Source organism: Zingiber officinale, chromosome 4A (genome assembly GCF_018446385.1).
Source record: "Zingiber officinale cultivar Zhangliang chromosome 4A, Zo_v1.1, whole genome shotgun sequence".
Classification (NCBI taxonomy): domain Eukaryota; kingdom Viridiplantae; phylum Streptophyta; class Magnoliopsida; order Zingiberales; family Zingiberaceae; genus Zingiber; species Zingiber officinale.
In genome coordinates this window covers 89,964,639-90,036,727 of record NC_055992.1, presented here as the reverse complement: position 1 = coordinate 90,036,727, position 72,089 = coordinate 89,964,639, and the positions used below count along the sequence as shown (strand labels likewise).

Below are 72,089 nucleotides of genomic sequence, written 5' to 3'. Positions count from 1 at the left end.
GAACTAATTTTCAGTTTTTAAACTATTCAAAGAACTTGATATTCTGCCTCTTTTAATAACAAAGTTGTTATTAAGAAAAAGAGGGAAGTTATCTGTTCTGGTACGTTGGTTGGCAATTTATAAATCCAATAACTCTCACGATGCAACAAATGGAAATTAGTAACACATCTTCTAACTTTAAGAGAAAGTAACCTTCGGAAATGAACCAATTATATCTTTGGCATCTAAGGCTAGGTTATATTAACTTGAGTATGATTCATTGGTAGCTGATGAACTTTTGGGTTCATTAGTAGTGGAAATCTTTCCAACCTGCGAGTCTTACTTGGAAGGAAAAATAACCAAGAAGCTTTCAAGTCTAAGGGGTATGGAGTCAAAGATATGTTGAAATTGGTTCATTCTGATTTGTGTGATTCTATGACTATCCAGACAAGAGGTAGTATTGAATATTTCGTCTATTTTATAGATAACTATTCAAGATACAAATAAATTTACTTAATGTACCGCAAGACTAAGTACTTTGATTAGTTCAAAGAGTACTAGGCTGATGTGGAGAAACGACAAAGTAAAAAGACACTATGGTGAAATCATAGGGCAAGTACCTCTTGGGAGAATTTAGGAGTCACTTATCAGAAGTAGGGATTTAATCCAAACTAACTGCACCTGGTATACCTCTACAGAATGGTGTAGTAGAAAGAAAGTATAAGACTCTTATGGAAATAAGTAGATTGATGATGAGTTATTTTACCAAATTCATTTTAAGGATATACTCTGGAAACGGAAGTGAACATAGTACCTTCCAAAGTCAGAACTCTCTACTCATATAGAATTGCTGAATAAGCGTAAGCTTATTTTGAAGCATATTTGGATTCGGGTAGTCCAGCACATATGCTGAAGAGAGACAATGATAAGTTGGACAGGAATTCACTTGTTTGTGGGTTATCCTAGAGAAATGAAAGTAGGTTTATAGTCTTAAAAATCAAAAGGTCATTGTTAGCATCAATGACCAATTTTATAAAAAGGACTATGTAATAAACCATGTGCCCATAAGAAAACTTGTTCTTAAGAAAATAATAAAAGACATGTCTAATCTAGTACCAATTGTACAAGATGAGATACCACAAGGAAACTGCAACACGTATCACAAATGATACACAATTGAAGAAAGTGCCTTGTCATAGTGGGAGGGTTGTTAGGCAACCTAAAAAGATTCATGTTTTGGGAGAGTTTTTGGACTCGATCCCTGGAGGACATGAACCTGATCTCCGGACATATGACGAAACACTCCAAGATAAAGATGCAATATCTTGGCAAAGAGTAATGAATAACAGAATTAGAATATATGTATTCTAATAAAATCTGTAAGCTTGTAGAACCACCAAATGGTGTAAAAGCCTTTGGGTATAAAAAGGTCTATAATAGGAAAAGAGGGATAGACAGGAAGGTAGAAACTTTCAAAGCAAGGCTAGATGAAAAGGAAACTTTTCACCGGTAGCCATGCTTAAGTCTATCCGGTTCTTTTATCTATTTGGTAAGTGGATGTCAAGACGGCATTCCTTAATGGAAGTCTTGAAGAAAGCATCCATATAAAGCAACCGAAGGGTTCATTGCAAAGGGCTAAGAGCATCTTGTGTGCAAGCTCAATCATCTATGGACTGATACAAAGCTTCAGGTCTTGGAACATCCAGGTTTATCAAAGTAATCCGGACCTTTGGATTCATTTAGTAGCTGGATAAGTCTTGTGTATACAAAAGGTGTGATGGGCGTGGTGGTATTTCTTGTACTATCGTAGATAACATTTTGGTAGTTGGAAACAATATCAAAATGTTGTCGAAAGTAAGGGTATGGTTGTCCAAACAATTCGATATAAATGACTTGGGAGAATGTATATATTCTTGAGATCAAAGTAATAAGGGATCGCAAGAAAAGAATATTTTACTTATTCCAAGCTTCATACATCGGAAAAATCCTTGCTCGTCTTAAGCATGCAAAACTCCAAGAAAGGTTTCTTACTTTTTTAGGATGGAGTAACTTTATCTAAAGATATGTCTCTGTAGACATCAAAGGAGATAAAGGAAATAAAGGCAGTTCTTTATGCTTCGGCTATCGGAAGCCTAATATATGCTATGCACGAGATCAGAAATCTGTTTTGCCAAGGGCATAGTTAGCAGATATCAAAGTAACCCTGGACAAGGACAATAGACTGCAGTAATGTTGGTTGCTACTCGGAAAACCTAGAGGTTCCACTGTACAAAAATTTTGTACAAAGGTCTGAACCTTTTTCCTAGCTACCATGTGTTCTTTTAAATTAAATTTTGGATCGCCTGCGGAACTTAACACGTTTGATCCAAAACTTAATCTATTTGTTCTTTTAGGTTTTGACTTGGATCTCCTGCGGAACTTAACACGTTCGACCCAAATCACCTTAAGTTATTAATTCCATTAAATATTAATTTCCATAATTGGTTCCCAGTACTGACGTGGCGAGGCACACGACCTTCTTGGATATGGGAGCAACCACCACCGACTAGACAAAACATTTTATAGAAAGCTAATATTTAATTTCCTAAAATAACTTTAGGTTAACCGAAAAGAACAATCAAATCACAAGGAAAAGAAAAAATAAAAGAACACAACATCGAAAAACATATTCGAAATTCTAGAATCGTAAGCCTCTTGTATTTGGTATTATTTCCATAAATAACTAGTATGATGCGGAAAGAAAAATTACTAGTTATACCTTTTAGAAAACCTCTTGATCTTCTACCGTATTCCTCTTCTAACCTCGGACGTTGTGTGGGCAACGATCTTCCAAGATGAGAAACCACCAAGCACCTTCTTCTTCTCCTAGCTAGGTTCGGCCAACACAAAGAAGTTTCACCAAGGACGAAGAACAAAACACCAACCAAGCTCCAAGGGATACAAGCTTTATCTCCTTCTTCTTCTTCTTCTCCAAGTAGTATCCGGCCACCACAAGAACTCCAAGCAAGAGATAAGTTTCGACCACCATAAAAGAGAAAGAAAGGAAGAGGATGGCCGGCCACAATAATTTTCTTCAAGGATGAATAATTTCGGCCACCACCAATGCTCCAATGGATGCTAGAGATGAGACTTGCTTTCTCTCCTTCTTCTCCTTCCTTGATCCGGCCACAAACAAAAACTCCACCAAGAAGATAGGTTTCGGCCAACAAGAGGAGAAGAGAGAAAGGGAAGGGCCGGCCACCACACCTAAGAAAAGAGGGAGAAAAATAATAGAGGTTGTACACCATGAAGGCACCCCTACCCCTTCTTTTATATTCCTTGGCTTTGGCAAATAAGGAAATTTATTTATAATAAAATTTCCTTAACTTTCTTTGACAACAATTAATTAAGAAAAAATTAAATAAATTTTCCTAATTAATTGTATGTGGCCGGCCACCTCATGTAGAGCAAATAGGATAATTTTAATCAACAATTAAAACTTCCTTTTTTGTCTTTAGAAATTTTAAAAAATAAAATTTCCTTTTAAAATCCCTTCATGGTTGATAAAAAGAAATTTCTATAATTTTAATTTTCAACATGTGAATAATTTTTCAGAGAGAAAAAATAAAATATCTTTCCAATCTACAAATAAGGAAAGAGATCTAATTTCTTTCTTTTAATCTTTTTGTAGATCTTTTTAAAGAGAGATATTTTAATTTTAATTCTCTGTAATAAATTATATCTTCCACATAATAAAAATTAAAATTAAAATTCTTTTTAATTTAATGGGGGACGACCACCTAAGCTTAGGTTCAAGCTAGGGCCGGCCACCCATGAACCAAGGCTTGGCCGGCCCTAGTTTGAAACACAAGCTAGCTTAGCCGGCCCCTTTCTCATGGGTATGAAGGTGGGTATAGGTGGGTATAGTACTCTATAAATAAGATGCTACGATAGGGACCGAAAGGAGGAATTGATTTTGGTCTCCCGATAAAATTAAGCATCCCGTGTTCGCCCCGAACACACAACTTAATTTTATCAATAATAATTCATTCCACTAGAGAACTATTATTGAACTACCGCACCAATCCCAAATTACATTTTTGGGCTCCTTCTTATTATGAGTGTGTTAGTCTCCCTGTGTTTAAGATATCGAATGTCCACTAATTAAGTGAGTTACTGACAACTCATTTAATTAATATCTTAGTCCAAGAGTAGTACCACTCAACCTTATTATCATGTCGGACTAAGTCCACCTGCAGAGTTTAACATGACAATTCTTATGAGCTCCTCTTGAGGACATTATCAACCTAGTATCTCTAGGACACAGTTTCCTTTTATAATCAACAACACACACTATAAGTGATACCATTTCCCAACTTATCGGGCTTATTGATTTATCGAACTAAATATCACCCATTGATAAATTAAAGAAATAAATATCAAATATATGTGCTTGTTATTATATTAGGATTAAGAGCACACACTTCCATAATAACCGAGGTCTTTGTTTCTTTATAAAGTCAGTATAAAAGAAACAACCTCAAATGGTCCTACTCAATACACTCTAAGTGTACTAGTGTAATTATCTGAGTCAAGATAAACCGATACTAATTACACTACGACCTTCAATGGTTTGTTCCTTTCCATTATGGTCGTGAGCTCACTTTATAATTTATAAGATACTGATAACATGATCCTCTGTGTGTGACACCACACACCATGTTATTTACAATATAAATTAATTGAACAACTACATTTATCATAAATGTAGACATTTGACCAATGTGATTCTTATTTCTAGATAAATGTTTATACCAAAAGCTAGGCTTTTAGTATACACTCTAACAATCTCCCACTTATACTAAAAGACTAAGCTACTATATCTACTGCCATACATCTGATTCCTAACCCTTCAACATGTCCATCAAAAGCTCTTGCCTTAAGGACCTCGGTGGAAGGATCTATAGGTCATCACCTGATGCAATCTAGGCAGCAACAACTTCTCCTCGTTTATACGATTTCTCGTATTGGGTGGTACTTGTTTACTTGCCTTATAGACTTATGGTTTCTTCGAGTTTGCTACTGCACCAATATTATTACAATAAATTGTAATAATCTTTGGACAAACCAGAAATCATATCTAAGTCTATCTTGAGATTATTGAGTCATTCAGCTTTTATAGCTACCTCAGAAGCTTGCCATATACTAAGCTTCTATGGTGGAGTCCATAAAAACACCTATGCTTATCACTTTTCCATTGTTATGACTTTACCTCCTAAAGTAAACACAAAACCCCGAGGTTGACTTATTATTGTCCCTATTGGAAGTCAAAATCCGTGCAACCCACAGGGACCAAATTAACTACCTTGTAAGCTAGCATATAATATATGCTTTACTGCAGTCTAATGTCCTTTTCCAGAGTTATTTTGATATCTGCCAACTATGCCCTTGGCAAAATAGATTTCTTATCTCGTGCATAGCATTCATTAGGCTTCCGATAGCATAAAATGCTTTTATTTCCTTTATCTCCTTTGATGTCTGAGAAGACATATCTTTAGATAAAGTTACTCCATCCTGAAAAGGTAAGAAACCTTTCTTGGAGTTTTGCATGCTTAAAACGAGCAAGGATTTTTTCGATGTATGAAGCTTGGGATAAGTAAAATATTCTTTTCTTGCGATCCCTTATTACTTTGATCTCAAGAATATATTCATTCTCCCAAGTCCTTTATATCGAATTGTTTGGACAACCATACCCTTACTTCTGACAACATTTTGATATTGTTTCCAACTACCAAAAATGTTATCTACGTATAGTACAAGAAATACCACCACGCTTCCATCACACCTTTTGTATACACAAGACTTACCCGGTTACTAAATAAATCCATAGGTCTGAATTACTTTGATAAACCGGATGTTCCAAGACCTTGAAGCTTTGCCTCAGTCCATAGACTGATTGAGCTTTACACAAGATGCTCTTAACCCTTTGCAATGAACCCTTTTGGTTGCTTTATATGGATGCTTTCTTCAAAACTTCCATTAAGGAATGCTGTCTTGACATCCACTTGCCAAATAGATAAAAAAATCCGGATAGACTTAAGCATGGCTACCAGTGAAAAATGTTTCCTTTTTCATCAAGCCTTGCTTTGAAGGTTTCTACCTCCCTGTCTATCCCTCTTTTTTCCTATTATAGACCTTTTACACCAAAAGGTTTTTACACCACTTGGTGGTTCTACAAGCTTCCAGATTTTATTAGAATACATATATTCTAATTCTATTATTCATTACTCTTTGCCAAGATACTGCATATTTATCTTGGAGTACTTCGTCATATGTCCGGAGATCAGGTTCATGTCCTTCAGGGATCGAGTTCAAAAACTCTCCCAAAACATGAATCTTTTAAGGTTACTTAACAACTCTCCCACTACGACAAGGCATTTTCTGCAATTGTGTATCATTTTTGATACGTGTTGCAGTTTTCTTGTGGTATCTTATCTTGTACAGTTGGTACTTGATTAGACATGTCTTTTATTATTTCCTTAAGAACAAATTTACTTATGAGCACGTGGTTCATTATATAGTCCTTTTAAAATCAGTCATTGATGCTAACAATGACCTTCTGATTTTTAAGACTATAAACCTACTTTTGTTTATCTAGGATAACTTACAAACAAGTGAACTCTTATCCAACTTATTATTATCTCTCTTTAACATATGTGCTGGATTACCCGAATCTGAATAGGCTTAGCAATTCTATATGAGTAGAGAGTTCTAACTTGGAAGGTACTATGTTCACTTTCATTTTCAGAGTTTTATCCTTAAAACAAATTTGGTAATTTTCTGAATAACTCATCATCTATCTAATTATTCCATAAGAGTCCTTTACCTTCTTTCTACTACACCATTCTGTTGGGGTGTACCAGATGCAGTTAGTTGGGATTGAAATCCAACTACTGATAAGTGACTCCTAAAATCTCTCAAGAGGTACTTGCCACTACGATCTTCCATAGTGACTTTTTACTTTAACATTTCTCCGCATCAACCTTGTACTCTTTGAACTAATCAAAGTACTTAGTCTTGCGGTACATTAAGTAAATTTATTTGTATCTTGAATAGTTGTTTATAAAATAGACAAAATATTCAATACTATCTCTTGTCTGGATAGTCATAGGATCACACAAATCAGAATGAACCGATTTCAACATATCTTTGACTCCATACCCCTTGGACTTAAAAGCTCCTTGGTTATTTTCCTTCCAAGTAAGACTCGCTGGTTGGAAATATTTCCACTACCAATGAACCCAAAAGTTCATTAGCTACCAATGAATCCTACTCAAGTATAACCTAGCTTTTAGATGCCAAAGATATAATTGGTTCATTTCCGAAGGTTGCTTTCTCTTAAAATTAGAAGATGTGTTACTAATTTCCATTTGTTGCATCGTGGGAGTTATTGGATTATAAATTGTCAACCATCATACCAGAATAGATAACTTCCCTATTTTTCTTGATAACAACTTTGTTATCAAAATAGACACAATATCTATAATAGTTTAGAAACTGAAATCAAGTTCTTTCTAAACTTGGTACGTAAAGACAATTACTTAAAATCCATATTTTATTCTTATCAAAGGATAAACATCTCCCACTGCAATAGCTACCACTTTTACAGTAGTGCCCATGTGGATGGTGATTTACCTTTCATTTAGTTGTCGGGTTTCCTGGAACCCTGCAATTAATTGCAGACATGATTAATGACATCTTGTATCTACACTCCAGGTTCTAGTAGATAACACCACTAAACATGTTTCAACTAATGAATTAAATACACCTAAATTGTTCTTAGTTCTAAGAAGACAGTCTACCTTAATGTCCAAGTCCTATTTCCAATCATTACAATTGGGACTACTAAGTCTTTTTCTATAGTATGACTACTAGGGATTGACAAACATCCTAAGAATCACAAAAATATTTGGTCAAGATCAACTCCTTAAAATCTCCATAAATTTTGCGTATACAAAATCGAAGAGGAGATTTTATTCATTAATTTTATTATCTCGTCAACTTTACTTTATGACGAATAAAATTAATAGTTGATCTGTCTTTGATCAAATATTTGGTCAAAACTTTAATTTAAAATAACATTGATTCCTCAAACAATATTATTTAAATTCACTAACACCTCAAACACCATGAATTTTGCATGCCACGTTAGTGTGGACGTATACAAATTCATCATTTGTAAGAAGAGGGTTTTACCCATTGACTATCTTGTCAAGATAACTTTTGACAAATAAAATTACCTCAAACACCATGAATCTTGTATGCCACGTTAGTGTGGACGTATACAAATTCAAACATTTATAAGAGGGGTTTATTAATTTTATTATGCCAATCTAGTTTTATGACAAATCAATAGTTGGTTTTCCCTTTGGTCACACAAATGATAGTAGTGACTCCGTTGGGAGGATACTATTAAATGTGTCTAAGTGTATACCATTACTTGACACTAAGTCCATTAATAAGATTATGTCCCTTCCGTTGGGAAGATCACAGCTCTTAATTAACTTCCTATAGTCATCCAAAATGGAAGTCTGCATCTAGTGATCAAACAAGCTCATCCGTTATGGAGGAAGGCACTCGAGCCAACGTAAGCTTGTTTGCATCACTTACAAACCAATAATGGAGACCATAGGATTTACTTAAAAATCCCTCTCTTAGTTATTTATAAATGAGAATTTTAACTATGCTAGCCTACTAAATATGTAAACCAACATGCACACACGACAATATAAAAGCAATAAATGAAAATCTAATTTTCAACTATTATGGCTTTTATCTGTTGTCATCCTCAGCTGCTGCCATATTTGGCCACCGCCACATCTGTCGCATCCATCTTGCTCCCTAGTTCCTGCGCCTGGTCCTTAGAAGGTTCCACGCTTTGCAAGATTCGATCCAGACATAAATAGAATTTTACATTTTGATCCTATATTCCATAAAGGAATGTACATGTATCTAGATCAAAATAAAATATAAAACTAAATATATTTTATAATACAATCATGCACACATAAATGCCCTTGACATGTCCAAGGGTCAATCACACATAATAACTAAAAGCATAATAGTTCTACTATTATCCTGCCTAAATTATGTATAATATGTGCATAATTAAACTAATACCAAATACCGAGGCAAACCCTAGCTCTGATACCAATTGTTGGTTGCTACTCGAAAAACTAGAAGTTCCTTTGTACAAAATTTTGTACAAGGTCGAACCTTTTCCTAACTACCATGTGTTCTTTTAAATTAAATTTTGGATCGCTTCGGAACTTAACACGTTTGATCCAAAACTTAATCTATTTGTTCTTTGGGTTTGACTTGGATCTCTGTGAACTTATCGTTAGGCCAAATCACCTTAAGTTATTAATTCCATTAAATATTAATTGGATAACGGCGAGGCGGAGTGGGGGATGCGGATCGGGCGTCACGAGTAGTAGCATTACAATTCGCGGATAGCGATGGCAGATGCGGGTGGGTATCTGGGCCGGTGCGTGCGGTCGAAACGTATAGGTCATAGATAGCGGCGGATAAAGTAGGTTAGGATCTGATAAGGGTGGTGCGGTTGGAGCGTCTGACCATGGATAGCGGCGGATCAGGCGGGTCGGGATCGAGACTGGCGTCTGGCTACGGAGCCAAACAAGCAGAGATCGTGGCGCTCGTCGGAGAATGTCGTAGAATAATCGGTGTAATGGGAATATGCTAACGGTAGGCTCATTACCTTTGGTTATGTCGCCTATGAGGATGTCTTGGCGTGTCGTTCCATAGCCAGACAAACATGACGGTAACATTCTACGACATTGCGGACGAAACATACATTGCGGTATAAAGGATCTTTGTCCCTTATCGCAGGTATGCTCACTAAATCGTTTCTCACTAGTTTTACTCGCCCTTTCTGTGTTTTACGGAGAAAAGTGCACAGTGTCGGAGGCACGGCAGGGGACTTTTTCCTTGGTTTCTGGTCTTTAACGACTCGTGGGCTCGTCTGAGTGTGCGCAGAGCCGTATTTTCATCATCCTGGTCATCCTCTTTAATCATTCGCCCATGCAAGCCTTTCTGAGGGGTGCCAGGTAGATCAGAAGCCGCGGTGACTTTCTGTCAACTTCCAGTACACCAAGGCCCGCCTTCATCCGACTCTGCTTCCGGACGGGATCAAATTTGGCGTCGTCTGTGGGAACACAACAACCTGTTCCGGAACGTGAAGATGGAGGAGTCTGGCCGTATCAATGTCACCATGACCGCAGGAGAATATGAACTCTTCAAGGAGGCCAAGAGGCGAGCAGCCTCTGAGAAGCAAGCTACTGTCTCGCGACCCCGACAAGCTCCTATTGAAGCTTCCAAGGAACCCGTCCCTGTTTCGGGTTGGGGCTCTAAGAGAAAACAACCTGAGGGGTTTCCTCAGGTTCCTTATCGCGAACCTGAAATGGGATATTATCAACCAGGACCCCATGACCTCAGCCTTAAGAAAGAACAGCCTCAAGTCTCCATGGCTGAGAGTTTCTTGCCCCGAGACTCGAAGAAAGGGAAGGTTCTCATCATACCAGATGTATTCCCGTAAGATCCAGATGAGAGAGTACTTTTCTCGTCCAGGATCCTAAACGAGAAGTTACCTAAGGGCTATAGGGCTCTGTCGATCGGGGAATATGATGGGAGCAAAGACCCAGAGGATTATCTACGCAAGTTCAAGAATGCAGCCCTGTTGCATCAATATAGTGATGCTGTCAAGTGTCGAGTTTTCTTGAACACTTTAGCTGGCTTGGCACTAAAGTGGTTTGATGGGCTACCTCAAGGATCCATCACCTGTTTCTTGGATTTCAAGACGACCTTCTTGCGCCGTTTTGCCAGCAACAAAAAATATCAGAAGATGGATCATTGCCTTTTTGCTCTTAAGCAAGGGCCGACCGAGCCTTTAAGAAGTTATATCAACCGTTTCAACCAAGTGGCTCAGGACGTCCCCATCGCCAATTCGGAGATTCTGATGAGCGCTTTCTTCCATGGATTAGGAGAAGGAGAATTATTTAGAGATCTCATTAAAAATCCAGCTCGGAACTTTGATGAGATGGTGGAAAAGGCCGCTTGTCATATCAAAGTAGAAGAAGCACAGGCGGCCAGGAGGAAAGCCGAGAGACTGCCTCCCTCTGCCAATAAGACGGAAAGAAGGGTGCCTCAACCACCTCCTCAACCCCTGTCACGCGCTCGGGAAGCCAGACCTACCTTTCATCCTAGGCCGGAGGTTAGACCAGCCCCCTGAGTCGCAGCTGTGCATGCTCCCCGACCTGGACCGTGGAACAATCGATATTGCACTTATCATCGGTCTCACACTCGTGATACTAATCATCGTTTCTAGTTCGCTCGGGACTCCAAGCGGGTTGCAGAGTTAGGCTTACCGCTGCCCGAGTTAGCCCCGCAAGTACTCAAGATGATGGAGGAGCAGCGAGCTGCTGCTGGCCAGGCCGGTTAACCCCGCTCCGATCTAACAGGACCCAGTACTCATCAACCCGGTCGGAGGTAGTACGGGAGGCCAAGAATAGAAGCAACGCTGCCGTTCAAGAGATTGGCATGATCTCTGGAGGGCTAACTGATGGAGATTCGGGAAGAGCGCGCAAGTCTCATGTGCGTCGCTTGGAGGTCCACACTGTTGGATGCAGCCAGGAGTAGGCTTCTGGCCCTGTCATTAGCTTCGGGCCAGCAGACCTAGAAGGGCTAGAGCTACCTCATGATGATGCTCTTATCATCAAGGCCATTATCGCCAACAGTCGAGTAGCCCAGGTTTTCGTTGACACTGGGAGCTCGGTTAATATTCTGTTCAGAGCTGCATTCGAGGAGATGCAGATCGATGCCACTGAACTTCAGCTTGTGGCTACGTCTCTATATGGATTCACAGGCACTGAGGTGAAGCCAATGGGTCAGATTAAGCTGGTCATATCTCTGGGCACCGAGCCATTGGTGCGCACTAGGAGGAGCACTTTTATAGTGGTGGATTCCCCTTCCTCTTGTAACGTCATCTTGGGAAGGCCCTCTCTGCATGAATTTAGGGCTGTTGTTTCTACCTTCCATCAAAAAATCAAATTCCCCATGGGCGAGCAGGTCGGGGAAGTCAAGGGAAAGCAGAGGGTCTCTCGCCGATGCTATATTGATATGGTACGGGTGAAAGCTAGGAAGAATCAAAGGATGCAAGATGGGGGTGTCCATGCTGTTCAAGAAAAGCCTTTGCCTATGGCTGAAGAACCCACCCCTAGGAGGAGGTGCAACTATACGCTGAACGACCTGAGAGTTTAACTCGCTTGGCGAGCGATCTGCCTCCTCCTCTCAAGGAAGAATTAGTTCAATGCTTGATCCATAACCAGGATGTCTTCGCCTGGTCTACAGAGGAGTTACCTGGGGTCAAGCCTGAGGTAGCAGAACACAAGTTACATCTATTGCCAGATTCCCGACCGGTCAAGCAAAAGAAAAGAAACTTCTCAGCCGACCATAACAAAATAATTAGAGCCAAGGTGGATCAGCTCAGGAAGGCAGGCCACGTTCGGGAAGTGCAGTTCTCATCCTGGCTCTCTAATGTGGTCTTAGTGAAGAAACCCAACAATAAGTGGAGAGTATGCATAGACTTCCGAGACCTCAACAGAGCTAGTCCCAAAGATTGCTATCCCCTGCCCCGAATCGATCAAATGGTAGACTCAATGGCCGGTTGCGAAAGGATCTGTATGCTGGATGCTTACCAGGGGTATCATCAGATTCCTTTAGCGGTGGACCAAGAAAAGGTTAGCTTCATTACAGCTGATGGTACCTTCTGTTATACTGTCATGCCCTTCGGTCTCAGGAATGCAGGAGCCACGTACCAAAGGATGATGGACAAGATCTTCCGGGACCAGATCGGGCGCAACGTGGAGGTTTATGTAGATGATATACTCATTAAGTCCCCCTTTGCCGTGAACCTGATCAAGGATGTAGAAGAGACCTGCAAGACTCTCCGGCAATATGGGCTGAAGCTGAACCCCTTGAAATGCTTGTTTGGGGCTAAAGGAGGAAAGTTCTTAGGCTAGTTAGTGATCGAGCGGGGAATAGAAGCTAATCTAGAAAAAGTTCGGGCACTACGTGACATGCAGCCTCCAAGGGATGAAGGGGGGCAGTTTCCTCCCGGGTTGGCGCATGGGGGTGATAACCATGATTTTGGTTATATTATCTTGATTCATTATGCATGTTTTTAATGATATTTGCATAGCTTAAACTCATGTTTGTTCTACATTTTGTAAATTGCATGTGATCTTGGACCTAATTGCAAATTAGCCTATTCTCATGGTATTTGATGCTAATATATTTTTATTATTTTGTAGGCATCAAAAGGGTCATGGACCCGATCAGATCAGGTCACACTTGGGCTCAAATCAAAGGCTAATCAAGTCGATCAAGCCTCGGAGCATTATGGGCCGTTCATCCAAGATTGAGCAGATCTAAGCCGTCCGTTGAAGATCTAGTTCATCCGACTTAATGAGGAGCAGATCTGAGCCATTGATGAGGATTCTGAAGTTTTGATCCAGATCTGATATGTTCTAGCCGTTGATTTAGCTCAGAAGTTTCTCAGCCGTCTGATCAAAACTGAGGAGGTTTAAAAACCCGCGTGAGAAGCTACAGTTCCTGGAGTTCGGTTCCTCGCTATTTCTCCACTGTAGCGTCGTCTTCTTCGAGTGACGGCCGCAGCTCTCATCATCCTTCAGATCTACTTCTCAACGAGTCTAATTGGCGTTGGAGCTTCCATTCTTTTGCTTCTAGGCTCGGATCTTTTGCACGCGCCGGCGAACATCTCTCCGGAGCTCAGATCTGTTCGTATGTCTTCTGTTTCAGCCATCATCGGGGGAATTCTTCAGTGATAGTGGCTTGTTCTCTATCAGAGAGCATCGATCCAGAGAAATCGGATTCAAGATCTGCAAAATTTCGAGCTGTGCAGTTCCAATCTTCACCGACTTTTCCAGGAAAGTTTTCCTTGGTGCTGGAAGAGATTGAATTGAGTTGAAGATTTCATTCAATTAGCTTGTGTTGTAGCAAGGGAAGACTTGTTAGGGGAGTAGTTTTGATTGGAGATGGCTTAGAATTTAGTTTTGCAGTTTATAGTTTCTGCGTTTTTGTTTCCTTTAGATTTTGTCATTGAATTCATTGTTTCTTTAATTCTGAACTATATAGTTCTAGTTTTGTTACCTTAGTTATCTTTTGTGCAAGTCAATTCTGTTTTCTTTCTTGTTTTTTTATTATAGCTAGAGTTCTGCATTTCTATGCTATAGTTGTTCTTTCTGCAAATCCAGTTTCGTATTAAAATTTCTGCACAAGTTATTTCTGCAATTTAAATTCTGTTGAATTCTTTTAGTTTCTAATTCACAGAGTACATTAGTTTTCTTTATCTAGAATTTAATCATTGCTTAAGATCAGATTAATTAGCTGCAATTTTAATTCTTAACGTAGGATTTGAATTGGAAGTCATCATTCCAACTAATCTGCAGAAAACTTTAAAAGTAGAATAATTCTAATCTAAAATCAATCATCCTACAATTAGTTTCCTTGTGAGATTCGACTTGGGACTTCATGCTACATGTTTTACCTTTAGTTTTGGAATGTTCCGATCTTTATTAATTTGATGTACAATGTGACATGAAAATGGCCAACACCAGGGGGAAGATGGTGAGGCAGAAGGGGCGGCTTGTGAGGCAGAAGGGGCAGATTGTGAGGAAGCGGTCAAGCCTTGTTTGAGCTCCTCACTCAGAGCTCTCAAAACGGACAGAGATTGTTGTTTCATATTCGAAGAATAGGCCCAGAGAATAGCAGCCTCTGCGAAGTAAAAGAAAAATATCTCAGTTAGCGAAGAATAACCAGAAGAAAAACAGGGTCTTACCTAACGGAGCCCCTATCTCCGCCTGAACTGGGCTGAGCCCGAAAGAATACAAAAAGTCTTCCAATAGTATTATAGACAAGTGAACGCTCACGCCTTGAATTTTTTCTGAAGCGGCATCGCAGGAAGATTGATGTTGGTGTACAGGGAGGTTATGTAACGACCCGGCCCTTTGGCCTCTTGGGTTGCCCTTGTGGCGGCCCAACTGGCGGCCCTTATGTCGTCGACCCATTTGGCGACCTCTAATGTCATCGATCGATGACTCTTTGGTCGTGCCGTTACTCACTAGGACTTTCCACCCCTGGCCAGTGGATTTTTGCCTTCCCCAGGATTCGAACTCTAGACCTCCAAGCTTAAGTACTAGAGTTTATGAATCCTAGTAACCAAGTGAGCGGCACTCACTTGGCTACCAGGATTCATAAACTCTAGTACTTAAGCTTGGAGGTCTAGATTTCGAATCCTGGGGAAGGTAAAAATCCACTGGCCAGGGGTGGAAAGTTCTAGTGAGTAACGGCACGACCACAGAGTCGTCGGTCGACGACATTAGAGGTCGCCAAATGGGCCGATGACATAAGGGCCGCCACAAGGGCCGCCCAAGAGGCCAAAGGGCTGGGTCGTTATAGGTAAGAAGGAATGTCAGAGCGCCATGGGTCGGCTTGACCAAGGGTTCAGGTGATCTAATAAAGAAGAAACGAGATTTCCACCCTTTGTTAGAAGAGGGCATGCCAGAAAATAACTTATAACCAGGTCTAGCCTGTACCATGAATACCCCTGGTTTAGAGTGTTTGAAAGAGTAAAAATGATGGAATAGTTGAACAGTCAAGGGGATTTGATATATGCGGTATAGAATGACAGTGTTGTTGGTTAGTTATAGGAAAATGTACCGGTTCCACTGTACAAAAATTTTATACAAGTGTCGAACCTTTCCTTAAATAACCTATTGTGTTCTTTAGAAGTTAAATTAGGAATCGCAGACGGAACTTAACATCATTGATTTCAAATTTAACTTATCTGTTCTTAATGGTTTAGATTTGAACTACAAGCGGAACTTAACACTATTGATTCAAATCCACCTATGTTATTAATTCCATTAAATATTAATTTCCAAAATTGGCTTCCAGGACTGCATGGCGAGGCACATGACCTTCTTGGATATGGGAGCAACCACCACCACCTAGACAAAGTCTTTTAAGGAAAGCTAATATTTAATATCCTTAAATAACTCTAGGTTTAACCAAAAAGAACAATCGAATCACAAATTTGAAAAATAAAACAAAAGAAACACCAATTCGAAACAAATCCGAAAACTCTAGAATCATATGCCTCTTGTGCTTGGTATTTCCAAAAATAACTATACAAAGAAAACTAGTATGATGCGAAAAACAATTATTAATTATACCTTTCTTTGTAAGCAAATAACCTCTTGATCTTCTACCATATTCCTCTTCTAATTTCGGACATTGTGTGGGCACGATCTTCCGAGATGAGAACCACCCAAGCCACCTTCTTCTCCAAGTAAGATTCGGCCACCACAATAACTCCATGAAAGGATGAGGTTTGGCCACCACCAAGCTCCAAGGGATGCTTCCTTTCTCTCCTTCTTCTCCAAGCTAGAATACGGGCACCTTCAAGCTCCATGAGATGATGAGGTTCGACCAATGAAGAAGAAAGAAAAGGAAGAAGGAATAACATAGGGCCGACCACCATCAAGGAGGAAAAGAGAGGAAGAAAAGTCATTAGCCATGAAGTCACCTCTACCCCCTCTTTTATAATCCTTGGTCTTGGAAAATAAGGAAATTTAAATAAAAACTTCCTTAATTCTTTTGCCATGAAAAGGAAAATTTATTTAATTAAAAATAATTTTCTCTTCTCAATTGTAATGGCCGACCACTTTTTAAAAACAAAACAAGGAGAGTTTTAATTAACACAAGAATTAAAACTTCCTAATTTGTTTCCGAAAATTTATAAAAAATTTCTCCAATAATTTTTCCCTTCATGGTGGATTGTAAAAAGGAAATTTTATAAATTAAAATATTTCTTTTAAACATGTGGATGATTTCCAAAAAGGAAAGTTATCTCTAAAAATTAAAATCTCCTTTCAATCTACAAATAAGGAAAGATATCAAATCTTTTCTTAATCTTTTGTAGAAACTTATAAAAGAAATATTCAATTTTTAAACTCTCTTTTAAATCATGAACATGGTTAAAAAAGGAAAGTTTTCTCAAAATTAAAATCTACCTTTTAATCTACAAATAAGGAAAGATTTCAAATCTTTTCTTAATCTTTTGTAGAAAGCTAAGGAAATATATAAATTTCAAACTCTCTTTTAAAACCATGATATCCACATAAGAAATAATTTTAATAAAACCCTTTTTTATTTTCTATGTGGTCGGCCACACCTAGCTTGGACTCCGAGCTAGGGCCGGCCACTAATCTTGGCTCTATCCTTGGGTCTTGGCTGACCCTAGCTTGGGTTCCAAGCTAGCTTGGCCGGCCCCATTAGGATGGATAAGAAGTGGGTATGTGGTGGGTATAAATATCTATATACAAGAGGCTACGATAGGGACCGAGAGGAGGAATTGGTTTTGGTCTCCCGATGAAATTAAGCTTCCCGTGTTCGCCCTGAACACACAACTTAACTTCATCAATAATAATTCATACCACTAAAGAATTATTATTGAACTACCGTACCAATCTCAAATTATATTTTGGGCTCCTTCTTATTATGAGTGTGTTAGTCTCCTTGTGTTTAAGATGTCGAATATCCACTAATTAAATGAGTTACTGACAACTCACTTAATTAGTATCCTAGTCCAAGAATAGTACCACTTAACCTCATTGTCATGTCGAACTAAGTCTACCTGCAGGGTTTAACATGACAATCCTTATGAGCTCCTCTTGGGGACATTCTCAACCTAGATTACTAGGACATAGTTTCCTTCTATAATCAACAACACACACTATAAGTAATATCATTTCCCAACTTATCGGGCTTATTGATTTATCAAGCTAAATCTCACCCATTGATAAGTCAAAGAAATAAATACTAAATATATGTGTTTGTTATTATATTAGGATTAAGAGCACACACTTCCATAATAACTAAGGTCGAGTTCTTTTATCAAGTCAGTATAAAAAGAACTTACCTAAAATGGTCATACTCAATACACTTAGAGTGTACTAGTGTAATTTATTAGTCAAGATAAACTAATACCTAATTACACTACGACTATTCCGATGGTTTGTTCCTTTCCATCTTAGTCGTGAGCAACTGTTTATAATTTATAAAGAACTGATAACATGATCTTCTGTGTGTGACACCACACACCATGTTATCTACAATATAAATTAATTGAACAACCACACTTAACAAATAAATGTAAGTATTTGACCATTGTGATTCTTTATTTCTAAATAAATGTTTATACAAAAGCTAGGCTTTTAGTATACACTCTAACAATCTCCTACTTATACTAAAAGATTATCTGCCATAAATGTTGTCATACATCTGATTCCCAACCCTTCAACATGCCCATCAAAAGCTCTTGTCTTAAGGACCTTAGTGAAAGGATCTACAGGTCATCACCTGATGCAATCTAGGTGGCAACAACTTCTCCTCGTTATATGATGTCTCGTATTGGGTGGTACTAGCGCTTTATTGTGTTTACTTGTCTTATGGACTTATGTTTTCTTCAAGTTTGCTATCGCACCACTATTATTACAATAAATTGTAATAATTTTTGGACAAACCAGAAATCATATCTAAGTCCATCATGAAGTTTCGATTCATACAGCTTCTATGGTTGCCTTAGAGGCTGCCACATACTCAGCTTCTATGGTGGAGTATGAAAAACATCTATGCTTAACACTCCTCCATTGCTATGGCTTTACCTCCTGAAGTAAACACAAAACCCTGACGTTGACTTACTACTATCCCTATCTGATTAGAAATCAAAAACCTTGTTACCCACAGGGATCAAATCATCTGCCTAGTAACTAGCATATAATCTCTAGTCCCTCTAAGGTACTTTAATATATGATTTACGACAGTCTAGTGTCCTGGTCCTGGGTTACTTCGATATCTGCTAACTATGCCCTGGGCAAAACAGATATCCAGTCTCGTGCATAGCATACATAAGGCTTCCGATAGCCGAAGCATAAGGAACTGCCTTCATTTTCTCTATCTCCTTTGATGTCTTCGGAGACATTTCATTAGATAAAGCTACTCTATACTGAAAAGGTAAGAAACCTTTCTTGGAGTTTTGCATGCTTAAAATGAACAAGGATTGTTTCAATATATGAAGCTTGGGATAAGTAAAATATTCTTTTATTGCGATTCCTTATTACTTTTATCCCAATAATATATGCATTCTCCCAAGTCCTTCATATCGAATTGTTTGGACAGCCATACCCTTACTTCTGACAACACTTTGATATTATTTTCAACTACCAAAAATATTATCTACATATAATACAAAAAATACCACCACATTTCCATCATACTTCTTGTATACACAAGACTCATTCGGTTATTAAATAAATCCATAGGCCTGGATTACTTTATTAAACCGGATGTTCCAAGACCTTGAAGCTTTACTTCAGTTCATAGACTGATTGAGTTTACACACAAGATGCTCTTTGCTCTATGCAATGAACCCTTCTGGTTGCTATATATGGATGTTTTCTTCAAGACTTCCATTAAGGAAAGCTGTCTTGACATCCATTTGCTAAATCTCATAGTCCATATGAGAAGTAATAGATAAAAGAGTCCGGATAGACTTAAGCATGACTACCGGTGAAAAAATTTCCTTTTTCAACAAGCCTTGCTTTGAAAGTTTCTACCTTCCTGTCTATCCCTCTTTTCCTATTGTAGACTTATTTTCACCCAATGACTTTTACATCATTTGGTGATTTTATAAGCTCCTAGACTCTATTAGAATACATATATTCTAATTCTGTATTTATTACTCTTTGCAAAGATGCTGCATCTTTATCTTGGAGTGCTTCGTCATATGTCCGGGGATCAGGTTCATGTCCACCAGGGATCAAGTCCAAAGGCTCTCCCAAAACATGAATCTTTTAGGTTGCCTAACAACTCTCCCACTACGATGAGACACTTTCTGTAATTGTGTATCATTTGTGATACGTGTTGCAGTTTCTTGTGATATTTCATCTTGTACAGTTGGTACTAGATTAGACGTGTCCTTTAATTTCCTTAAGAACAATTTTTACTCATGGGCTTGTGGTTCATAGTATAGTCCTTTTCTAAAATCGGACATTAGTGCCAACAATGACCTTCCGATTTTAAGGACTATAAACCTCTTTTCATTTTTCTAGGATAACTCACAAACAAGTGAACTCATGTCCAACTTATCAGTGTCTCTCATGTGCTAGACCACCCAAATCCGAATATGCTTCAGACTAGGCTTACGCCCATTCTGTAATTCTATGGGAGTAGAGAGTTCTGACTTAGAAGGTACTATGTTCACTTCCGTTTCCGGTGTATATCCTTAAAATGAATTTGGTAATTTTCTGAATAACTCATCATCGATCTAATTATTCCATAAGAGCCTTATACCTTCTTTCTACTACACCATTCTGTTGGGGTGTACCGGGTGCAGTTAGTTGGGATTAAATCCCGACTTCTGATAAGTGACTCCTAAACTCTCCTAAGAGGTACTCGTTACTACGATTTCACCGTAGTGTCTTGATACTTTTATTTTGACGTTACTCCTCATCAGCCTAGTACTCTTTGAACTAATCAAAGCACTTAGACTTGTGGCGCGTCAAGTAAATGTATCCTTATCTCGAATAATCGTCTATAAAAGAGACGAAATATTCGAAATAACCTCTTGCCTGGATAGTCAAAGGTCTACACAAATTTGAATGAACCAATTCCAATATATCTTTGGCTCCATACCCCTTAGAATTAAAAGCTTCTTGGTTATTTTTCCTTTCAAGTAAGACTCGCAGGTTGGAAAGATTTCCCACTACCAATGAACCCAAGAGTTCATTGGTTATTATCCTTTGAATCCTACTTAAGTTAATATAACCTAGCCTTAGATGTCAAAAATATAATTGGTTCATTTCCGAAGGTTACTTTCTCTTATTAAAGTTAGAAAATGTGTTATTAATTTCCATTTATTGCATTGTGGGAGTTATTGGATTATAAATTGTCAACCAACGTACCAGAACAGATAACTTTCCTATTTTTCTTGATAACAAGTTTGTTATCAAAATAGACAGAATATCTATTCTTTAATAGTTTAGAAACTGAAATCAAGTTCTTTCTAAACTTAGTACGTAAAGACAATTTCTGAAAATCCATATTTTATTCCTATCAGAGGATAAACATCTCCCACTGCAACAGTTGCTACTTTTACAGTAGTGCCCATGTACACGGTGATTTCCCCTTCATATAGTTGTCGGGTTTCCTGGAACCCCTGCAATGAATTGCAGACATGATCAGTGGCTCCCGTATCTACACACCAGGTACCGGTAGATAATACTACTAAACATGTATCAACTAATGAATAAAATACACCTATATTGTTCTTAGTTCTAAGAGAACAGTCCACCTTAATGTCCAAGTCTTATTCCCAATCATTATAATTGGGATCACTAAGTCTATCCTATAGTATAACATCTAGGGGATTGACCAACATTTTAAATCCTAAGAATCACAAAAATATTTGGTCAATACCAACTTCTTAAAAAATCCCTATGAATTTTGTATACCACGTTAGTGTGGACGTATACAAATTCAAGGAGGAGATTTTATCCATTAATTTTATTATCTCGTCAACCTTACTTTATGATGAATAAAATTAATAGTTGATCTTGTCTTTGGTCAAATATTTGGTCAAAACTTTGAATTTAAAATAATATTGATTCCTTAAAACAATATCATTTAAATTCACCAACACCTCTAACACCGTGAATTTTGTATGCCACGTTAGTATTGACGTATACAAAAGCAAACATTTGTAAGAGGAGGGTCTTACCCATTAATTATCTTGTCATCCTTAAATTACCTCAAACGCCATGAATTTTGTATGCCACGTTAGTGTGTACGTATACAAATTCATTTGTTTATAAGAGGAGGTTTTACCCAATTTATTTTGTCAACCTAACTTAAATACCGTGAATTTTGCATGCCACGTTAGTGTAGACATATACAAATTCAAACATTTGTAAGAGGAGGGTTTCACCTAGCTTTATGATAAATTAATAGTTGGTATTTCTTTGGTCCCACAAAACAACAGCAGTGACTCCATTGGGGAGGATACTATTGAATGCGTCTAAGTGTATACCATTACTTGATAATTAGTCCATTAAATAGGATTATGCCCCTTCAGTTGGAGAAGATCACACGCTCCTAAATAATTTCCTATAACCATCCATAAAGGAAGTTTGATCTAGTGATCCACAACAAACCCATCCGTTATGGAGGGAGGCACTCAGAGCCAACACGCAAGCTTGTTGCATCACTTACAAACCAGTAATGGAGACCATGGAATTTATCTAAAATCCCTCTCCCACTTAGTTATTTAAGGTGAGGAATTTTAACCTATGCTAGCATATAATACATGCACACACACAGTAAATAAAAGCAATAAATTTGGAATTAATTTTCCAACTATTATGGCATTTTCATCACCGTCCTCCGTGTGCTCCAACCCTAGCTGCTGCCATCTTCAGCTACCGCCATCGGATCGAGTTGTCGCATCTATCTTGCTTCTTATTCCGCTATGCCTTTGGTCCTCCAATAGCACCACGCCTCGCAAAGATACGATCCACGACAAAAATAGAATTTTACATATATCGATCCTATATTCCATAAAGGAATGTACATGTATTCTAGATCGAATAAAAAAGTAAAATTCTAAAACCAATACAGCTCCTGCTGTATTTAATACATACAATTATGCACACACAAAATAATGCCCTTGACATGTCCAAGGGTCTAATTACACACAATATCTATATGTCATAATAATTGGAGCCTGCAACCACAAAATTAGCGCATCCTACTATTATCCTGCCTAAATTATGTATGACATGTGCATAATCTATTTAAAAACCAAACACATAGAGGCAAACTCTAGCTCTGATACCAATTGTTGGTTAGTCCTAAAAAAACGTACCGGTTCCACTGTATAAAAATTTTGTACAAATGTCGAACCTTTCCTTAAATAATTTATTGTGTTCTTTAGAAGTTAAATTAGGAATCGCAGACGGAACTTAACATCATTGATTCCAAATTTAACTTATCTGTTCTTAATGGTTTAGTTTTGAACAGCAAGCGGAACTTAACACTATTGATTCAAATCCACCTATGTTATTAATTCCATTAAATATTAATTTCCAAAATTGTCTTCCAGGACTACATGGCGAGGCACATGACCTTCTTGGATATGGGAGCAACCACCACCGCCTAGACAAAGCCTTTTAAGGAAAGCTAATATTTAATTTCCTTAAATAACTCTAGGTTTAACCAAAAAGAACAATCGAATCACAAATTCAAAAAATAAAACAAAAGAAACACCAATTCGAAACAAATCCGAAAACTCTAGAATCATATGCCTCTTGTGTTTGGTATTTCCAAAAATAACTATACAAAGAAAACTAGTATGATGCGGAAAATAATTACTAATTATACCTTTCTTTGTAAGCAAATAACCTCTTGATCTTCTACCGTATTCCTCTTCTAATCTCGGACATTGTGTGGGCACGATCTTCCGAGATGAGAACCACCCAAGCCACCTTCTTCTCCAAGTAAGATTCGGCCACCACAATAACTCCATGAAAGGATGAGGTTCGACCACCACCAAGCTCCAAGGGATGCTTCCTTTCTCTCCTTCTTCTCTAAGCTAGAATCCGGCCACCTTCAAGCTCCATGAGATGATGAGGTTCGGCCAATGAAGAAGAAAGAAAAGGAAGAAGGAATAACATAGGGCTGACCACCATCAAGGAGGAAAAGAGAGGAAGAAAATAGAATAGAGTCGTTAGCCATGAAGCCACCTCTACCCCGTCTTTTATAATCCTTGGTCTTGGCAAATAAGGAAATTTAAATAAAAACTTCCTTAATTCTTTTTCCATGAAAAGGAAAATTTATTTAATTTACAACAATTTTCTCTTCTCAATTGTAATGGTCGACCACTTTTTAAAAATAAAACAATGAGAGTTTTAATTAACACAAGAATTAAAACTTCCTAATTTGTTTCCGAAAATTTATAAAAAATTTCTCCAATAATTTTTCCCTTCATGGTGGATTGTAAAAAGGAGTTTTATAAATTAAAATATTTCTTTTAAACATGTGGATGATTTCCAAAAAGGAAAGTTATATCTAAAAATTAAAATCTCCTTTCAATCTACAAATAAGGAAAGATATCAAATCTTTTCTTAATCTTTTGTAAAAACTTATAAAAGAAATATTTAATTTTTAAACTCTCTTTTAAATCATGAACATGGTTAAAAAAGGAAAGTTTTCTAAAATTAAAATCTACCTTTTAATCTACAAATAAGGAAAGATTTCAAATCTTTTCTTAATCTTTTGTAGAAAGCTAAGGAAATATTTAAATTTCAAACTCTCTTTTAAAACCATGATATCCACATAAGAAATAATTTTAATAAAAACCCTTTTTTATTTTCTATGTAGCCGGCCACACCTAGCATGGACTCCAAGCTAAGGCCGACCACTAATCTTGGCTCTATCCTAGGGTCTTGGCCGGCCCTAGCTTGGGTTCCAAGCTAGCTTGGCCGACCCCATTAGGATGGGTAAGAAGTGGGTATGTGGTGGGTATAAATATCTATATACAAGAGGCTATGATAGGGACCGAGAGGAGGAATTGGTTTTGGTCTCCCGATAAAATTAAGCTTCTCGTGTTCGCCCTGAACACACAACTTAACTTCATCAATAATAATTCATACCACTAAAGAATTATTATTGAACTACCGCACCAATCTCAAATTACATTTTGGGCTCCTTCTTATTATGAGTGTGTTAGTCTCCCTGTGTTTAAGATGTCGAATGTCCAGTAATTAAATGAGTTACTGACAACTCACTTAATTAGTATCTTAGTCCAAGAGTAGTACCACTCAACCTCATTGTCATGTCGGACTAAGTCCACTTACAGGGTTTAACATGACAATCTTTATGAGCTCCTCTTGGGGACATTCTCAGCCTAGATTACTAGGACACAGTTTCCTTCTATAATCAACAACACACACTATAAGTAATATCATTTCTCAACTTATCAGGCTTATTGATTTAAAGAGATAAATCTCACCCATTGATAAGTCAAAGAAATAAATACTAAATATATGTGTTTGTTATTATATTAGAATTAAGAGCACACACTTCCATAATAACTAAGGTCTAGTTCTTTTATCAAGTTAGTATAAAAAGAACTTACCTAAAATAGTCATACTCAATACACTTAGAGTGTACTAGTGTAATTTATTAGTCAAGATAAACTAATACCTAATTACACTGCGACTATTCCGATGGTTTGTTCATTTCCATCTTAGTCGTGAGCAATTGTTTATAATTTATAAAGAACTGATAACATGATCTTCTGTGTGTGACACCACACACCATGTTATCTACAATATAAATTAATTGAACAACCACACTTAACAAATAAATGTAGGTATTTGACTATTGTGATTCTTTATTTCTAAATAAATGTTAATACAAAAGCTAGGCTTTTAGTATACACTCTAACAATCTCCTACTTATACTAAAAGATTATGCTGCCATAAATGCTGTCATACATCTGATTCCCAACCCTTCAACATGCTCATCAAAAGCTCTTGCCTTAAGGACCTTAGTGAAAGGATCTACAGGTCATCACCTGATGCAATCTAGGTGGCAACAACTTCTCCTCGTTTATATGATGTCTCGTATTGGGTGGTACTTACGCTCTATTGTGTTTACTTGTCTTATGGACTTATGTTTCTTCAAGTTTGCTACTGCACCACTATTATTACAATAAATTGTAATAATTTTTGGATAAACCAGAAATCATATCTAAGTCCATCATGAAGGTTCTGAGCCATACAGCTTCTATGGTTGCCTTAGAGGCTGCCACAAACTCAGCTTCTATGGTGGAGTATGAAAAACATCTATGTTTAACACTCCTCCATTGTTATGGCTTTACCTCCTGAAGTAAACACAAAACCCCGATGTTGACTTACTACTATCCCTATCTGATTAGAAGTCAAAATCCTTGTTACCCACAGGGATCAAATCATCTGCCTAGTAAACTAGCATATAATCTCTAGTCCCTCTAAGGTACTTTAATATATGCTTTACGGCAGTCTAGTGTCCCGGTCCTGGGTTACTTCGATATCTGCTAACTATGCCCTGGGCAAAACAGATATTCAGTCTCGTGCATAGCATACATAAGGCTTCCGATAGCCGAAGCATAAGGAACTACCTTCATTTTCTCTATCTCCTTTGATGTCTTCGGAGACATCTCATTAGATAAAGCTACTCCATGCTGAAAAGGTAAGAAACCTTTCTTGGAGTTTTGCATGCTTAAAATGAACAAGGATTGTTTCGATATATGAAGCTTGGGATAAGTAAAATATTCTTTTATTGCGATTCCTTATTACTTTTATCCCAATAATATATGCATTCTCCCAAGTCCTTCATATCGAATTGTTTGGACAACCATACCCTTACTTCTGACAACACTTTGATATTGTTTTCAACTACCAAAAATGTTATCTACGTATAATACAAAAAATACCACCACATTTCCATTATACTTCTTGTATACACAAGACTCATTCGGTTATTAAATAAATCCATAGGTCTGGATTACTTTATTAAACCGGATGTTCCAAGACCTTGAAGCTTTACGTCAGTTCATAGACTGATTGAGCCACAAGATGCTCTTTGCTCTATGCAATGAACCCTTCTGGTTGCTATATATGGATATTTTCTTCAAGACTTCCATTAAGGAAAGCTATCTTGACATCCACTTGCTAAATCTCATAGTCCATATGAGAAGTAATAGATAAAAGAATCCGGATAGACTTAAGCATGACTACCGGTGAAAAAGTTTCCTTTTTCAACAAGCCTTGTTTTGAAAGTTTCTACCTTCCTGTCTATCCCTCTTTTCCTATTGTAGACTTATTTTCACCCAATGACTTTTACACCATTTGGTGATTTTATAAGCTCCCAGACTCTATTAGAATACATATATTCTAATTCTGTATTTATTGCTCTTTGCAAAGATGTTACATCTTTATATTGGAGTGCTTCGTCATATGTCCGGGGATCAGGTTCATGTCCACTAGGGATCAAGTCCAAAGACTCTCCCAAAACATGAATCTTTTAGGTTGTCTAACAACCCTCCCACTACGACGAGACACTTTCTGTAATTGTGTATCATTTGTGATACGTGTTGTAGTTTCTTGTGATATTTCATCTTGTGCAGTTGGTACTAGATTAGACGTGTCCTTTAATTTCCTTAAGAATAATTTTTACTCATGGGCTTGTGGTTCATAGTATAGTCCTTTTCTAAAATCGGACATTGGTGCCAACAATGACCTTCCGATTTTAAGGACTATAAACCTCTTTTCGTTTTTCTAGGATAACTCACAAACAAGTGAACTCATGTCCAACTTATCAGTGTCTCTCATGTGCTAGACCACCCAAATCCGAATATGCTTCATACTAGGCTTATGTTAGAGTGTATATTAAAAGCCTAGCTTTTGGTATAAACATTTATCTAGAAATAAGAATCACATTGGTCAAATGTCTACATTTATGATAAATGTAGTTGTTTAATTAATTTATATTGTAGATAACATGGTGTGTGGTGTCACACGCAGAGGATCATGTTATCAGTATCTTATAAATTATAAACAATAGCTCACGACCATAATGGAAAGGAACAAACCATTGGAAGGTCGTAGTGTAATTAGGTATCAGTTTATCTTGACTGTATAATTACACTAGTACACTCAGAGTGTATTGAGTAGGACCATTTGAAGTCGTTTCTTTTATACTGACTTTATAAAGAAATAATGACCTCGGTTATTATGGAAGTGTGTGCTCTTAATCCTAATATAATAACAAGCACATATATTTGATATTTATTTCTTTAATTTATCAATGGGTGAGATTTAGTTCGATGAATCAATAAGCCCGATAAGTTGGGAAATGGTATCACTTATAGTGTGTGTTGTTGATTATAGAAGGAAACTGTGTCCTAGAGATACTAGGTTGATAATGTCCTCAAGAGGAGCTCATAAGGATTGTCATGTTAAACCCTGCAGGTGGACCTAGTCCGACATGATAATAAGGTTGAGTGGTACTACTCTTGGACTAAGATATTAATTAAATGAGTTGTCAGTAACTCACTTAATTAGTGGGCATTCGATATCTTAAACACAGGGAGACTAACACACTTATAATAAGAAGGAGCCCAAAAATGTAATTTGGGATTGGTGCGGTAGTTCAATAATAGAGCTCTAGTGGAATGAATTATTATTGATAAAATTAAGTTGTGTGTTCAGGGCGAACACGGGATGCTTAATTTTATTGGGAGACCAAAAACCAATTCCTCCTCTCGGTCCCTATCGTAGCCTCTTATTTATAGAGTACTATACCCACCTATACCCACCTTCATACCCATGAGAAAGGGGCCGGCCAAGCTAGCTTGTGGTTCAAGCTAGGGCCGGCCAAGCCTTGGTTCATGGGTGGCCGGCCCTAGCTTGAACCCAAGCTTAGGTGGCCGGCCCCCATTAAATTTAAAAGAATTTTAATTTTAATTTTTATTATGTGGAAGATATAATTTATTACAGAGAATTAAAATTAAAATATCTCTCTTTAAAAAGATCTACAAAAAGATTAAAAGAAAGAGATTAGATCTCTTTCCTTATTTGTAGATTGGAAAGATATTTTATTTTTTCTCTCTGAAAATTTATTCACATGTTGAAAATTAAAATTATAGAAAATTTTTTTTATCAACCATGAAGGGATTTTAAAAGGAAATTTTATTTTTTAAAATTTCCAAAGACAAAAAAGGAAGTTTTAATTGTTGATTAAAATTATCCTATTTGCTCTACATGAGGTGGCCGGCCACATACAATTAATTAGGAAAATTTATTTAATTTTTTCTTAATTAATTGTTGTCAAGGAAAGTTAAGGAAATTTTATTATAAATAAATTTCCTTATTTGCCAAAGCCAAGGAATATAAAAGAAGGGGTAGGGGTGCCTTCATGGTGAACAACCTCTATTATTTTTCTCCCTCTTTTCCTTGGTGTGGTGGCCGACCCTTCCCTTTCTCTCCTCTCCTCTTGTTGGCCGAAACCTATCTTCTTGGTGGAGCTTTTGTTTGTGGCCGGATCAAGGAAGGAGAAGAAGGAGAGAAAGCAAGTCTCGTCTCTAGCATCTCTTGGAGCATTGGTGGTGGCCGAAATTCTTCATGCTTGAAGAAAGTTATTATGGCCGGCCATCCTCTTCTTCTCTTCCTCTTGGTGGTGGCCTAACCTTCTCTATTGGCTTGGAGCTCTAGTGGTGGCCGGATACTACTCGGAGAAGAAGAAGAAGAAGGAGAGAAAACTTGAATCCCTTGGAGCTTGGTTGGTGTTTTGTTCTTCGTCCTTGGTGAAGCTTCTTTGTGTTGGCCGAACCTAGCTAGGAGGAGAAGAAGGTGCTTGGTGGTTTCTCATCTCGGAAGATCGTTGCCCACACAACGTCCGAGGTTAGAAGAGGAATACAGTAGAAGATCAAGAGGTCTTTCTAGAAGGTATAACTAGTAATTTTTCTTTCCGCATCATGCTAGTTATTTATGGAAATAATACCAAATACAAGAGGCTTACGATTCTAGAATTTCGAATATGTTTTTCGATGTTGTGTTCTTTTGTTTTTTCTTTTCCTTGTGATTTGATTGTTCTTTTCGGTTAACCTAAAGTTATTTTAGGAAATTAAATATTAGCTTTCTATAAAAGATTTTGTCTAGTCGGTGGTGGTTGCTCCCATATCCAAGAAGGCCGTGTGCCTCGTCACGTCAGTACTGGGAACCGATTATGGAAATTAATATTTAATGGAATTAATAACTTAAGGTGATTTGGGTCGAACGTGTTAAGTTCCGTAGGAGATACAAGTCAAAACCTAAAAGAACAAATAGATTAAGTTTTGGATCAAACGTGTTAAGTTCCGCAGGCGATCCAAAATTTAATTTAAAAGAACACATGGTAGCTAGGAAAAGGTTCAGACCTTTGTACAAAATTTTTGTACAGTGGAACCTCTAGGTTTTCCGAGTAGCAACCAACAGCTTACGTCCATTATGCAATTCTATGGGAGTAGAGAGTTCTGACTTAGAAGGTACTATGTTCACTTCCGTTTCCGGTGTATATCCTTAAAATGAATTTGGTAATTTTCTGAATAACTCATCATCGATCTAATTATTCTATAAGAGCCTTATACCTTCTTTCTACTACACCATTCTGTTGGGGTGTACCGGGTGCAATTAGTTGGGATTAAATCCCGACTTCTGATAAGTGACTCCTAAACTCTCCTAAGAGATACTTGTTACTACGATTTCACCGTAGTGTCTTGATACTTTTATTTTGACGTTACTTCTCATCAGCCTAGTACTCTTTGAACTAATCAAAGCACTTAGACTTGTGGCGAGTCAAGTAAATGTATCCTTATCTCGAATAGTCGTCTATAAAAGAGACGAAATATTCGAAATAACCTCTTGCCTGGATAGTCAAAGGTCTACACAAATCTGAATGAACCAATTCCAACATATCTTTGGCTGCATACCCCCTAGACTTAAAAGCTTCTTGGTTATTTTTCCTTCCAAGTAAGACTCGCAGGTTTGAAAGATTTTCCACTACCAATGAACCCAAGAGTTCATTGGTTATTATCTTTTGAATCCTACTCAAGTTAATATAACGTAGCCTTAGATGCAAAAAATATGATTGGTTCATTTCTGAAGGTTACTTTCTCTTATTAAAGTTAGAAAATATGTTATTAATTTTCATTTATTGCATCGTGGGAGTTATTGGATTATAAATTGTCAACCAACGTATCAGAACAGATAACTTTCCTATTTTTCTTGATAACAAGTTTGTTATCAAAATAGACAGAATATCTATTCTTTAATAGTTTAGAAATTGAAATCAAGTTTTTTCTAAACTTAGTACATAAAGACAATTTCTGAAAATCCATATTTTATTCCTATCAGAGGATAAACATCTCCCACTGCAACAGTTGCTACTTTTACAGTAGTGCCCATGTAGACTGTGATTTCCCCTTCATATAGTTGTCGGGTTTCCTGGAACCCCTGCAATGAATTGCAGACATGATCAGTGGCTCCCGTATCTACACACCAGGTACCGGTAGATAATACTACTAAACATGTATCAACTAATGAATAAAATACACCTATATTGTTCTTAGTTCTAAGAGAAGAGTCCACCTTAATGTCCAAGTCTTATTTCCAATCATTATAATTGGGACCACTAAGTCTATCCTATAGTATAACAGATAGGGGATTGACCAACATTTTAAATCCTAAGAATCACAAAAATATTTGGTCAATACCAACTCCTTAAAAAATCCCTATGAATTTTGTATGCCACGTTAGTGTGGACGTATACAAATTCAAAGAGGAGATTTTATCCATTAATTTTATTATCGCGTCAACCTTACTTTATGACGAATAAAATTAATAGTTGGTCTTGTCTTTGGTCAAATATTTGGTCAAAACTTTGAATTTAAAATAATATTGATTCCTCAAAACAATATCATTTAAATTCACCAACACCTCTAACACCGTGAATTTTGTATGCTACGTTAGTGTGGACGTATACAAAAACAAACATTTGTAAGAGGAGGGTCTTACCCATTAATTATCTTGTCATCCTTAAATTACCTCAAATCTATGAATTTTATATGCCACGTTAGTGTGTACGTATACAAATTCATTTGTTTATAAGAGGAGGTTTTACCCAATTTATTTTGTCAACCTAACTTTATGACAAAATTACCTCAAACACCGTGAATTTTGCATGTCAGGTTAGTGTGGACATATACAAATGCAGCTCTGAGACACCAGAGACAGCAAAGTGATGAGGGGACGAAGGAAGACGAAACGCTCAAGGCAACGACGACGGACTGCCTTTAGGGCTTATAAATGGGGTTTTCCTAGGGAATATCGAAAGATGAGTTGAGTATATTTTTGGGTAAAGAGCCCAAGGCCGTCCGATCACAGAACGACTTGCTCTTCTGGGAAGCCGTGTACAAAAAGGAGTGGAGTCAGCGGCGTCATACGACATAAGCAATAAAGGCGTGGGACAGGTGTCACCCCCCTAGGAAGCGTATTAATGATGGACGTGATAAGGAAATCATGAGATGAAGCGGGCATACGGAAACGTCTGCCGCGCGATCTTCTCGGGAAGCGGCGAAGAAAATTGGCGGGAAATAAATTCGAATGTTGCAAGGCCACAAGACATCCTTTTCTTGAGGGCTGAGTAAAATTTTAATATTTTTATCTTCACAATACATCTAATACTGTATATCTCTTGACTACAGACGAGGGCGAAGTGGTCTCTTCGAGCGATCCCTGGTTGGGAACTCACCCCCAGGTTGGCAACACCTGTTCTGGTCAGGAACTCACCCCCATGTCGGCCACATATGTTCCCAAACGGGTTTTCATAAGAATTCCCGGTCGGCTGTCCCAGACTCTCGTCTCAGTGCGAGTTATAAGTAAGCAAGGCTCTCACGCCCAACGACCTTCCCGGTTGGATGTCCCAGACTCTCACCCCAGTGCGAGTTATAAGTGAGCAAGGCTCTCACGCCCAACGACCTTCCCGGTCGGCTGTCCCAGACTCTCGCCCCAGTGCGAGTTATAAGTGAGCAAGGCTCTCACGCCCAACGACCTTCCCGGTCGGTTGTCCCAAACTCTCGCCCCAGTGCGAGTTATAAGTGAGCAAGACTCTCACACCCAACGAACTTCCCGGTTGACTGTCCCAGACTCTCGCCCCAGTGCGAGTTATAAGTGAGCAAGACTCTCATGCCCAACGACCTTCCCGGTCGGTTGTCCCAGACTCTCGCCCCAGTGCGAGTTATAAGTGAGCAAGGCTCTCACGCCCAACGACTTTCCTAGTCGGTGCAAGGATTTTCTTGGTCAGTCCTTCTTATATTCGCCGAAGCAAAATGCAACAAGACAAGTTCCCATGCCTGACTGGTCAGTAATCTATATTTCAAGGGATTTTGCTAAATATGAAGTTTCGCAGGCACATTCTCAAGTCGCAAGCACATCCTCAATTGTCTCAATTGCCTTGGCCGGGAGAGCATATGTTATGAGGTAAGAGGAAAGTGGGGTAAGCAGGTTAGCCTTATCATTTTTGTTATCTTTGCTAGATATATTAGAGAAATGCAAGTGCTTCATAGAAATATAATGATGCCCAAGCAAGAGGGTGTGGGGTTATACCACGAGTGGAACAGGTTTTATTCTGTTAACAAGTGGTACATTTTTTAAGGGTCTACATTGCTACCAGATCCAGAGGCTTGATCCTTTCTAGCCAGATGAGCTTGAGCCTTAGTTAGATCTGCCTTAGTAAGATCAATGGCACGCTTCAGTTGCCCAATAGTCTCGTCTTTGATCCGTCCCTCCTCTTTCAGGAGAGCCACCTCATCCTCATGTTTCATCTTCAAGTAAATAATATAGTGAACCTGGCTCTGGAAATCCGATTGAGCTTTAAGTTTGAGAGCAATTTGAGCCTGGGTTTTAGATTTAGCGGCCAGCCAGAGGTTTTCCATTTCGTGAGTAAGGGACACTTGAAAATCTCTGCTCGCAGTCATCTCCAGCAAGGCTTCTTCTTTTTGAGCCAATGACTCCGTCAGATGGGCAATTTGCTGAAGCGCAGAAGCAAGCTCGCTGGTGTCTATTGCCGGTTCCATGGAGGCTTGGTGCTTTATTAATAAGAGGATAGCGTGAGGCAAAGAGAATAAGGGTAAGCTTGGACCTTTTATAAGGAAGGAGGAGATGGAGGGATTTCCTTGGAATTTGAGTTGATGCTTGGAAAACCGTGTGACATTTATGGGAAAAGAGTACGCTCGGAAGATGAGGAGTCAACATGCGCATAGAATGAGCTCGTTTATCTCCTAGGACAGCGAGAAATTCTACAAAAGATGAATGGAAGACAGGTCGGCAGAGGATATGAGACCTAGATCAGGTAACAAAGGGACTGGGGTCTAGTCAGTCGGACTAGAGTCTCCTTCGACTAGACTTGAGGGGAAGGCTTGTGATACGGTGCATGGTCGTGGGGTCAGTAAGATGATGTGGTTAGGAGTCAAGACCACAGGAGGTCAGAAGTCAAGCCTACGTGAAGGTTAGAAGTCAAACTTACGTGGAGGTCAGGAGTCAAGACCACAGGAGGTTAGAAGTCAAGCCTACGTGGAGGTTAGAAGTCAAACTTACGTGGAGGTCAGGAGTCAAGACCACAGGAGGTCAGAAGTCAAGCCTACGTGGAGGTCAGAAGTCTAGCTTCTATGGAAGTCAAGTCAAGCTTGTGTGGTTGTGGTCAGAGTCCCAGGTGACAGGGCAGTCAAAGGATAAGAATCTAAGTTGGACCAGATCTAGCCACGATAGCAATCAAGAACGGGGTCCACAGGCCAAATACAGCTAATGAGAAGGCCCACAGGCCAGGTAAGGGCGCAGAAGGAAAGGCCTCGGGCGAAACACAGTGGGCCAGGAAATAGACCTGGCGTACAAGTCGGGACGTACAAGTCATGGATAACAGTAGGCAGGTACAGGTCAGGGAATAGACTTGGAGTACAGGTTGGGACGTACAAGCCATGGATAATAGTGGACAGGTGTAGGTCGGGACGTACAAGCCATGGATAACAGCGGACATAAGCAGGTTGGGAAACAGACCGGTCATGTAGGTCAGAACGTACAAGCCATGGATAACAGTAGACAGGTGCAGGTCGGGAAACAGACCTGGCGTACAGGTCGGGAAACAGACCTAGCGTACAGGTCGGGACGTACAAGTTATAGATAACAGTGGACATAAGCAGGTCGGGAAACAGACCGGTCGTGCAGGTCGGAACGTATAAGCCATGGATAACAGTAGACAGGTGCAGGTCAGGAAATAGACCTGGCGTACAGGTCGGGATGTACATGCCATGGATAACAGTGGATAGAAGCAGGTCAGGATACAGACCGGCGTGCAGGTCGGAACGTACAAGCCATGGATAACAGTAGACAGGTGCAGGTCGGGAAACAGACCTGGCGTATAAGTCGGGACGTACAAGCCATGGATAACAGCGGATATAAGCAGGTCGGAAAACAGACCAGTCGTGCAGGTCGGAACGTACATGCCATGGATAACAGCGGACAGAAGCAGGTCAGGATACAGACCGGGCGTGCAGGTCGAAACGTACAGACCATGGATAACAGCGGACATAAGCAGGTCGGGAAACAGACCGGTCGTGCAGGTCGGAACGTACATGTCATGGATAACAGCGGACAGAAGCGGGTCAGGATACAAACCGGGCGTGCAGGTCGAAACGTATAGGCCATGGATAACAGCGGACAGAAGCATGTCAAGATACAGATCGAGCGTGCAAGTAGGAACGTACATGCCAATGGATAACAACGGACAGAAGCAGGTCAGGATACGGATCGGGCGTGCAGGTCGTAACGTATAATCCATGGATAACAGTAAACAGATGTGGGTCGATATACGGACCGATCGTGTAGGTTGGAACGTACAGGCCATGGATAACAGCGGATAGAAGCAGGTCATGATACAGACCGGTCGTGTAGGTCGGAACGTACAAGCCATGAATAGCAGCGGATCGAGGCAGGTCGGGATGCAGACCTAGCGTCCAGGCACTACAGGACAAACAAGCCAGGGAATCGTAACTGCTCATCAGAGAATGTTAGAGAATAATCAGTGTGTCAGGGAATATGCTAACAGTCGGGGCTCATTACCCCTTTGGTTATGTCGCCAGCCTATGAGGATGTGTCGCGTGTCATTCACCGCAAGACAAAGCCTGACAGCTGACATTCCCTGACACCCGCTAGACCCTAGAAACATATGTTGTAATATAAAAAGGGATGCTTTGTCCCTTATGCAGGTACGCTTACTCGTCATTTCTCACTAGTTTCGTCCTTTCTCTGTGTTTTCTGGGGAAAAAGTACCTGACTTGAGCGTCGGAGGGCCTGACCCGGGGACTTTTTCCCTGGTTTCTGGTCTCTAACGACTCGTGGGCTCGTCTGAGTGTGTGTAGAGTTATATTGTCATCATCCTGGTCATCCTCCTTAGTCATCCGCCCGTGCGAGCCTTTCCGAGGGGTGCCAGGTAGATCAGAAGCCGCCGCGGCTTTCCGTCAACTTCCAGTACACCAATGCCCGCCTCCATCCAACTCAGCTTCAGGACGGGATCAGTCGGGATGTGCGATTCTTGATGGGTTGAAGTCCGGATGTACGATTCTGGTAAGAGCCTAAGATGTTCGATTCTCGATTGGGGAAGTTCAGATGTGTGATTCCGAAAGGAAGCCCTGGTGGGTTAGATTGGACGTCAAAGAGGTAATTTGACATTTGGTAAGTGGAGGTTGTTGGACCGTTGGACCGGCTAGAAGGGGGGTTGAATAGCCTAAAAAAAAAAAACAAACAATCCTTCTCGAACTCTTAAACTAACACTTGCATAAAGTAAATTAGCAGTAAAATAAAAAGCAGAAAGAAGAGGCTCACAACTTGACTTGGTTACAACCAAGGAGGTTGTTAATCCAAGGAATGAATGTACACTAAAATATCTCCTTCAGGCGGAGAAGCCTCTTACAGCAGTGAAAGCGCAAAAGACAGAAGTTAAACTAGAACAGAATTGCACAAGTGTTTGGAATGTAAATCTCTGAGTTGATTGAAAGCTTCTGAACCAAGGCTATATTTATAGCCTTGGTCGGGGCGCCTGGAAGGGTTCCGGGCGCCCTGGGGGGGATAAATTTTATCCCCCAACATTCAGATCGAGTCAAAGCTCAATCTGGTCAAAATTCAGGTTCCGGGCGTCCCTGACAGTCCCTTGGAATCGTCGCGTGTTCCCTTCTCGTCCGCCGGCGTACTCATTCGTAGTCTTCGTCCCTCGGACGCATCACGTGCCGTCCTTCTCGCTAGCTGCACCTCTTACTCCCCGAGCAATCTTCCGCTCCGGCTTTCGTCCCTCGGAACCACCGCACGCTTTCTTCTCATCCGCCGGTGTACTCTTCCGTAGTACCTCGTCCCTCGGACTGTCGTCCTTCTCGCTAGCTGCGTCTTCCGCTCGACTACCTGTGCTCCTAAGCTCCTGCACACCTAGACACAATGTTAGAAACACACAGGACCTAACTTAACTTGTTGATCACACCAAAACAACCTTGGGGTTCCAACAGAGGTAAGTCACTAGAGGAGAGTGACTCAGTGTGGACACGTCTCGGTTGAGGGGACAGTAGGCGTCGGTCCAATTTAGATTCATTTTAGAAACCTAAATTGAGACCCTAACTAGATCCTAGTCTCAGAGAGACAGGATCAAATTACTAAACTACTTATTTTTATTGTGCTAACTTTATTTTGCAGGGTCTATTTTGTTTGTATTGGACTAACACATTTTATAAGGCAAAAGAGCATAAAATGCCTTAGGTGAACAGTACTCGAGGTGCCTTCCATACGACGAAAGGTGTCTTGAGTATTGTTCATGGAAGACACATTCAGTGGGATAACTCGAAGACCTTGATAACGATAAGACACTAGTTTTGCGAGATAATTTTTGCCTATGGAAGGTGCCTTCAGTGCTATGGAAGGCGCCTTCAGCACTCTTGAAAAGAGTGTCTCGACCAAGGCTTGAAGATAACTGATATACAACTCTTCTATAAGCTTTTGCGTATCCGTTTGACGCTCCAATCACTCCAACTTTGTGTTGCTGCTCTACTACGACGTTGTTGTACCAGACTACTGTTGAGGAGTTGTTCAACACCAAGCTCAATCCGACCATCTTCAAAAGTGTTGGGTAATGAACGTTTGTTATTGCACTTAATTATTGCTTAACAGAAAGTGTAACTTGTTACACTTATCCGAGTTTTTGTTGTACTCGATTCCCTCTTCTGACGGTTCCGGAAAAAGTTATTAGTGGATTACCCATCGATAGGTCTGAGGGACCTGGATTTTCGAGTAGGAGTTTTTGAAGGCTCCAAACCAAGTAAAATTGCTTGTGTACTTGTGTTTTGGTTTTTTTCTTTCTATATTTAATTCTACTGTGTACTCACTTTGCAAAATAAAAAATTAGAGTTTTCTAAAATCACGTGATTCACCCTCTTTTCACGTGTATCTCAATCTAACAGTAATATTGTTGGGGGAGGATGAGCGGAGGACAACAACTGGAGGAGCGGGGTGAGTGAGGCGGCTAAAGTTGAAGGAGAATTGGAATGTGGTCTAGGAGTTGAAGACAAGGAAGGTAGAAGTAAGAGTTAATGTTCATAGGCGGAGTTATAGCTGGTAGCTAAGAAAATAATAAGTAAAAAATGTAACAACATGTAGCAAATTTAATCTGAGTGAATAAGAGAAAGAAGAGATTGAGATAAGAGAAAAAAAAATTCAATCTCTATTTATAATTATAAAAAATAAAAAATTAAATAAATATATAATTGAATTAAAAATAAATTTATAAGGTAAAATAATCTTGTCAAAATATGGAGAACGAAGGACAGAGATACCATAAATTTGTGTGACCACGTCTCCAAAAACATACCGGTAAATTAAATATTTTGAATTAATAAAAAAAAACAGAGAAAACACTAGCAACACGTTTTTTTTCTCGGACTTGGTGTTTACATGCGTGGTCGGGGAATCTATTGATTGGTCTTATTTTAGTTTTTTCCTCCTTGACATGGTATCAAGGATGAAGGCACTCAGGACTGAGCTATAGCCTAAGAGAATCCATAAATGGCTGTATCTTTTATCTAGTGGGATACAACTTAATTATTATTATAGTAGCAGTATTTATTATATATTAATGTTGTAATTCTTTAGGTAGTAGGTGAAATACCAAGGTCTTTTTGAAATCTTTATGGACAAATTAAGTGATTTGTAAATTGACTAAGGGGAATTTAATATATTTTTGTCCAATGAAAAAAAATTAAATTGACTATACTAATATTGTAAGTATCTCAGATTAATTTTGATGTGATTAACTGAGGTATGTTAGGTTATGTGTTATTTTGATGTCTTATATCTAAGTGTGCAGAAGTTTATGAACACAAGAAGTCAAACGGAAAACGCGGTGAGCGAGAAGTGTGACACAAGAAATGAGTCGACGGGTTCGATGCATTCAAGAGACGAAAAACTGTGAAAGAATATACCGGTAGATGAGAAGGACGCACACGAAGTGTTCGAGAGACAAGAAGTGAGGGAGGAAGCCTGCTCGAGGAGAAGAATGAAGTTGAGTTCAAGTGAGCTCAATTCTGGACGGCCAAAACATCACCCAAAGAAGCGTGAGGAAAAGTTAACCATTTGGAGGTTAACTGGATGGGTTGAATGCGACTCCAAGTTAGTTGGAAGCATCTCCAAGATGGTCGGAGACACCTTGATGAAGGTTGGAGGTGCTCTCACGTCTCTTGATGGAGGCGCCATGATGGAGGCTGAAGGCGCCCTTACACCTCTCTTAGAGCCGTCCTGGAGCTTCTATAGAGGTGTATCCGAGAAATAGTAGCTATTAGGCTACCGTTGAAGAGAGGATAATTTTTATCCTCTTGAAGGCGCCTTGGATACCTTTGGAGACACCTTAGCTCAATGGTAACTTATGAGCTATAAGTGCTATAAATAGTACCTTGGAACTATAAGTTCAAAATAAATCATTGTATTAATCTTTCTAACTATTTATGAGCTTTTAAATATCATAAGAGATTACTCAACCTTCATGAAAGAAATTTTTAATGGAATTTTTAATTATTTTGAATTAACAACTATCTAAATTATAACTAAGTAAAATTTCTTAACGTTTTTTACTTTTTGATATTATTTTTATGTTAGCTATTTGTTCTTATGTCATTGCAAAGTTCAAAGTAAAAGATTTTTTTTATTCTTTTAAGATTATTCATCTCCTTAGAAGGTCTATCTGAACCTATAAAGATATCTACAAAGACCTTTTTATACTTAATTGACTTAAGAGTCATTAAAATTTAATAATTATTTTTGAATCAATTGACTAGAAGCATTAAGGTAATTGAAATTATTATTTATAACAATATATAGTGTTTAAGCACTTTAAACTCATATTTTAACATCTTAATTTTCTTGTACTTAACTTATAAGTACAATCCAAACTTTCAACTGAATTTTAAAAGACTTCACATATAATCTTAATTGGCCAATTTTTTTACGTGCTAGAGTTGTTTTAAATAAAGCTATAAATTTCCTTGACATGTGCAAAATACAAACTGGACGACCATGGACTGAAGTATCTATATGCAAAAAAATTTATAAATTTGTCTTAACGACCAGAGTGCTCGGCTCAGATTGGAACGACTCTACAACGCCGGTGAAGAATGCAGAGGTCAGTTGTAAGGATGGCAATGGGCGGTGCAGGCGGTGCGGGTGGATTTGTCATCATCCTTATTTCGTGTTATTTTTTTTATTTTTTTTTTTGGATTCAGGATTCTTCGAATCTCAATCCACGAGATCAAATATCATCCCATCCCATTTTCAAATTTAATTTATATTATTATTATTAATATTAAATTAATAATAATAATATTATTATTATTATTAACATTTTCAAAAATATTAATATTAATATTAACACTATTATTAATAATTTCTAAAAAAAAATCTTATTATTATTTAATAATAATAATAATAATAATAATAATAATATTTAGGATGGATTTGGGGATGAAGATAATATTTTCATATTCACCTTGAACCCATTCCATTCCTGAAAAAATTAAAGATTGTTATTTCTATTTCAAATTTTCTTCACGGAACCTAAAATTTATGGGAAAAATTATCATTTCTAATTTGTTGATGTGACGCTTTGATCACCTCGCGAATGATAGTAAAAATGGAAAACTTGAATTATAAAATAAAATTTAAAAAATAAAATTATTATAATAATTTTAAAATAAGTTTGATTAAATTAAAAAATATTTTAATATAGTAATACTTTATTTATAATAATTTTAATAAAATAAAAGTATATATATTTTTTTTAAAAAAAACACTGCAACGCAGTTTTGACGATAGAAGAGCGTCAGCCTAAGAAAAATAAAATAAAATAAAATTATACAGAATATTTTTTTAAAAAGAATTAAAATATAAAATTAACGACTTTATAAAGCAACCTGAATTTCTCCTAATTACAGCTTCCCGAATAACCTCATTTCTATAATTAATAATCCACCGCTTCGCTGCCGCTGTCTCTCGGTAGTTGAGTCGGTCGCTTTCCTCACCGCCCAGCCACCGCGATTCTTCTCTCTCTCTCTCTCTCCTGTTGCTGTTTTTTTGTTACTTTATCCCCTCTCACCGATCACACCCCGGCGCCTCTCGTTTCTTCCAGATCGAGCAAATCAGTTACAACTTCTCGTCTTCCTCCGGCTTCCACTCAATTCCTTGATCCGGGTACATTGCTATTGTAGAAATTTTTCATCTTGTTTTTTATTTATTGGTTGCCCTAGTCTGTTTGTCATGATCTAGGACTTTCGGATCGCAATTCGATGGATTCGTCTTCCTCGAGCCAACCGGAGTTCGACTACCTGTTCAAGTTGTTGATGATCGGAGATTCGGGAGTGGGAAAGAGCAGCCTTCTGCTTAGATTTACTTCCGACTCTTTCGAGGATCTTTCTCCCACTATAGGTGTCGTATTGCTATCTTCTTCTTTTGGTGATAATTTTTGCTAAAATTAGCAGGATAAAGATACAGTGGGGACAGTTTAAAAAATTCAAGTATGTTACCAGAATCTTTATCGTGTGTCGTGAATTAGCATCTAGTTGTGCTGCCGATTTATTGTCACTTCGTTTTGTATTGAACTTATGTAATCAGTAGGATGAAATGTGCGTAGTAATCCTTTTCTGCCAACCACTGGGAGATACTAAGTTGAATTAGGTTCTGGTACTTTCTTTCACTTTCTTAGGAGAAATTATTTGCTTGTGATTCTTCTGAAGAAATTGAGGATTTTTTTTCTTCTCTCTGATAGATCATTAGTTTCAATTTTTCTATACAGGCGTGGACTTCAAAGTAAAGATGGTTACATTGGGAGGAAAGAAGCTTAAGCTTGCAATGTGGGATACAGGTATTATTTGGTATTAGTGTCTTATGCATGCAGAAAATTTGCAATTGTGTCGTTACAAATTTGAAATTACTAAGCCTAGGAAGTCTCTCTCTCTCTCTCTCTCTCTCTAGATTGTTGTTCCTTCACTTCCTCATCGAGAATGTTTTATGCCTGTGATCTGAATCATATGAATGAATATATAGTAAGAGAAAAAAATAAATTAGGGAATCAAAATTCCGAATCTTAACAAAAACACCTTGTATTGTATGATATAGTTGAAATAAAAACCTGTACTTTTTACTATCTATTCCCCGACAAGACAATTTTTCTTTGCTACATAGCTATCTTATGGCTGTGAATCAATAAAATGTTCTTGAATAAGCTAGGTACTTAGCTTGTTATTTCCATTGGTATGGAAAAATTTATAATAAACAAGATTGGATGTTTGTATGCTCGGCTCGTTAATATTTGTTTAAATAGAGCTTGTGTTTGCAGACTTGTCTAAGACTCTTTCATGGTGCTGTTTCTTGTATTTTTTAATTCAAATATATAAAGAATATAATACCTCTATATATTTATGATACAATTTGTGTTTATTATTTTGATATCTTACAATTTTAAATTTCCAAATTATCTAGAACATGTTAAGTTTCATCTATTGAATATTGGGCCAAGTAATAGCTTGAGGTTGTCTCAAGCTTGATAAATTTTTTAATAAACAAGCTTGAGCATCTTTTTTTAACTCCATAAGATAAATGAATTGGCTCATTTATAATCCTGCCTATCTTAATTGAGTAGTTATTCCAACAACTAGAACCTCTGTGTTTGAGATTTCGATGTCAATTTAAGATTCAGTAAGTTCTGTGCTGTAATTTTTATGAATAGAATTAAAACATTCTATTTTTCAGCTGGACAGGAGAGGTTTAGAACTTTGACAAGTTCATACTACAGAGGAGCGCAAGGCATCATCATGGGTATGGAGCCATTGGTCATACTGTAAAAATTGTAGTCTATTATCCTTTTACATCAGTTTTGTTAGGAAAAAATCACTTTCCAATTAAACTATGATATTATTTTATCGTATTTACTTGGGTTCAGTACAATTTTCCCTAGAGGGATAGTGCAGTTTAACTTTGCCTGATGAAAAATTTTCAATTTGAGTTTAAATCTGCTAGTATTTAAACCTAAATCTCTCACTTAATCCACTTGATTGACTCAATTTGAAATAGATCCTCATCTTCTGGTTTGTAGAAGGTTTGGGTGAAGACCTCGCCCACCTTTTCTAGGTCCCTGGGGTCATGGTGCCGCGGTAGGACATCCAGGTTGTCTCCCAGGCACCCGCGGTTCGAACCCCAGCTACGGCGTATTTGCAAGAATTTTTCCTCCAAATGGGGGGCGTAATCAAAGGATGCTGGGCTTCTGGGCTGGCTGCCGCGTGCGCTTCCCGATTTATCCTGGTGGCTGGTGGAAAACTTCCGTGGGACCGGACCGGTCACCCCCAGAGATAGTCAATGAGGCTAACTGGGATTATTCTTCTTAAATTTGTTGAGTAACATCCCCAAGTAAACGGGGAATGATGGCTACAACAAAGGTAGTCTTGTCAGCTCCAAATCTGAATAGACTGATATCGGTATCCCATTCAGTTCTTCTACGGTAATAGAACAGAATCAACACTGTGTGAAGAAGGTGCCTGCAGCCAACATCTCCCACTCACAATAGACAATCATCAAAGGCCAGAGAACAAGCAATGGCTGCCTCAGTGAAGAGCAAGTTGTCAAGGATGTCGCAGATGCTGATCTAGGTTGATGATTAGGGGAAGCAGGATCTTCAGGGTTGAGATGAGAGATCGGAATAGAAGAGGGATTTAGCAATGTTCATGTAACGAAATTAGTCCCTTTAAACCTTCGATCCATTCTTATTACAGAAAATTGTTTGTTTTTTGCTGTCCTTACGAAAATGGGTTAGAAATATTTAGGAAAAAACATATTTACCAATATCTCTAGTGGTTCCGTGGTAACATGACAAATATTTTTCTCCATAGGCAAACTGGGATTCCCCAATGTCTTAGGAGGAAGTGTTTTACCTTTTCTTTCTCCTTTGACACCATCCTATGCTGCTTTTTTTACAGTTAAGAAAACTTGTATTTCAATGTATCTTTTTGTTAGAGTTTTATGCTTGCATGGTGTATATTCCTTCAATTCGTTGAAGTGCAACACTTTCAGTGTTCAGATGAGGCTAGATTTAGATAGATCTAGACATTGGCATGAGTTGAATCACTTGTATTGGCGTTAATATTGCAAGGCTAGTATGCTTGATTTCTTGGAGTGGATACAGATATTTGGACACAAAAGTTAAGGCTCACATAATAGATCCTTTCATGCGAGCAGTACTATCATGCTAATGGCGCCCTAATTCATCTACTTTCCACATTCTGAACTGTCCCTTTAATTTATTTCTCTGATTTTGTTTTTGGCTCAACAGAAATAATGCTCTAGGATATTAAAAAGCTCTTCTTTAGTGGGAATTATGGCTTTCTTTGTTGGCAACATAAAATGTATGGTGTTCGTTCTGTTTCCATGAGATATTTTGATCCTTTCTTTCATGTTAAATTTTTTATGAAATACCAATTTGTAAAACAAACAACTACTTGAAATATCTAAACTTTACTAGACATATTTTAACTAAGCCTTGTAATTTTGTCTTATAATTTACACTGGAAAGATACTGAACAGTTTTCTTGGGAATATAATGGCTATGCAACTATGACATTTTAGGAATAAATTAACTGGAAGGAAACCTGTTCTAGACCACAGAGTATCAACACGATCTTATTGAGTCTCTGGGCCATAGGTAAAACTAAAACATATATATCTATTTTAATTTAGTTGGTAGTTGTCATTTAAAAAAATAAAACAATTTAATTCTATAATTTTTCAATCAAACTATTTCACAAATAAAATCTAATTGTTTGATTTTGCCCCTGTTTAAATTTTAAAAAGTAACCTATAAAAGTAAATGTACATTTGCCTCCTTTTCAAATTTTAAATTTCTTTTGAATTATTTTCAGTTCCTCAGTTTGATAAAATGAATATCATTCTCATTTTTAATGGGTGATTATTTAGTCAAACAATTTCAGCAAACAACTTAATTATTATTATTATTATTATTATTTTCTGAAAAAATAGATTTATTTATAAACTTAAATGGATGATTTTTTCCTTCATTTTTTTCACCAAATAACTTGATTGTGGTGAGACATTAGATGGCCATTTGGTCCAGAAAAAATGAAAGGGATCAGATTTGGGCATTTTGGAACATGGAGGTCTGGTTTTGGATTTTTCCCAATATCAAGGGCTCTAGTTACTGCTCTAAGATAAATGGGAGTTAATGTTAGAGAGAGAGATGGCAATTGTAAATAAGAAAAAGTGACAAATATGAAGCATTTATCTTTACAATCTTCAAGTTTTCTCCTGTCTGTCTTATATTGACCAATCACTAGTTTCTGCTTCCTTATCCCCATTTGTTTTGGAGTCGGTGCAAATTTTACCGTTTTGTTTTAACACCTTCTCACTCTCAAAGTAAAATGCTTTGAAACTTATTCACCTCTTGGCATTCCTCTCTCTTAGAGTAGATTATTTATTTTACTAAAAATTCTCACAAGTTGTTATTTTCATTCTCATAGATTTCAAAATCCTGTGGCATTTTTAGTTTGTGGGGATGTTAAAGAGAAGATTATATCAAATCTTCAAAATATTATGACCAACTTCATCTTTTCAAGATCTCTTTTGATGATGCCATCAACTTTTTGAATATTAATCCAGCATTTCACATCTTCAAGCGGCTACAGTAGTATCATTTTACTATTTTGTTTGTGAGATCATTTTGTATTTCGTCTAATAAGTTGGATAGAGATGGTACCTTTACTCCATCTGGGGAAATGTTAGAGGTATTGAGTTCATTAGGTATTTTAGTTCCAAGGTTTTACATTTGTTAGATAAATGTGATGTAGTAGTTCTAAGTTACAATACTCCATTAGGTACTTGTACTGTATTTCATTAACCACACTATATTTCTTCCCTCAATTTAGTAATGTTTCTACATTTTTTATTTTTCATTCATTGTTGTTTGTCGTCTTGTTCTTGTATTTGACATTCATGACTTTCCTTTTATCAAATGGTCTTTCTGAAGTTCCATTTTTCCAATATTTTTCAGTTTATGACGTGACACGCAGGGACACCTTCACCAATCTTGCTGATGTATGGGGCAAGGAAATTGATCAGCATTCAACTAATCAGGATTGCATTAAGATGCTTGTGGGTAACAAGGTTGACAAGGTGATTGTGCTTTAATGTCTCTGGAATTGTGTTTGTCCAGCGTGATCATCGTTGATGATTTTATTATATTTTGAAATTATTGAAAACATACTGCTGCAGTTTTTTTATTTCTTTGGCTAGTTAGTGTTTTTTTTTAATTTGCAGGAAAGTGAGAGAGTTGTAAGCAAGAAAGAAGGCATTGATTTTGCAAGAGAATATGGATGTTTGTTCTTAGAGTGTAGCGCAAAGACCCGTGTTAATGTGGAACAATGCTTTGAGGAGCTTGTCTTGAAGGTTTGTTTTGGCCAACTATTAGTATTAATGTTATTTGCAGATTTCTTTATTGAGCAGCATCATCTTTCAGAGCACTTAGGTTATATGGCACTTCACCCCTACTAGTCATGCGATAACCATATCATTTCATGTTTGTTGTTCACATTGTTAACTCCTATTATCAACTTCAGTCTTCAGCACAGAAAATAACTGAATCAAGTGCTGTACCTTAGCAATGCACCCAATGCGTAGTCAATGAAACAGAAGGCTGATCTAAGTGCCCTTCAAAGCATCATTATCTCTAATTGCCTGTTTCTCCTACTTGTTGCTTTTTTTACTTGGGTTAAGGGCAGAAGGCACTTTTTCTAATGCTTTGTTTACTTAACTAGATATAAAATATGGGAGATAAAAAAAATAATGAAGGGAAAATAAGATGTGGAGAGGAAGAAAGAGGCTACAAAATCTCATGAATACGTGCCAAATTGGTATAGTCCCATACAAGGTTTTGAAAAGTCTATGTAGGCAGTGACGCGGTGGATTGAATTCATAGAGTATGTGGAGGCATATGTGGTAAGCATTAAAATATTTTAAATTGATTTATATTGATATCTAGCACATGCAAACCACATGCCATATGCAGCTAATGTCACTGCTATGCAGCCTGAGTGGGGGTTTGAATGGTTCTATGGTCCCAAATTAGATATTTGGTTATAAGATGTTATGGTGTTTCAGTAAGTGACGCGAGCATAGTTTCATCCTTGCTGATAAAATTTTCATCCTTAGTGTTCTCCTATAGAAACAAAGATGAGGAACAATTAAATAATTTCCATCGTCTAAAGGAAATGTGGTGGAGAAATTGCACATCTATCGTTAGTATCTTCTATCTTCTCTATATCTTCTTCCGCCCTATTTTTCTGTACTTGCTGATTTGCAAAGCCTTAGTAAAGGGATGGGGGAGATTGTGTATATTTCTCCCTTCAGATTAATTTTTGTTAATCTTGTGTGATAGTGAAGAATAGGGTGACCACTGACCAAGCAATAGAACTAATATAGAATTTCTTTTTTTTTCTTTGCATTATCCTTGTTTATCTGTAAGTTATTGGATGAAGGTATTTGGAGTTAAAAGAAAGTTTATTTACCTTTTTTTTCTCTTATTTACTTGAAGGAAGTAGACAAGGGTAAGGAATTTAATTTCACCCACTTATTTTATTCTGCGCAAATTGGATGGAAAAGGGGCAAAAACAAGCTTAAGCATTTAGTAAGCACTAATAAGAAAGTGACATTGTTTATTTACTCTTGCTTCTATGTTAATAAACAAGATAAATGAAATAGAGTAGAAGACAATACAATTTTTTTTTTGCTTTTTCTTCACTTAAATGGATGTTTGTGGTGGAACTCAACCTCCTACAAGGCCTTGCAATGTCAATTGATCTTTTCTGGCCCTGTTATAGTTTCTTTCACCTCCAAACCAAATAAATCTCCTTAAAACATGAAAATTGGCCTTAGTTATCACAATTTGTCACTTTTGATAAAGACTGTTGTTTATTTTGGTAGCATATGTATTTACAAGTTGAAACCATCTCCAGAGTAGTAGATAATAGAGAGGGACTCTCTCTCTCTCTCTCTGGTTTTCCATTGTTCTTTTTAAGTTATTTGCTTTGGGATGCGATTTGTCTTTGTTTGTCCATAAAGATATGACACAAACCGAGTCTGTCATTGTTTATGCAGATCTTGGACACTCCTAGCCTGTGTGCTGAGGGTTCGGCAGATGTTAAGAAGAATATTTTCAAGCAAAAGCCATCTGAAGCTGCTGCTTCCACAAGCAGCTGTTGTTGACAATTGGCTCCAGTCTGTCCTAATGCGACATGGTCCTCTTCTCTAACGCATGGGGAGGTTGATAGTGATACATACACCGTTTTACACTACTATGATGAACAAGACATTAAGTTCTGGAATGCAGGATTCTTTTAGTATAGTTGTCGTGTCTGTTGTCTTATTTATAGTCATGATGTTACTTCAGTGAAAGAAAATGAAACAAATGTCCTATTGAAAATTGCTTTAAGAAACCAGCTATATTAATTCGCTCGAGGCGGTGTACTTCAATTCATTTCCCCTCGTTAGTATAACTCCTAGCAACTCATTTGGAGGGGTCAATTCTCTAAATTCCGTTTTACATAATCTCAAGGGTATTTATCATCAAACAAGTAACGCAAGAACTAGCAACATAAGAACTAGAATTCATTGATAGCAGAAAGCTTTTGTTTTATTGTTTACACGCAGGAGAGGAGGAAACCAAATAATGTATAGTGAATCGTTACTCAAACAGGAAAAAACAAACTACTTGTTCCAAGCATTTGCATCTAGCAATGTGGATATTCAAATCCACGATGCAAAACCGCACACTGAATTTTTCTTATTCACGGATAATGGTTTTGACCTTCAATTTTCTTTGTACAGAAACTTTTGCATGTTAAATATTTCATGATCTTCAGTAAGCGTGATTTGGAAATGCAGATCTACTGGCACGGTTATCTTGGGCAGCACAGGCACAGTGCACAGAGGTAAGACTAAGGCAGCCACTAATAAGGAGCGAATACCTGCCAGGACAAGTATGCAGCTCTGGAAATGAGTTGCAGACGGCTTGAACAGCAGGCGGAGTTAAGGCAGTGCACTGGCTGATATTGAGGCTCATCAGCCCACTCTGGTAACCTTTTTTGATTTTCCATGGTCCATGCTTGCTACTCACTAGACTATTGGCTAGCGAGTACATGGCTCTGTCGGTGATGTTTTGGCAGTAGTACAGGCCGAGGGACCTTAGTCGCGGGCAACCATTTGCCAATGCAACCACACTCTCATCTGAAAAGAAACAAATAGTTCACATTTTATTGCCAGTACAAGGCTCCTTAGTGGTATATATCAATTGTTAAAATGCATGAGATTTATTCATTCTCCCAAGATGAATTTGAGTAGAGTTATCAGACTGTTCAGTTCAGACGAATTACCGGTGATGAGAATACAACCACACAGATCCAAAGCTTGGAGATCAGGGCAACCTGCTGCCAAACTGATAACTCCCTTGTCACTGACGCCCTCACACCAACCAAGATTCAATGACTGTAAGCCATTGCAATTGCATGAAATAGCCTGCAGAGGGAATTTAGAAGCTTGAGGAAATTTTTTTTAAAGAAATAATATATGATAGACACAGACGAAGATACCAACATGTAGAGCTCGGTCAGATGCAGCTTTTGCACATCCACAGAGATTCAAGTATTTTAAATTTTTAAAACATCTTGCCAGATATTCAAGGGAAGCATCAGTAAAACCTGAGCATCCACTTATGTTGAGTTTTGCTAAGTGGGGACATCCATGGCCCAAAGCATACAATGAACGGTCAGTTAGTTTCTGACTTTTGCTAAGGTCTAAATCCCTTAATTCATGGCAGTGCTTGGATATAGTCTCAACATCATTGTCCTCAAGTTGAGGACTGTAATTTTGCCGAAGCGATAGAACTTGCAGCTTTGGTAACTTAGGGATAAGCGATTGCACAAGATTGTTCATGTTATTTTTGCACCTGCAATAGCAGAAAAATTGAATTTTATAAACAAGTCTTTGAATTCAACCAATAGCGAGTAGTTTATGAGAGAACCAACAAGCGAAAAATAAATTAAGGTCCATTCCGAAAGGCCAAGGAATTTTGATCCAAGGCTCGACTAATCGTTGGAACCAGAGGGTTGTCCACCAAGAGAACCCCAATCAACACTTGTTGAAACCATGGTTTCAATCACCCGAAACATTTGAGAAAGCATGAATAAATACATCTATCTATCCATTATATGCATCATCCAGAAACAAACAAACTAGAGAGTTTTTTACAGTAATGAACTAAGCAACAGGATCTTAAAAAATATTTTTTTTTAAAAAAAGCAACTTTAATAAAAGCTGCCCCAAACGATGCCTAAGTTCTTAATTTTGTTGAAGGTACCAACAAACCCTTGTAGCCAGGGTCTTGGGTTTGACCTGCCTTCATTAAACAATGGGGGCTTGAGAGCTTCCACCAGATGCTATCTAAAAAAAAACTAATCACTTTTGTCATTACAACAACTACAAGTGGCCCATACTCTATTGCATATAATACACACCCTTATCTTGCGATTCTGTTCTATAAAAGACCATATCCGTAATATGCACTGAGATAAAAAAAACAGAGATTCTAATATGTTCTTCAAAAACAAAAGAAAAATAAAAGAAAGAAACAAGATTCTATTTGGCCACACTTTATTCTACTCGCCTTCAACTTTAATACATTCTACTAGGTAGGATTTTATTATCACATGGACATAGGAAATCAAATCTCATTGCTCAATTATTAGTTTTTTGTTTTGTTCAGACTAAATTATTAGGTTTTGGCATAGTCTTGAGTGTGCATTGTGTTACTCTTAATGGGATCTTAATATCTATATCTTGTGCTCATAGGATATTTACCTATATCAAAGATCATTAAGCTCCTCAATTGTCTCATGCACTAATATATTCTGAAGTTTCTGCAACGACATACTCTCCTGAAGTTTCTCAGATCAAACAGTTATGTTGGCTTCGTTTTGTTGTTGTTTATGCTCAACTGATTGATTGTAGCTTAAACAATAGAGAATCCTTTTGTTTCATCATACTAAGAATACTATGTCAGCTACTTGTTCAGTGAAACTTTTATGACCCTGGTGGTAGTAGCCTTCTTCATCCTCGTCAATCAAGTAGGCTGTCATTTTGCATGAGAATGGTCATCAACAGAGCATTCACCGGGTTAATACATAAATAATTGTCTCCGTGATCAGTGAGATGTGGGGATCTAACACTTCCGCATCAACCACAGCATCATCATTGCCAACATTCCATTAACCTCCTTCATGTTTGAGTACCTCACAGCCCTTCTCTATCAACAAGGTGTTGAAGAATGAAACCATAGTTGCAGAGTCACCGCTTACTATGGCGAAACCTTCATCAATTGGGGTGCCCACATGTTCCTTGGGATCACTTGAAAGGATGATGCTGTTGAGATGGGTGGGTTTTCCAATAATTTGCTCTGAAGTGATTGTAATTGCAGAAGGTAAATAAGCAGGATCCAAGAAAAACATGCATTTTTATTACGTAATGATATTATGGTGGGAGCTTTCTCCCCCGTCCTTTAAAAGGAAAGTAATGCATACGCTTGGGGGTGGCTCCTTTTCAAGCTAAGAATCTCACTTGAGAAGATAACTAACTAGAGACCAACGCTAGGCCATCCCATTACTACACCTACCTCTCTAGCGAAATATATATGTTCTTATGTGTGTGCACAGGAAGCCGAAGAGAGCAGCAATTCGGAACAAACAAAATAGAGAAAACAAATAATGAAAGAAGAAAAAAAATTCAGCAGTACCATGCAAGCGAGAGATTTGTAAGCCCCAGGCTCAGAGCAATTCTCCACCCTTTGCAAACACCACAAGCCACAACCACAGTGCGATCATCACCCACGAGAGAGAGGATTCGAAGCAGTAGCTCCACAGGAAGATCCTTCCAACCTTGCATAACCACCATTGACCTCTCCACCTTCTCTTGGCTGCCGCCGGCAACCATAAGGCTCCTGAAGCAAACCTCCAAATTCACAGTTTCTGGATTGCCGCCTCCCATATCAGTAGTAACCCAACCTGCACGCGAACACCAATCCAAAAATCAAAAACAGCGACGGCAAAGCTCTAAATCTTATTCATCTCCCCCAAAGTTCCCAACTCAATTGAAGCTCACGAACGAATCAACAAGAAACAAACAAACACCGTAAAGCTTGTTAGGCTTCTTACTCGACAAGTATTCAAGTGCAAGCAACAAGCAGTGATGATTCAAACACTAAAAGAAGATAAGAGCAAACCTCGATTCGTCCGACTCCTGTTCGTTTCCCCACGAAGGCCAAACGAAGCGGATACTTCCAAGGGAGAGCGAGCACTTCAAATCTCCAGATCCCCAAGGAATCGAAGACGGATGGTCAAATTCGACGCCAGACGAGGAGGAGATGCGACTAAGGAAGAAGGATCGATCGATCGATGGATGGATTCGCACGGTGAGGAGCTCGAGGTCGAGGACGCTTCGCGCATTTGAACACGCGTTACAAAGGAATGAAAAAAGAGATCCGTATGTTAACATCTAAAAATCACCCCCAAGCAATACTCGATGAGGTGGCGGACGTTGGTTGGAGAGTATGATTGTAGGGAGGTGCGTGTAGGAACTAGGAGGAGCAGGGAGCGACGTCCGAACTCGGAACGTACGGGATGCGACATGACACGTGGCGGTAAGAGGCAGCATGATACGTGACGTGAGGAGCAAGGATCAGTGGCGTGATGGATTTATTATAGTTTTAAATAATTATTTGATAATTTTTTAATTGGTTGAACGGGTCAAAGTTCACGATACTTTAAACAATTATTTGCTCGGGACGCTCTAGGAATTATTATCTTCATAAAATTTAAAATTCAAATCTCAATCAATTTAATGTTAGAATCTCGATAAAATTAAAATAAATATTTCTCTCATATATTAATTATTATTTTAAAAATTAATTATCGTCCATAATTTATCTTCTTTATAGTAACTATGAGACGGATTGATAAAAATGTTAGAAGCGATCGTATTTATCTTTTATCATCACGATACCTTCAACAATTGAATAAGAAAGTACATGAGTTAAGTTTTGGTAGATGCATGAGAAATTTTTTTTTCCAATCTTTTCAGTTTTTTTAAGGGTTGATTATAAGTTAATTTTATAATTTATATTTTCCATATTATTTGGAAGGAACTCATAGAAATGTGTGAAATGCAGGTAATTATTATTTGTTGCTATAAGTATGCCTTAAATAATTAAGTCAATAGAATTTAAATTATCTTATTATTTTATTAAAAATCTATTCTTTTACTAATTAATTTTAATGAATCTTAAAATAAAATTATATTAATATAATTTTTTCTTTTTTATACTAAAAAAAATTTCAAGATTTATTAGTAATTTTCATAAATTCATCCATCAGGGATCTAGAGTTCAAAACTTAGTTATAATATTTTATTAGAAATTTTCTCATTAATTAATCAGTGATCTAGAGTTTGAAACTCAGCTGCAACGTATTATTAGAAATTTTTCTCATTAATCAATCAGAGATCTAGAGTTCAAGACTCAGCTACGACATATTATTAAAAAAATTTCTCATTAATTAATTAGAAATCTAGAGTTCTCTTTAGTCTCAGATCTTATAATTGGCAACTCTGCGAGTAGAGAAGCTTCTATAAATACCTTAGGTCGGCAATGTTAGAAAGTATAATTTGTTGGGACCGAAAATGTAACTAGAGGGGGGTGAATAACTCGGCGCGATCTTGTGCTCGTCGTTGCTTGTTTCTTCAAGATGATAGCAGTGGAAAATACAAGAAACAACACAACAATGTTAACTCTAGGGATTTACTTGGTATTCACCTCAAGAAGAGGTGACTAGTCCAAGGATCCACACACTCACGCACCCTCCACTATATAAACATTCCTTTTCGATAACTACCGAAGGCAGATCGAGAAGCCTTACAAGCTCTCAGTACAAGAAGAAAGGAAAGGGAAACAAAATACAATAAGATCTTATAAGTTTGCACAAGAAACCCTAACCCTAACTTCTTCCTCGCCTCTTGACTTGGACGTGTATCAGCACAAGCCTCCAAGAATCTTCAAGAACTGACGGTAAGAACTCTGTGGAGAAGCTGTGGAATCGCTGGTGTCGCTAGAGAAGAAAGCCGAGAGTTCTGCCGACGAAATCGCACGCCAACGTCTATATCCAGCGCCAACGGTCAAATCCCAATCGATTGGATTGCTCCCAATCGATTGGGGAGGCTTTGGATCGATCAGCCGATCGATCCAGAGCGCCTCTGTGCTCTCGAGAATTGTCTGGATCGATTAGCTGATCAATCCAGGGCTTATCGCGCGAAATCGCAGCTCCCAATCGATCGGCTGATCGATTGGAGGCTCTGAATCGATCGGCCGATCGATCCAGAGCTATTCTGTGCGATCGCGAGCTTCTCCCAATTGATCCGCTGATCGATTGGAAGGAGGCTTGTCGCGGGGACTCACCCAATCGATCAGGTGATCGATTGGGCATGAGCCAATCGATCGGCTGATCGATCCAACTCATGGTTTTTGCCCAAAGCTAAGTCCTAAGTCCCCTTTACCAACATCCAGTCAACCATGACCTGTTGGTACATCATGTCTAGCATCCGATCACCCTCGACCTGCTAGGACTCCCTCACCAAGTGTCCGGTCAATTCCTTTGACCCGCTTGGACTTTTCTCCTTGTGCCAAGTATCTGGTCATCCTTGACCCACTTGGACTTTTCTCCTCATGCCAAGTGTATGTCATCCTTGACCCACTTGGACTTATCTCTACCAGGTGTCCGATCAATCTTGATCCACTTGGATTTCCCTTACCTGGCTTCACTCACTAGGACTTCCCTTCTGCCTAGCTTCACTCACTAGGACTTCACATCTGCCTGGCTTTACTCATCAGGACTTCCCTTCTGCCTAGCTTCACTCACTAGGACTTCTCATCTGTTTGGCTTCACTCACCAGGACTTTCCTTCTGCCTAACCTCCTAGTTAGGACTTTCACCTGGCTTCACTCACCAGGACTTTCCTTCTGCCTAACCTCCCAATTAGGACTTTCACCTGGCTTCACTCACTAGGATTTTCCAGTCAAGTATCCAGTCAACCTTGACCTACTTGACTCTCCTTCACATCTGAACTGGTCAACCTTGACCAAAAAAGGAATTGTACCAACAATCTCCCAACATGAACAATTGCACCTGCAATCTCCATGTATTATCAAACATCGAAACCTAAACATCAAGACTCGAGCTTGAACCAATTCAAGTTCAGTCAACTAGGTCAACCTTGACCTAGAGAATCTTGCACCAACAATCTCCCCCTTTTTGATGTTTGATAATACCTCCTTTAAGTTAGGCTAATCCCATAGCCTCAAACTCCTTCATGCTAATATGAATGAGGGTTCCCTTCATTCTCCTCCTTTTCTATAGGGCAAACTCCCTCTTAGGTAATGAAGGCCTAACTTAAACCCTACATTCTCCCCCTATTGATACACATCAAAAACTCTCCCATTGAAGAGTTACCCAACGTTGTTCATAACTTCACTCATTGTTCACAACATAATAACGAATGTCCCAAACCCTTCATTATTCTTAACGCTCAACCTTGAGCATATACCACCTGGTATATTCATACACGATTCAAATGAAGGTCCCATACCCTTCACTTTCATCAAATGCTCATCCGTGAGCATATACCACGTGAACAATGAAGATATCCACTCTCCATTGTAGGCAAATGTCCAACATTGAGCATTTACGTTAAGGAAGGTTAACCACCTCCCAAGGTGTATGAAAAATAGATTTTCATGTCCTTAAAGAGTAACTCCCCCTAAAGACATGCACGTAACTTCTGTCATTGCACCAACAATGACTTGGAATCCCTAAACATATAGGAAACCCAATTTTAGAAGTGTTTGAGGTTCAAAAATTCAATAATGAAACCAAACCTCAACCTAAACCTCTACTTAGTCTTCTTTAACCAATCCATTCTTGTTTTCATCATGAAAACTCCCCCTAAAGGTATACAAATGTTTTTGAGGGGTTAGGAATGTCTACATAGACCAAAAATGCTGAAGATAAGCTTTCCCAACCAAAATCAGCATTTGAATTGATTGGAGTTGGGTCCCAATCGATTGAACCCTGCTGAATCGATCAACTGATCGATTCAGACTACGTGGATCGATCGGCTGATCGATCTAGCGAGCTTCTGCTCGCAGGAAAAATCCTCTCAATCGATCACCCGATCGATTGAGGCACTCTAATCGCTCTGAAAAACTAAAAATTTATTTCATTGAATTTCAGAAACTCCCCTAAAATTCTACAAAAATCGAAAAATCATGAAAATTCATGTAGACAAAGGAAAAATAGTTTTCTATGAAAATACTTTCTATTTTCAAAGATTGATATAAACTTGGAAACTTGTAAAAAGTTTAGTGTTTTCTTCCAAGTTTGTGCTCAACTATTCAATGATGATTACTATCAAAAGATAGTCTTCATCAAGGTTTTCCAAAGCATATTTAAAATCATTTTCAAAACCAATATCCAACCATACTTTTTGGGCTCAATGCACATGACTTGTACATTAGCTTTCCCAATGATTGGAAAACACATAACTATGTGTTTTGATGAACCTAAAACTCATAAGAATGCACTAAATCAACATCTCGAGTTTTGTTCATCATCCTAACATCTCACTTGCATCTAATGTGTACAAAACACATACAAGTCACCTTATAGTTCTTTAGTAAGATGTAAACTTTGGTTTTGCCCTAATCTAGGGATCATACATATCTATCTAGACATTTTGAGGTTATGAACATCCACCAAGGATGTTACTTATTAATGAATGCCATTAGTCCTTAGTTACAAGGAAATTAAATGAATGCATGATGATGTTATGGTATACATCAAAGATAGATACTTTTCAAAGGAAAAATTTCCTAGAACTACATGATGTATGTATGGTATGACATGGTATTTTTATATTTTTCATATTTAAACCATGAATGCAAAATTTGATGTCATGGCATATGATGGGCAAACAAAGCATGGTAAAATAGCATAAATAAAATATACCTAGATTATCTATCTAAGTATCCTAAAACCTTAGCTAAACTTAACTTAAATCTTAGATTGCCCATGATTTCTCAAGAAGATGTCAAAACCTAACTTGACATTTCTTTTGCTTTTATAAATTTTGTGCCAATTTAAATTAAGCATATTCCTCAAATTTTGGCACAATTTACTCTTTCAAGAGTAACCAAAAAATAAGGCTTAGATTTGCCTTTAACTTCCTAAGAACATACCACAATCCCAACTTGGTAGTTCTTATGATTTTCCCAGATATGCCAATTTTATTTTAAAATCAAATTTATCACATTATGACACATCTTACTCTTTCCAAGAGTAAACCAATAATCCTTATTATTTTCAAAGGTTAACAATAACCTTGAAAATGCTCTTAGAGTGCCAACTTTATCATGATTGGGTTAACTACCCTTTCAATTAGAGTTGACACTCTCTAACCCATCTAAGGGGTAGAGAAAATGCTCCTAGGAACCCAAAACCTATTGGTGCTCCTTGGATGCTCTCGGTGCTCCTTGGATGCTCTAGGTACTCACTAGGGATAACCTCCCTAGATATTTTCCCAGTGACCTTGTTAGACTTTTTAGAAGCCTTAGTCACATTTCCTAAGTCAACTATAGGAATTTCTTCTCTTGTGACCTTCTTTGTGACTTTCTTGGACTTCTTAGAAGTCTTAGTCACGTTTGTTGTAAAAATACTTTTAGGGATAACCTCCCTAGTATTTTTGACTTGACCATTTGACTTAGGGTTGGTTTCATAATTATATAGAACCATATGGTAAGAAAACACATCTTTTTTGGTTTAAGGTTTGTATCCCAAACCCCTATGGCCCTTAGATGACCCTTGTTGTGCTAAACCTAGGTTTTGTTCACTTTGCCCTTTTAGGATACTTTCCATCCTTTTTAGGGTCTTTTCAATTTTATCAAGCCTTGACCTCAAGACTTGATTTTCTTCCCATAAATCCCTAGATTTCAATTTTCCCTTAAATCCTTGAGCATTTTTATTTCTAAGCTTATAACTATGGTCCTTAGTGTTATTGCCTAAACTTTTACCTATCTTCCTAACCCTAGGTGTGATAGTCTTAGCATGGAGAGCCATATGTTTTTTTAATGCTATAATGCTTCCTATTTTTATGGTAAATAGCATTAAAATGATAAAAATTAGAATTAACATGATTTTTACCATTATTTAAAGGGGTAGACTCAATAAATGATACTTTTTATTTTACCTTGGAGGCTCCCTCTTGACTCATGCTTCCTCCCTTAGGCTTGACAACCTTCTTCCCCTTAGGACATTGACTTCTATAATGTCCTTTTTGGTTGCACAAGAAGCACACAATGTGCTCCTTGTTCTTCTTTGTTGTGGGAACAGTCTCCTTGGGCTTCTCCTTGCCCTTTGATGTCACTTGACCCTTCTTCTTGGCCAATTTAGGGCACTTGCTCTTGTAGTGCCCATATTCCCTACACTCAAAGCATATAATGTGTTTTTTATTTTTAAATGAAATATTTATACCTTCATGTGTATGAATGACATATTCTCCTTTGGATCCGGAGGTAGAAACTTCCTCTTGTTCCGATAATGATGCTCCTCCAATAGATTTGACTCGACTTGTAGAGGTGGAAGCTTCTTCATCCTCTTCTTCTCTTGACCCGGATGTGGAGACTTCTTTTTCTTCTTGATCCGGTGTCAACAAAAATTGCTCCCCCTCAATCCTAGAGGTGGAGGCTTCATCATCTTCATCTTGTACATGGAACAAAGAGTATGCTCCCTCTTTGCTCTTTTCATCGCATTCCTTTGAAGATGAGGCCTCTTGGATTTCTTCTTCGGAAGTTGAACATCTCTCAACTTTGGAGTCCACTTCCTCTTGATCTTGACCCACGGAGTCGCCCTCTTTGGATTCTTCTTGAATCGGTACAATGGAGGGGATCTCATGAATCGTTGCCAATTTGCTCCAAAGCTCCTTGACATATCTGAATTCTCCGACTTGAGCCAAAATATTGTTTGGCAATAAATTGACCAATAGCTTGGTCACTTTGTCATTTGCCTCGCTCCTTTGAATTTGCTCTTGGCTCCACTTGCTCCTCTTGAGAGTTTTGCCCTTTGAATTTGTTGGAGCTTCGAAGCCTTCCATGAGAGCAAACCATTGCTCTATCTCCATCATAAGAAAGTTTTCGATTCTTGATTTCCAAGATCGAAACTCGTGGATACATATGGTGGAGGCACCCTCGTGTCGAATCCGAATCCTTCTCCGAATTCCATTTTAAGTTGAGCTTGATGATGAAGTCTTTGACTTGATAGAATTTGCACCAACTTCTTCACCCTCTTGCTTTTTGCCTCTTTCGACGATGATTCCAGTGAAGAGCGACCTCGCTCTAATACTACTTGTTGGGACAAAAAATGTAGCTAGAGGAGGGGGGGTGAATAGCTCGGCGCGATCTCGTGCTCGTCGTTGCTTGTTTCTTCAAGATGATAGCAGCGGAAAATACAAGAAACAACACAACAATGCTAACTCTAGGGATTTACTTGGTATCCACCTCAAGAAAAGGTGACTAGTCCAAGGATCCACACACTCACACACCCTCCACTATGCAAACACTCCTTTTCGGTAACTACCGAAGGCGGAGAAGCCTTACAAGCTCTCAGTACAAGAAGAAAGGAAAGGGAAACAAAATACAATAAGATCTTACAAGTTTGCACAAGAAACCCTAACCCTAACTTCTTCCTCGCCTCTTGACTTGGACGTGCACCAACACAAGCCTCTAAGAATCTTCAAGAACTGGCGGTGAGAACTCTGTGGAGAAGTTGTGGAATCGCTGGTGTCGCTGGAGAAGAAAGCCGAGAGTTCTGCCGATGAAATCGTACGCTAACGTCTTTATCCAGCGCCAACGGTTGAATCCCAATCGATTGGATTGCTCCCAATCGATTGGGGAGGCTTTGGATCGATCGGTCGATCGATCCAGAGCGCCTCTGTGCTCTCGGGAATTGCCTGGATCGATCGGTCGATCGATCCAGGGCTTATCGCGCGAAATCGCAGCTCCCAATCGATCGGTTGATCGATTGGAGGCTTTGAATCGATCGACCGATCGATCCAGAGCTATTCTGTGTGATCGCGAGCTTCTCCCAATCGATCAATGGTCGATCGATCCAGGGCTTATCACGCGAAACCGCAGCTCCCAATCGATCGGTTGATCGATTGGAGGCTCTGAATCGATCGGCCGATCGATCTATAGCTATTCTGTGTGATCGCGAGCTTCTCCTAATCGATCCACTGATCGATTGGGAGGAGGCTTGTCGCGGGGACTCACCCAATCGATCAGCCGATCGATTGGGCATAAGCCAATCGATTGGCTGATCGATCCAGCTCATGGTTTTTGCCCAAAGCTAAGTCCAAAGTCCCCTTTACCAACATTCGGTCAACCATAACCTGTTGGTACATCATGCCTAGCATCTGGTCACCCTTGACCTGCTAGAACTCCCTCACCAAGTGTCCGGTCAATCCCTTTGACCCACTTGGACTTTCTCCTCGTGCCAAGTGTCTGGACATCCTTGACCCACTTAGACTTTTCTCCTCGTGCCAAGTGTCTGGACATCCTTGACCCACTTGGACTTTTCTCCTCGTGCCAAGTGTCTGGTCATCCTTGACCCATTTGGACTTATCTCCACCAGGTGTCCGATCAACCTTGATCCACCTGGATTTCCCTTGCTTGGCTTCACTCACCAGGATTTTCCTTCTATCTAGCTTCACTCACTAGGACTTTCCTTCTGCCTAGCTTCACTCACTAGGATTTCTCATCTGCCTGGCTTCACTCACCAGGACTTTTCTTCTGCCTAACATCCCAGTTAGGACTTTCACCTTGCTTCACTAACCAGGATTTTCCAATCAAGTATCCAGTTAACCTTGACCTACTTGACTCTCCTTCACATCTGAACTGGTCAACCTTGACCAAAAAAGGAATTGTACCAACAATCTCCCCACATGAACAATTGCACTTGCAATCTCCATGTATTATCTCCATGTATTGTCAAACATTGAAACCCATATATCAAGAGTCGAGTTTGAACCAATTCAAGCTCAATCAACTAGGTCAACCTTGACCTTGGGAATCTTGCACCAACATAATTTTCTCAGTTTTTTTTACTAAGATCAAGTATAATATTAAATTAATTTTTTATTATAGAAATTAAGAAAAAAAGGAAAAATTAGCCATATTATTGAATATAAAAGTGATACTTAGAAATACAGAGTATAGAGTCTTATATAATTAAATTAAAAAACCCTAAATATAAAGGGAAAAAATTAAATTGCCCCAAAAGCAATACAAATAAATATATATAATCTAACATCTCCCCTCAAACTCACAACGCTACAGCTAAAAGCATTGAGAGTTTGTTAGACAAGAAACGAAAGCTGAAGTGTAATGTAACAATCAATTTCAATATGTTTCGTCCGCTCATGAAAAATTGAATTATGTGTAATTTGAATAGCACTCTAATTATCATAATATGACGGAGTAGGTTAATGAAGAAAAGATACTCATATCTGTAAGCAATCAACGTAACTAAACTATCTCATAAATAGTTGAGGTCATGACACAATACTTAGTTTCTATGGAAGATCTAGAAATAACATCATATTTTGTTACTCTTCCAAGAAATGAGGGAATCACCAAGAAAAACACAGAAGTCAGTGGTAGATTTGCTATCTGTAGGATCACCAGTCTAATCAGCATCAGAGTATACATGCAGCTCTAGAGATGAAGTAGAAGGAAATAAAAATATTTGAAATTGAGTGCTCCGAAGATACCTGAGAATACGAAGAACAACATCCCAATGAACTGTAGTTGGTACATCGATAAATTGACTAATCATATGAACAATATACGCAATATCTGGATGTGTCACAGTGAGATAAACGAAGCTTTCAACAATAGTTTTATATAAACTAGGATCCGACATTAGATAGAGAATCTTGAGCATTAGTCTCAATAGGAGTATCAACGACTCTATTATCAGTAAGACGAGAATACTCAAATAGATTAGATATATACTTTGATTGAGATAAAAGATAACCTTTTGGGGAATAATTAACCTCAATGCCTAGAAAGTACTATAGTATACCAAGTCTTTCATAGCAAAAACAACGAGTTAACTCAGACTTCAAGGAAGTAATTTCATCAGAATCATCACTAGTAACAATCATGTTATCAACATATAATGATAAAAGAATACGACCTGCACTTATACATCTGATAAACAATGATTAATCATGATTACTATGATGAAAACCAAGCGAAACAATCATTGTAGATAACTTCTCAAACTAAGCACAAGGTGCTTGTTTGAGACCATAAAATACTTTACGAAGTCTGTAAACTTCATCAAGTTGGTGTGAAATATCAGAAGGAGGTGTCATATAAACTTCTTCATGAAGATCACCATTTAGAAATGCATCCTTGAGATCCATCTGAGATATTCTCCATCAACAAATAGAAGCAACAACAATCAAAGTATGAACAATCGTTATTTTTGCAACAAGAGCAAATGTTTCCTCATAATCCATGTCATACTCTTGAGAATAATCTTTAGCAACAAGACGAGCTTTGTATCGTTCGATAAATCTATCAGATTTAGTTTTGATCTTATATATCCAACAAGAACTAATTGTGTGTTTTCTTGGTGGTAACGGTACTAAATTTCATGTACGAGTCAAATGTAAAGCAGTTAGTTCCTCAGCTATAACACTCTACCAAAATGGGTTACAAATAGATTCTCTATAAGATACATGCTCAAAAAGATAATAAACAAATGCAACAAATGAAGCAAAAGAACGAGAATAACAAGAGTAAACAAAATTTATTAATTTAGTAGACTTACTAACACGAGTGGATTGACGACGATAAAGAAAAGGATCATCCGCAACCTTAGGAGATGATTGGATAGTGGCAGAAGGAGGAGCATGTGGAGTGGATATGTCAGGAACCAAAGTACCAAATTCAGTTGAGCTATTAGTAGGAGTTGTGGGTGAAGCTTCCTTAGTGTCGGTATTGAAAGGATTAATACAAAATAAATCTGACTTTGTCATATTATGTGATCCGGTAGTAAGAGCGGGCCCCCCTGCAAAGTCAACGCCAAGTGGAAGTCACCGGAGCAGCCGCCCATCGGGGGAGAGTGTGGTCCGACCGGACGGACGGACGTAGACGGCCGGTCCGACCGGACTACCGGCCGGCCGATGGAATCGAATACCCCTTATGGGTCCGGCCGGCTCACACTTATGGTTGGAAGGCACCCTGTCAAATCAGGGTTCCGGCGCTCAGTGGAGAAGGTAGTGAGCCGAGCGGACCTCACGCTCGGCCAAAGCCATAAGGTAACATTGCTAATAGTCCCATGAAGCACGTGATGGAGGATCTCCCCAAGTAAACCACCGCATATGTCCGAACGGATGTTGAGGGAGCTGTCCGCCCGGAAGACAGATTTGGAGCAAAGAGGAAAAGGACAAGGAACGTCTTTTTCTGACAGCAGGTATGTTTCACGTGTGGGCCAGGCTCCAAATCTTGTGACAGGGGATTCCGCTGTCCCATCAAGGACATGCTCAGACTGTAGCAGTATGGGTCAGGTAAACTCACTGACAAGTCCTTACTGGGGTATGAGCTATGGACACGTGTACACCTCGATAAGTGTACACTCACTTCTTCGCTGCCCTATATAAAGGACCTCCCTCTTCGCCGGAGGTACGCATTCTACGTATTCTGAGACTTTGGGAGCCACCTTGTTCATCGTAATTTACCTGACTTGAGCGTCGGAGGGTCGCCGCCAGCCGGAGCATCGCGGCACCAGTTGGAGATCTACATCAGCTAGTCGGAGAGCGCCACGTGCCCAGCGTCTGTTGACTTCTGGTTCGGACAGGATCAATTTGGCGCCGTCTGTGGGAACGCTCCTGCATCCGAACAGGAACAATGGACGAGGTTGGACAACAACACACGGTGGCGCTTTCAACAGAAGAACTCGACGCTCTGGTCGAGATGAGGGTCGCCAAACTTGTGGAGCAAAAACAAAAAGCAGCAGCCGAGCGGCCGGAGCAACAAGCAACATCTGCGTCGGGTGGCCGAGCGGAAGCACCTCAAGCTACCGTCGCATTCCATCGGGCCTTATTCCGCACCCCTGAAGCCGTACTAGCTCGGAGAGATAGAGGATCTTCTTCCGACGAAATGCCTAGGCGAGACGACAGAAAGGGGAAAGCTCCCCGAGCGGACTCATCTCCCGAGCGGATCAATCGCCAATTTTCGGAGGCTATTCTACGAGACCCTCTGCCCAAGCACTACGTGCCTCCGACGATCGACAAGTACAATGGAACAACAGACCCGGATGATCATCTGGGTAAGTTCGATAACACAGCTACGCTCCATCAATATACGGATGGAGTAAAGTGCCGAGTCTTTCTTACCACCCTCTCGGGATCGGCTCAACGGTGGTTTCGGAGGCTGCCGGACGGATCCATCACTAGCTTCAAGGACTTCCGAACGGCCTTCCTCCACCACTTCGCCAGCAGTCGGCGTTATCAGAAGACAAGTGTCAGCTTGTTCGCCATCAAGCAAGAGCCGAGAGAATCGCTTCGAGCTTACATCCAGCGATTCAACCAAGTGGCAATGGATATTCCAACGGCCACATCGGAGACGATGATGAATGCCTTCACGCAAGGCCTTGTAGATGGGGACTTCTTCCGGTCGCTCATCCGAAAGCTGCCCCGAGATTATGATCATATGCTGCACCGGGCCAATGAATATATCAACGTGGAGGAAGCGCAGGCAGCCAGGAAAAAAGAAACACCAACCGAACGGGCTCCTCATGCCGAGCGGAGACCCTTGGCCACTCATCAACCGCCGAGAGGACCAAGGGCCGAAGCAATCTGCTCCCCTCGTGTGGGGTCCCAAGTACAAGAAGTAGCTGCCGCTCGAAGCAAGCCAAAGAAGAAATGGACCCCCATGTTCTGCTCCTTCCACCGGACGGATACGCACAACACGAGGGATTGTCGAAGTCTTCCCTTCGTGGCTAATCCCGTTCCCAGAAATGCCGAATGACGGTCTCCTTCCATCGACAGGAGACAAAGGACTCATGAAGCCGACCGGACCCGCACCGAGAGGCGACATCAACAGACGTCCGATCGGCACCGATCTCTAAGACAGGAGAATCGCCGAGCATCCAGAGAACGGTCCCGACCGTCCACTCGGGAAGAGGAAAATAGGAGCAATACTTCCCGCGGCGAGATCAATGTTATTGCTAGCGGGCCGACCGGAGGAGACTCCAACCGAGCCAGAAAGGCGAGCGTCCGGCAGCTCCAGATCCACGCAGTCGGTTGCAGCCAAGAGCGGGCAAATGGACCGCAAATCACTTTCGGGCCCGGGGACTTAGAAGGAGTTGAAGTGCCCCACGACGATGCTCTGCTCATTAAAGCGGTAATAGCAAATTACACTATTCACCGCGTATTTGTTGACACAGGGAGCTCGGTCAACATTATATTCAAGAAGGCGTTCGATCAGCTGCAAATTGATCGAGCCGAGCTGCTTCCCATGACAACCCCGCTCTACGGGTTCACGGGTAACGAAGTTCAGCCGGTTGGACAGATCCGGTTGGCTACCTCACTGGGAGAAGAGCCGCTCAGGAGGACCAGGACAATAAACTTCATGGTGGTCGACTCTCCTTCGTCCTACAACGTCATATTGGGACGACCAGCGCCCAGCGAATTCCGAGCAGTCGTTTCAACCTTCCATCAGAAGATCAAGTTCCCCGTGGAGGACAAAGTAGGAGAAGTACGTGGAGATCAGCTAGCAGCTCGGCGGTGCTATATAGAGATGATCCGAGCAGAAGCCTGTTCCGCTCGGAAGGCGCCCCGGATCGAGGTACACGCCATAACCGAGAAACCTCCTGCTTTAGTTTATGATGAAAAGGAGGAGGTTCAGATCTATCTGACCCGATCGGAGGCCACGACTTTTATCGCATCTGATCTGGAGGAGGAGCAGAAGGAGGAGCTGATCCAATGCCTCCAACGAAATCATGATGTCTTCGTCTGGTCGACACATGAGTTGCCCGGAATTTCGCCGAGCATAGCGCAACATGAGTTGCATGTCCGACCGGACGCTCGGCCAGTGAAGCAGAGAAAAAGGGATTTCAGTGCCGAGCAGAATGCCATCATTCGGGTGGAAGTAGAGAAACTTATGGAGGCCGGCCACATACGCGAGGTGCAGTTCCCGAGCTGGCTGGCTAACGTAGTGTTAGTCTCCAAGCCGGGCGGCAAGTGGAGAGTCTGCATCGACTTTCGGGACTTAAACAAAGCATGCCCCAAAGATTTTTATCCTCTGCCCCGGATAGATCAGCTGGTGGACTCTACGGCCGGCTGCGAATTAATTTGTATGCTCGACGCCTACCAAGGCTATCATCAAGTGCCGCTCGCCCGGGAAGATCAAGAAAAAGTTAACTTCGTGACTGCCGACGGCACATATTGCTACAATGTGATGCCGTTCGGATTGAAGAATGCCGGGGCCACCTATCAACGCTTGATGAACAAAGTGTTCAGGGAGCAGATCGGGCGGAATCTGGAAGTCTATGTGGACGACATTCTTATCAAATCAGTCCGAGCGGCCGATCTCTTCAGGGACATGGAAGAAACCTTCCGAACGCTACGCAAATATGGAGTCAAGCTAAATCCTTAGAAGTGTCTGTTCGGAGCAAAAGGAGGGTGTTTCTTGGGGTACATAGTGACCGAGCGGGGAATTGAAGCAAATCCCAGCAAAGTGAAAGCTCTACAAGACATGTCGCCTCCCAGAAATACAAGGGAAGTGCAGCGGTTGACCGGTCGGATAACTGCTTTGTCCAGATTCATCTCCAAAACCGCCGACCGGAGCCTACCATTCTTCAAAATTTTGCGCAAGACCACTAAATTTCACTGGGACAAGGAATGCGACCGAGCATTTGAAGAATTGAAGACATATCTTAATTCTCTGCCTGTACTTGCCAAGCCGATCGGGGGTGAGTCACTTTATATTTATCTATCATCAACTGAGCATGCTGTAGGCTCAGCACTTGTGAGGGCGAGCGGCGAAGAGCAGCCGGTGTATTTTCTGAGCCACATTTTAAAAGATGTTGAATCTCGTTACACCGGGCTCGAGAAGTTGGCCTTTGCTTTGGTTCTAGCTGCTCGGCGCCTTCGACCATATTTCTTGGCTCACACCATCATTGTCTGGACGAACAGCCCACTAGGAAGAGTGCTGTTGAATCCAGAAGCGTCCGGACGGCTCATCAAATGGACGATAGAACTAAGTGAATTTGACATCCAATACCAGCCCCGCTCGGCGATCAAAGCGCAATCCTTGGCTGATTTTGTGACCGAAGTGCAAAAGCCAGAGCCGGAAGCTCTGTGGAGAATATATATGGATGGGTCTTCCACTCGGCTCGGAAGTGGGATTGGAATATTGCTGCTCTCGCCTCAAGAAGAAAAGATGCACTTATCCGTCCGGCTGGATTACAAAGCTACCAACAATGAAGCAGAGTATGAGGCCCTCATAGCCATGTGGGAGCCGGTCGGGTGACACTTTATTCAGATTCACAGTTGGCCGCTCAGCAACTATCTGGCACCTTCGAGATCAACAGCACTCGGCTTAAACTCTACGCTGAGGCCTTTGAAAAACTCAAAGTTAATTTCCGCGAGGTTCTTATTCAGAAGATTCCCCGAACGGAGAATCAGGCAGCCGATGAGTTGGCCAAACTAGCAAGTTCTATAACGCCGGTCATTATCCCGAAGCCAATTGAACAAGTATCTTTGGTGGCACATGTTGACCGGATGGAAGGCCTCATGTTTCCGGACGACTGGAGGACACCCATCATGGAGTTTTTACGCTCGGGCACCACTCCTGCCGATCGGGATGAAGCCCAGCTGCTCAGTAGGAGGGCCGGTCGGTTCACACTCATCGACGATCAGCTCTACAAGAAGGCTTTCTCACGTCCGCTGTTGAAATGCGTGAGCACGGAAGACTCAGCTTACATTCTCCAAGAAGTACATCAAGGATCATGCGGAGGGCATCCGGGCGGACGATCACTAGCTAAAAAGATCCTGCTAGCTGGATACTTTTGGCCGACCTTACAAATAGACGCCGCTCGGACAGTATCTACGTGCCTTTCGTGCCAGAAGTATCACAACTTCTCCCACCGACCGGCAGAGGAGATGAAGGCATCAACCGTTTCGTGTCCGTTCGATCAATGGGGGATGGATATTGTGGGTCCATTTCCGATGGCGACCGGGCAGAGGAAATTTTTGCTGGTGGCGGTCGATTATTTTTCCAAGTGGGTGGAGGCCGAGCCACTAGCCAGGATCACCGAACAGATGGTCAAAAAATTCATATGGCAACACATCATCTGTAGGTTCGGTATCCCTCGCCGATTGGTTTCCGATAATGGGCGGCAATTCACAGGGAAAGTGCTAGAAGATTGGTGCAAAAGCTACGGCATCGAGCAACACTTCACATCCGTGGCTTACCCCCAAAGCAACGGTCAAGCTGAAGTAGCCAATCGGGAAATCCTCCGTATTCTGCGCGCTCGGCTCGACCACTTGGGAGGAAGTTGGCCGGATGAAGTACCGGGCGTTTTATGGGCCATCCGAACGACTCCTAAGGAAGGAACGGGCGTTACACCTTTTCATCTGGTGTACGGCGGCGAAGTGGTCATTTCGGTTGAAGTCGGCGTCGAGTCCGTCCAGGTCCAATGTTACGATGAAGGCAACGCCGAGCGGAGGAACATGGAGCTGGATTTGATTGACGAAGAGCGAGCCAAGGCAGCCGTTCGGCTGATGGCGTACCGTCAACGGATGAAGCAAAACTACAACCGGAGCGTCATTCCCCGATCCTTCCAGGTCGGCGACCTCGTCTGGAAGAAAATCAAGCCGGTCGGCGACGTTGGCAAGCTTGAAGCTCCGTGGGCAGGTCCCTTCAAAATCATCGAAAAGCTCCGCTCGGGCTCGTATTATTTGGAGGATAAGGACGACCGATAGCTAGATAGGCCGTGGAGCACGAACCACCTCCAGCCTTACCGGGCGGGGTGAAAGGTGTGCCAATGTAAATCATCCTATGTACTTTTTTCGACTGGATACTTGAAATGCAGAAATGAAAAATCAAGAGAACAAATATAAGGCATTGTCAACAAGAAACGAAGGTCCCGCGTCGTTCGGCCGGAGGTAAATTATCCGAGCCAAAATGCTCGACGAAGTAGACCCTGAGTCGTTCGGCCAGGAGTACGTTCTCCAAGCTGGGTGAAAGGTGCGCTAAATATAAATTTATATACTTTTTGGTCGCCTATGTACTTGCGATGCAGGAAGCAAAATGATGAAAACACATCGAGTATTCTCCGCTGAGCGGCTTACCGTTTGGCAGGGGCATATGGATTATCCGAGCCAAGCGCCCGAATAGCGAAGGCCTCCTAGCCGATTAGATTCGCAAGCAAAATGGCCCGTGCTGTTCGGCCGGGCATAAAAACTGTTCAAGCGCGAGATAAGTTATGAAGGCCAAGGTCGCTCGACCAGGTAAGGAGTTTGCCTGGAAGGCCGTCTAGCCCAGACGTTAAACCGTAGAGCCGCGCCGACCGGCTATAAATATTCGTGCCGACGAGCTCCGTCGTTAAAGATCGAGAGACGAGCCGGCGTCTATAAACCCTCCGAGCGGAAGACCGTCTAGCCCAGACGTTAAACCGTAGAGCCGCGCCGACCGGCTATAAATATCCGCGCCGTCGAGCTCCGACGTTAAAGATCGAGAGACGAGCCGGCGTCTATAAACCCTCCGAGCGGAAGACCGTCTAGCCCAGACGTTAAACCGTAGAGCCGCGCCGACCGGCTATAAATATTCGCGCCGACGAGCTCCATCGTTAAAGATCGAGAGATGAGCCGGCGTCTATAAACCCTCCGAGCGGAAGACCGTCTAGCCCAGACGTTAAACCGTAGAGCCGCGCCGACCGGCTATAAATATTCGTGCCGACGAGCTCCGTCGTTAAAGATCGAGAGACGAGCCGGCGTCTATAAACCCTCCGAGCGGAAGACCGTCTAGCCCAGACGTTAAACCGTAGAGCCGCGCCGACCGGCTATAAATATTCGTGCCGACGAGCTCCGTCGTTAAAGATCGAGAGACGAGCCGGCGTCTATAAACCCTCCGAGCGGAAGACCGTCTAGCCCAGACGTTAAATGCAGAGCCGAGCCGCCGCTTATAAATGTCCGAGCGGAAGATCCAATAAAAAGGATGGAATGGCCCCAAAAACTCGCCCTCAAGACGTTAAACCATCTACGCTCCGCTCGGCCTATAAATCGCGCCGACGAGCTCCATCGTTAAAGATCGAGAGATGAGCCGGCGTCTATAAACCCTCCGAGCGGAAGACCGTCTAGCCCAGACGTTAAACCGTAGAGCCGCGCCGACCGGCTATAAATATTCGCGCCGACGAGCTCCGTCGTTAAAAATCGAGAGACGACCCGACGTCTATAAACCCTCCGAGCGGAAGACCGTCTAGCCCAGACGTTAAACCGTAAAGCCGCGCCGTCCGGCTATAAATATCCGCGCCGACGAGCTCCGTCGTTAAAGATCGAGAGCCGCGCCGTCCGGCTATAAATATTCGCGCCGTCGAGCTCCGACGTTAAATATCGAGAGACGAGCCGGCGTCTATAAATGATCCGAGCGGACGAACCGACGAGCTCCGTCAAAGATCGAGAGCCGCGCCGTCTGGCTATAAATATCCGTGCCGTCGAGCTCCGACGTTAAACATCGAGAGACGCGTCGGCATCTATAAATAATCCGAGCGGAATGTCGTCGACACTGCAATTATCCGTATTCTCCGTCGATATTGTTAGACCGACGCTAAGTTCCACTCAGACTCGACGTATAAAGGTTCTGATCGGCTTATAACGAGCGATTCTTGCTAGCAACACAGAATGATATTCGGCCGAACGGAAGGGCTGGGGAAAACACTTGCAAGAATGCACCTCGAATGCCAAAGGTGTGATAGCAGACGAGCTGACAGCACAAGTATTAGCAAGGGGACAGTGCAAAAAGATAGAGTACACGAAAGGAAAGCATTTCATTGAAATTAAAACCTTAGGCCGAGTGGCCTAAGTACAAAAAGATTCATGTTCAGCCGAGCGGCGAAATTACAAGAATTACTCGATGTAGTCGTAGAGGTCCCTCGGAATGTTGCTCAGGAGCTCCACCTGATCGCCGGCTGGAATATTGGTGGACTCCGGAAGAAGGCCCTTCGACTTCAGATAGGTCATAGTGGTCGTAATGGCCAAGTCGAAAGCTGAGTACATCCGCTCGTAAATTTTCTCCGAGAACTCGGGCGATCGGATATGGCTTTGTCGGAGAGCGGCAACTCGGCTCGGCTCGGCATCCTGGTATTCTTTGAAGGTCGCCTGGGAGCTTGTGAGGGCCTCATTCAGATGTTCAATCTTCTCCGCATCGGCCGAGCGGCTTGCCTTCTCCAGGTCGAGCTGCTCCGTCAGCTCCTTTATCTTCAACTCCAAGCCCCGGGCCTCCACGTTTTTCTTCTCCAGATTGGAGATGGCTGTGTTCTTCCGA

General features: G+C 40.0%; 2 protein-coding genes across 3 annotated transcripts; one reads left to right on the top strand and one right to left on the bottom strand.

The window, feature by feature from the left end:
• The first annotated feature begins 41,292 nt into the window (after positions 1–41,292).
• On the top strand, positions 41,293–48,839 carry LOC121970133 (ras-related protein RABC1-like). Of its 2 annotated transcripts, none has more exons than XM_042520629.1 (7): positions 41,293–41,519; positions 41,576–41,753; positions 42,121–42,189; positions 43,077–43,142; positions 46,381–46,502; positions 46,647–46,775; positions 48,483–48,839. In XM_042520629.1, the coding sequence occupies exons 2-7, from the start codon at positions 41,615–41,617 to the stop codon at positions 48,588–48,590; spliced, it is 633 nt and encodes a 210-aa protein (XP_042376563.1). In that variant the 5' UTR covers positions 41,293–41,519; positions 41,576–41,614; the 3' UTR covers positions 48,591–48,839. The 2 variants fall into 2 exon arrangements, with proteins under 2 accessions (XP_042376563.1, XP_042376562.1); XM_042520628.1 differs by having other exon boundaries at positions 41,328–41,519; positions 41,595–41,753.
• A 132-nt stretch (positions 48,840–48,971) lies between these two features.
• On the bottom strand, positions 48,972–52,879 carry LOC121970132 (F-box protein SKP2A-like). Its single transcript, XM_042520627.1, has 5 exons — positions 52,657–52,879; positions 52,171–52,438; positions 49,977–50,328; positions 49,757–49,898; positions 48,972–49,610 (listed from the first exon to the last, which is right to left on the bottom strand). Exons 2-5 carry the CDS (start codon positions 52,419–52,421, stop codon positions 49,243–49,245), a joined length of 1,113 nt encoding a protein of 370 aa, XP_042376561.1. The 5' UTR covers positions 52,422–52,438; positions 52,657–52,879; the 3' UTR covers positions 48,972–49,242.
• Between the last annotated feature and the right edge of the window lie 19,210 nt (positions 52,880–72,089).

Coding starts and splice junctions, on each gene's coding strand:
- LOC121970133 (XM_042520629.1), top strand. CDS start 41,615: ATGGATTCGTCTTCCTCGAGCCAACCGGAGTTCGACTACCTGTTCAAG. Junction 41,754..42,120: donor GGATCTTTCTCCCACTATAG/GTGTCGTATTGC, acceptor TTTTCTATACAG/GCGTGGACTTCAAAGTAAAG. Junction 43,143..46,380: donor AGCGCAAGGCATCATCATGG/GTATGGAGCCAT, acceptor AATATTTTTCAG/TTTATGACGTGACACGCAGG.
- LOC121970132 (XM_042520627.1), bottom strand. CDS start 52,421: ATGGGAGGCGGCAATCCAGAAACTGTGAATTTGGAGGTTTGCTTCAGG. Junction 50,329..52,170: donor ACAAATCTCTCGCTTGCATG/GTACTGCTGAAT, acceptor CTGCTATTGCAG/GTGCAAAAATAACATGAACA. Junction 49,899..49,976: donor CATCTGACCGAGCTCTACAT/GTTGGTATCTTC, acceptor TTCCCTCTGCAG/GCTATTTCATGCAATTGCAA.